Source organism: Chionomys nivalis, chromosome 14 (assembly GCF_950005125.1).
Source record: "Chionomys nivalis chromosome 14, mChiNiv1.1, whole genome shotgun sequence".
NCBI lineage: Eukaryota > Metazoa > Chordata > Mammalia > Rodentia > Cricetidae > Chionomys > Chionomys nivalis.
The window spans coordinates 44,078,812-44,149,511 of NC_080099.1; the positions used below are offsets into that span (position 1 = coordinate 44,078,812).

A 70,700-nucleotide genomic window follows, 5' to 3' on the forward strand; every position below is an offset into this window, starting at 1 on the left:
GCCTCTGGTGACGTCAAGGCAGCCTTGAGCTGATGAGCTAACCCAGCTGGAAGTCCTGAAATGCCTCGACACTTGCTCGTCTGAAAGCCTGCCAGGCTCTGAACGCCAACTTCCCAAAAGCCTCATAAAACCAGTTCTGGGCTTGTGAGGAGACTTTGAGAATCTGCGCAAATGTCTTTTTTTTCTGGCAAACAGGAAGTTCTCTCCCTTCCCCGCCCCCATCAGATACCCAGTTCGGTTTTACGAAACCCTTAACGGCTGGCCACTACCCTTCCGCCATCCCTGTTTATGGTTTACTGTGAGTTCAGACTTGTGAGTGACCCGAGAAAGAAAGCGTTCTGCATTTTGCAAATTCAGTATTTTTCATTCTTGTGACGGCTTCTATTTTCTATTCTATTATTTGTTCATATAGTCATATAGGAACTCACAAATGCCAGGGAGGAAAGTCTATACTTGCTTAGTTATGGATATTTATCGGGGGAAGAAAGAACCCCCTTATGCTCCTTGTGCATCGTGCAGCTCGTTTAATATAAAAACAGTAGAAAGACTGAAATAAACTAGCGTATATCAACAGGCATAAAGAAAATCATGAGCAGGGCTCATGCCTTTAGTCTCAGCAGTCTGGAGGCAGGAGCAGGAGGATCTCTGTGAATTCAAGGCCAGCCAGGTCTGCAAAGCACGTTCCAGGCCATCCTGTGCTACACACGCAGCAAGAGATACGTATGATGTCCTCATTTGCACTAAGAGAACTGCAAAGCAGATAAAGTTTTGGTTATGAGAAATCCATCTTCAAACAATATTGGAAGTTAGGCGTGGCAGCTCCAGCCTATAATCCCAGTTTTCAGGAGTCGGGAGCAAGATGACTAAGTCTGAAGGCTTCCTGGGCTGTATATTGAGACAATCTTAGAAGAAGAAGAGGTGGAGAAAAGGGGGAAGCAGAGGTTTAAGGGCTTCCTACCTGAACTGCTAGCGGAAGCATTTTCTAGTTTGAGGGGATCTGTTTTTGTTTTATGTGTATGTGTGTCTTGTCTGCATATGTTTCTGTATACCACATGTGTGCCTGATGCCCTGAGACTGGAGTTACAGAGAATTATAAGCTGACATGTACATATGGGAACTAGGAATCCTTAGCGGGAAGCAGGCAGTGCTCTTAACCACTGGGCCATCTTGCCAGCCTGGCACTTTCTAGTTCTACATCGGAACTTGGAAGCACTTTTCACATGCTAAAATAAGATCTGTTGCCAAAATAAAAGCAGCAGTGGTTCCATTTCTTATCACAATATCAAAATGGCCACTTGGCTTGCTGTAGCCACAACACAAGTGATCACCACACAGGGACAGCTTGTCATTTCTGCTGCGGTTTTTCTCACAGAGAGGAAAGTTTGCTTGTAAGGCTTTTGCAAGCAAAACCCTTTCCAGATGAGACTTGAGAAACTAATAAATTTCACGGTTTTCTACTGAGTTAGCAGTTAAAGGGAAAACTCCCGCTGCTTTTGTGAGCGATAACACAAATAAAACTTTGGGTGAATGTTTAGACAGAAGTACAAATAGTGTTTATTCAGAATTGAAGCAAAGCACGGCTGATTTTATGGAAGGTGTCGGCTGTCTCTCCGTACTCTGTGAGATGCTGCACAAACATCTTGGTGTGTCCCATCAAGACTGTGGTAACTGTCGTGAAACTTTGCTTGTGTCAGCAATCCTGATTTCTAGTTGAGCAATTCTGGGATTTTAATGATGTCATTGGCATACAGAGCTTTTCGTTTCCCTCGCATTCCAAGACCCAGGAAATCTGTAACAAATGCCATTGAGAGAATCCTTCATTTATTTGAAGCACTGTTAATTCTAAATAAAAGAACCCCCAAATTCTTTTTTTGGGGGGGGTTCGAGACAGGGTTTCTCTGTGGTTTTGGAGCCTGTCCTGGAACTAGCTCTTGTAGACCAGACTGGTCTTGAACTCACAGAGATCCGCCTGCCTCTGCCTCCCAAGTGCTGGGATTAAAGGTGTGCACCACCACCGCCCGGCTAGAACCCCCAAATTCTTGACCCTTGAAATAACCCATTGAATGAAGTCTACTCCTTGTTCAGTTTTTGGTGTCAATTTAGCAACAGGATTATGCAAATTGAAAAGGAAAGCATGTCACTGGAGTAGGCCACCCGCTGGAAGAACAAAGTGGTGACAAAGCTCCTTTTTGTCCTGGGGCAGAATTTTTAAAAAGTCATTGAGCAGGAGAGAGTGATGTTCTGCAAAAAGGTGTTATGTGCCTAAGCCAATAAAATCTGGACCACATTATCTTCTTTCTTTCTTTCTTTTCTTTCTTTCTTTCTTTCTTTCTTTCTTTCTTTCTTTCTTTCTTTCTTTCTTTCTTTCAAGATTTATTTACAGGCCAGAAGAGGGCACCAGATTTCATTACAGATGGTTGTGAGCCACTATGTAGTTGCTGGGAATTGAACTCAAGACCTTTGGAAAAGAAGGCTGTGCTCTTAACTACTGAGCCATCTCTCCAGACCCTGGACCACATTTCTTAGCACTGTTACATCTGAGCTAGTACATGTACCATACTCTGGCTCAGGTAATGGTCTTGAGCATGGTTTTTCATTAATGAATATGTAATGGCCAAAGGAATTAAGTTGAGTCTGGGAGGGGGACTTGGTGGATAAAAATGCTTGCTGTGAAAATACCTGAGTTCGAATCAGTGAAACCTGCAAAACAAAGCAAAACCCCACATGCATCTGTAATCCCAGTACTCTTGTGGGAAGATGACTGACAGGCAGAGACAGGACAATCCTTGGAAGCTCATTGTTAGGTTGGGAGCCTAGGCCCCAGTCCCTGGCATCTATCTCAGCCCCCAGGCCTGGTCTGGACTTCAAATCCCAGCAGGCCAGGTTCTGACCCCTCCCTGGGGGTGGGGTCAGGACCACTCCTCAGGGTACTTAAGTGATGCCCCAAAAGAAGAACACGTGGTCCCCCTTTCTTCCTCCCGGGGGTTGCTTTTCTGTGGCTTCCTGTTTCCCCCTCGGGGCCACCCGAGAGCGCAGATCTCCCATTAAACCTGGATATTTTTTAATTCGGCTTGTTTTGATTTGGCTTGATTGGGAATTTTTGCGTCGTCAGAGAGCTCGGTTAGGAAATATTCCTAACACTCATGAACCAGCCAGCCCGACCTATTCAGTAGACTACCAAAGAGATCCTGAACCTAACCTAAGATTGTCCTGACCTCCTTACAGGAGCCTGCGCGTGCACACGCACATGTACACACACCACACCACACACACACACACACAGGGCAAGTCTGATGTGGTACTGGGAAGCCATGGTAAATTGTTAGTGGAACACAGACTATGACTCCAAAAATTTTTCAATTTCAAACTTCTGTTAAATAATCTTGAATTAGGATTAACCAAGTCGGGCCGGGCGGTGGTGGCGCACGCCTTTAATCCCAGCACTCGGGAGGCAGAGGCAGGCGGATCTCTGTGAGTTCGAGACCAGCCTGGTCTACAAGAGCTAGTTCCAGGACAGGCTTCAAAACCACAGAGAAACCCTGTCTCGAAAAACCAAAAAAAAAAAAAAAAAAAAATTAACCAAGTCACCAAAGAAATACAGGTGTATTCTTAAAACATAATTAAAACATAATTTATTTTAGATAAATAGTCTATATGCTTAAGACATTTATAATTTATTTCAGATAAATAGTCTATATGATTGTGTTTGAGTATACCAATAGCTTTCTTTTGTCTTCATGAACACACATTGGAAATAACTGATATGTGTCACTGTATCTCGTGCTTTTATTTATTAAACCTGGGTCCTGCCTCCCTGGTGCACGTGCCTCTGTGTCTTTGTTCATGTCTGGCTGCACGTGTCCCTCCTCCTCTACAAAATCAAACCCTATTTATTTTTCCAACTATCTCTCTCTCTTTTTTTTAAAGATTTATTTATTTATTATGTATACAACATTCCTCCCATGTGTGCCTGCAGGTCAGAAGAGGGCGCCAGATCTCATTATAGATGGCTGTGAGCCACCATGTGGTTGCTGGGAATTGAACTCAGGACCTCTGGAAGAGCAACTAGTGCTCTCAACCGCTGAGCCATCTCTCCAGCCCTCCAACTATCTCTAAATCTTAGTAATGACCATAGAAATTTCATAATGTTTTAAGTATGCGCGAGCATTTACCTCTCTCTAGGGCTATCGCTCTCAGTACTGACAGTTCACACCATACAGTAATTGCCATTTCTCTGGGTTTTTTTTTTTTTTTTTTTTGGTTTTTCGAGACAGGGTTTCTCTGTGGTTTTGGAGCCTGTCCTGGAACTAGCTCTTGTAGACCAGGCTGGTCTCGAACTCACAGAGATCTGCCTGCCTCTGCCTCCCAAGTGCTGGGATTAAAGGCATGCGCCACCACCGCCCGGCCATTTCTCTGTTTTGTAGACAAAGCAATTAGGGTACAAGGACACGAAGTCGTTTATCAGAAGTTAAACCATCTCCAGTGGTAGCTCCAGGACTTAGAACCAGACTGGGTGTTGTCAGAGGTGATAGCACATACCGTCATCCCAGCACAGGGCAGGCAGAGATGGGCACTCTCCACTTGCATACCCACCCAACTGTCATAGTAAGATGCTATCTGAAACAACAGCCACCTATGCAGTAGCTCCAAAGTCCTTTCCCAAAGTCATCCCTGGAACCTGGCCCACATTGTATCTTCTGACGTCTGGCCTGCCTTCCCATCCCACATCTGAATCACAACACCAGCAATTTCTTTCATTTTCATTCCTTTGTGATGGAGTCTACAATAACTATGTTTGTGTCCCCCCCCTTTTTTTTTTGTTGTTTTTCAAGACGAAAAGTTTCTCTGTGTAGCCTCTGTGTAGTCCTGGAACTCACTCTGTAGACCAGGTTGGCCTCAAACTCACAACAATCCACCTGCCTATGCCTCCCAAGTGCTGGGATTGAAGGTATGTACCCACCACAGCTCAGCTCAACTTGCTTTCCTATAGACCCAGCCCAGGGGGGGCCCCACTCAATGGACTGAGCTGACCCATATCAATCACTAATTAAGAAAATGATCCAAAGCTACATAGAGAAACTCTGTCTCCCCACCCCCCAAAAGCCAATTAGTTGTACTTGGTATCCTATGTCTTTCCTCTTAGCATTCGGGAGGCAGAGGCAGGTGGATCTGTGAGCTACACAGAGAATCCCTGTCTCAAACACACACCCTCTGCATACAAAAAAAGAAAAGAAGAGGAAGGGGAAGAAGAGGAGGAGGAGGAGAAAAAGAAGATGTCCTACAGGCTTGCCTACAGTCCAGTCTTATGGAGGCATTTTCTTATTTTAGGTTCTCTCCTTTCAGATGACTCTAACCTGTGTCAAGCTGACATAATATTAGCCAGCACAGACTTCTTCCAGCAATTGTCCTTGAAGAGAATGTTGGGCTCTAGACTCTTGAGAATTAATAAATCTTTTATCCTTTCTTTCTTTTTTAAATTTCTTTGAGGCAGGCTATTACTCTGTAACACTGGTGGCTGGCCTAGAACTCACTGGCTACTGGCTAACCTTCAAGTCACAGTGACACTGCTTCCCAAGTGTGCCACCAGCTTGGTGCAAACCTTTTTGTTTCTCCTTCTTCCTCCTTTGTTGGGAATCGTGTGGCCTAGTTTCAGACCAGTATTTGAGTGTTTGTCCAACGGGTCTCCAGATGAGGCAAAGCCCATGGGGACAGTCTCATTTGGCAAGAGCCATTGGATGCCAGGACAGCGCATAATACTGTGTGGCCTGCATGCTCTCTTCTCTCTTGTAATATTGATGATTCTCTTGGCAGTTCTAGTCTATCATGCAGAAGACAGATGTGATCATTCCTGGAAACCCATTGTTTCTTAAATATTTTCCCCTAAAATTCATTGGGAGCTGATGCTTATCGGGTTTCTGGGGATGCCCACTGTCACTCCAGATGCCAGGAGCTGTTCTCACTCAGTGTTGACAGGATCAGAGGCAGATCACCCCTATTTCTGTAAAGATGTTTTGAATGGGATTGTTGTTCTTGAAAATGTTTGCCTATGTCAATCACCTTTTAGTTTTGTAAAGACAGTATGTACCTGGCTCGATATTTGGCCAAACTGTTTTTGATTTTGTTATTTTTGATTTAAAGATGTTTTGATGTAAAAGTTGGGAGAAAATATATTTGACATATTTGTTTTTGCCAGACGCTAACATTGGAGGATGGGAAAAATTGTTTGTTAGTATGGGAAAATATGCTTGCTTTTGATGTATAAATAAAGACGACTGGAAGATCTATTTCTTCGCATAGATAACCTTTCCCTATCTCAGGACTTGAACCCAGGCTGTTGTGAGACCTCAGCATTCCTCCTCTCCCTCCTCCTCCTCTCCCTTCTTTTCCTCCCTTCCCTTCTCCTCCCCTCCCTTTCTCTTTCTTTTCTGAGGGTTGAACTTAGGACCTCACACACGCTACACAAGCATTCCACCACTGAGTCACATCTGCAATCAAAACCTTTCTGTCACATAAACTGCTTATCTTGGGGCTATAGAGATGGCTCACCTGTTAAGACTTTATACTGCTTTTGCAGATGACCCAAGCTCAGCTCCTGGCACCTAAGTCGGGTGGCATCCAATTGCATGTAATTGCATGTAACTCCAACTCCAAAGGAACTGATGCCCTTTTCTGGACTCTGAGGACACCTGAATTTACACATATGTACACACAAGCGCACACAGTCTTTTTATTTTATCTTATTTATTTATTTTGGTTTCTCGAGACAGGGTTTCTCTGTAGCTTTGGAACCTGTCCTGGAACTCCCTTTGTAGACCAGGCTGGCCTCGAACTCACAGAGATCTGCCTGCCTCTGCCTCCCGAGTGCTGGGATTAAAGGTGTACGCCACCACCGCCCGGTTATTTATTTTTTTTGGATTTTTTGAGACAGGGTTTCTCTGTAGCTTTTTGGTTCCTCTCCTGAACTAGCTCTTGTAGACCAGGCTGGCCTCGAACTCACAGAGATCCGCCTGCCTCTGCCTCCCGAGTGCTGGGATTAAAGGCATGCACCACCACCGCCTGGCCCAGTCTTTTTATTTTAAAGAGGCTGATTATCCCAGACATTTGTTCCAGTGATACAAAGCTGAGGCACAGAGCTAGCATACATGAGAACACTATATGGCTTATCATATCTGTGAGCATTACAGCTTGGATGGAAAGGTCTCCTAGAAGCTGGGAGCCAAGGAATACCACAAAGTCACACAGCACGACAAACCTCACACAAGAGATTTATTGTGAGGGAAAAAACCAGGACAGTGACTGCTCCAGCCAGAAACTACAGCAAACTGAACAGGACATGGGCTTATATAGAGTTTCTTGGGAAACGGGGTGGAATTTTTCAAGGAGAGACTGGATATCTTATTCCACAGGATGGTGGCAGGGTCCAGCAGCTAGGGCAGTTACAGTAGTCTATGGGGTCCTTGAGGGAGGGGCTTACAATATTACAATATTACTATAGTAAACTGTATGAAACAACCATACTAAAGGGAGTACAGAGAAAGCACTTGCTTGCTTAACGATCATTGGAAATGAATGGAGCTTATTACCATCTTCTTTTTAATAGTTTATTATTATTTATTAATTAATTATTTATTTAACTTTATTTTATGTGCATTGGCGTGAAGGTGTCAGATCCCCTGAAACTTTTTACAGGCAGTTGTGAGCTGCCATATGGGTGCTGGGACTTGAACCCAGATCCTCTGGAAGAGCAGTCAGTGCTCTTAACCACCAAGCCATCTCTCCAGCCCCACTTATCACCATCTTAAAGCCCAGAGCAGTTTCACATAGCCCTATACTCTTCGATACAACTGTTTCCCAGGGGTTGTATGGGTTAGCATGCAACTGTTTTGTACTAGAATTGAGCAGTTAAGTTGATGGATGGCAGACAGCATCAAAAAGTATGTTTATAAGATGAAATATTACTGCCTTAGGAGGAAATTCTGACCCACACTCCAACACGAGCAACCCAGGTAGACACTGTTACACGAAACAAGCCAATGTACTGAGATTAGCCTTCTGAATCCCAGCCAGGGTAACTCCATTTTACTGTAAGCTGCGGTTTATCTGATCTACTTGCCAGACTGCCATGAAACAAGATATCCTCCCCACAGTCAAACAGTATCTGCTGAGACCAGCAGAATCCCTGATAAGAGAAAAGCGCAGAGTACACTTGAGCAGGTACTTTAGCCTGTCTGACCCTGCTGCCTGTGTTGTACTAACACTGGGCAGTTCTCAAAGCACTTGCACATAGAACCCAGAGGCTTAGTAGACATTGGTGTGTGTGTGTGTGTGTGTATGTGCGAGATCAGCTCACCACTCTGTACATAACCCCATTAAATTCATTTTACTCCGCAGGTAAGCTTATATGAGTCATTCTTGGGGCTGTTGGTGCCATCTCGATTTGGAGGCAGATATTAATTTTACATTTCCCCTGGAGAGTCACCCAGCAGCACAGCACAAAGGGACACATTACGCACTGTTTATGTACATGAACAATCTAGAATAGCCTAAGAACAAAGGCATATAAAAGTAGCTGTCAGGGACTGGAGATGGGCGGGCAGGGCTGGGCAAAGAGGAAATGGGAAGTTGTTCGTAGTGGGTGTACACTTCCAGTTTGGTCAGATGAAAAAGTTCAGGGTTGGAGCCTGGAGGCACGGGCCTGTAATCCCAGCACTTGGGGAGCTAAGGTGGGAGGACCAAGAGTACAAGACCCTGAGCTGGGGGATGCATAGCTCATTGGCAGAGCACTTGTCAAGCAAGCATGAAGTCCTGGGTTCAACCTCCAGGGAATGAGTGAGTGTGTGTGTGTGCTCAAAGTCAGCCTGGGCTCTGTAGCAAGACCCTGTCTCTAAAACAACAAAAACAACAACATTCTAGAGGTTGAGTGTACAGCATTGCCAATCTATTTAACACTCCTGTACATGATACAAAGATCATTTGCTTGAGTTACTACCTCAAGCGCATGAACATTTCTGACTACTCTCCAGGTTGGCTGGCTCCAGGTTTCCAGGCTTAACAAAGGCCAGATGCTGGCTCCCTCCAGAGGGCTAATTCAAGGGAGATGGGGTCAGCTGCAGAGTCACCCTCTTTTGGGAACGGTCTGGATGTAGATGCTGCAGTTCAGGCCTGTGCTTCCCATGCCTTTGGAGATCAGCACCAGAACTTCCATGTGGGACATCTGCCGTTCTCATATTGAGGTGCAATTTCTGATTAAATTTAAAAGTAGTTTAAAAAGTATCGACTTTAGGGAGGCCAAAACCAAATCCCTTAGATTGTAAAGGTGTCTACTCCGTAGACTCTACCACCTCTGGTCTAAGCAAACAAGAATGTCATGCATACAGTCAGTGGAAGAAGGCAAATGAACCCCTGGGTCTAGCCACAGTAGAACTAGTCAAGAGAACTAAATATAGTCACTCTATACATGAACGACATGGCCACTCTCTAGAATGGTTAAGGGAAGGTTTTTCTTGTAGATATGAGAGAACAACCAGAGGCATCTGGAGTCTTGAGCAGAGAGAGAAAGAAGAGCAGTCAGCGCTCTTAACCACCAAGCCATCTCTCCAGCCCCACTTATCACCATGGCCAGCAGACTGGACGTGGCCAGGGCTGTCTGTGAGAGAGAGGAGAATAGCAGGGGATGGAGAATAGAAAAAAACCTAGCGAGAATAGCAAGGTTATAAGGAGAATGAGTAACTGTGTGTGTTGGGAGACACTGTGAACTGAAAGCAATTTAGGGTAGAGGAGAACACGAGAGAAAGGCTAGGTTGCTAGCATGGACTTTGAAACGTATGATAGGAATTTGTGATACCAGCACGTGGTCTGATATACTGATAGCCCCCCTCCCCGGTGGCCATGTGTCCCTTCTTTTTTTTGTTTTGTTTTGTTTTTAGTTTTTCAAGACAGGGTTTCTCTGTAGCTTTGGAGCCTGTCCTGGAACTAGCTCTTGTAGACCAGGCTGGCCTCGAACTCAGAGAGATCCGCCTGCCTCTGCCTCCCGAGTGCTGGGATTAAAGGCGTGCACCACCACCGCCAGGCCAAGCAGTTTATTATTCATTGGGCAAACTCTAGCCTTCCTTTGTTCATTGTTAGATGAGGTTGCCTGCCTCTGCCTCCAGAGTGCTGGGATTAAAGGCGTGCACCACCACTGCCCGGCTCCTTGTGTCCCTTCTGCCAGAGGGAAGGGAAATGACTTATTTTTGGCAGATGGGAACCAGTTTCACAAGTTCCTGAGGAATGCTGGCTTTTCTCTAACCACCAGAAATCCTCCTATAGTCCAGGTTGAGTTTCTGGATATTTGGACTGCCTTTTGAAATTTGGGGAATTGGAATTCCCTTTGGACCTAACAGCCACCTCATGGTTTGAGGAAGGTTGTAGTGGCATTTCAATTATATTTTAATAAATAAAGACCGCCTGAAGATCTGAGAGTGAAACAGTCCCACTGGTGAGCCTGACAGACCAGGTTATGGTAACACACAGTTTTAATCCCAGTAGTCACAATGACACAGACCTTTAATCCCAGTAGCCACACTAGTTGCCATAGAAACCGGGTGGTGCATGCCTTTAATCCCAGCCCTAGAGAGGCTTATAAAACGGGAGGAAACAGCTCTCAGACATAGTCTCATTCTGAGATTCCTGAAGGCAGGATCGCCATTGTCAGACTAAGGTCGAGGTAAGAGGTGGTGTTTTGCTTTTCAGATCTTCAGATTGAAGCAGGTGTGTTTTAGATCTGAGGCAAGGGGTGGGGGCGGGGGAATGACACAATGACACGCGGACAGACACGGGCAGTTCCACGACTGATTAAAGCAAGCTGTAGTTAGAACTGGCCAGTGGGTTATCTCTCCCCAAGATGGCATTTCAGAGAGTAGCTGCTCACTGGCTTTTGAGATCCCTTTTTTGGGGGCAGGGTTAGGGTTGATAGAAAACAGCTGTAGAGATAATAGACCTTCAGCACCTGAACAGAAGAGTAAGGGACCAAGGACTCAAGGCTTAGGAAACAAACTTATTCCTATAAAGTTTGGAGACTTAATAACTAAGTATAACAATGTGGCTCCTTAACAATAGTGTGGCGCCTGTTTTGGTTTCCCATGTGGTGGCTCATGCCTTTAATCCTAGCACTCAGGAAAAGACAGGCAGACCTGTCTTTGTGAGTTCAAGGTCAGCCTGGTCTACGTAGTTTCAAGGACAGGCAGAGCTATAAAAGGACAAGGACCCTCCTTACTCTCCTTGTTCTGATTTCCATCTCTGGCTGGCTAACACACAAGAATTTCGACATAAGTAACTAGCCTGACTACTGGCAAGGGAACAATAGTTCCCCCTTGGAGAGGCTTCACAAATGAGGTGATTGAAAGGGCAGTGAGTGTACCTTCCGCCCGCTTCCTTGTGACCTGAGCATAGGAGGGAGCCCTTTGACTGCTGATGTATCTCTCTGTTCCACTGTGCAATCACGAGTCTGCACAGCCAAACCTTTAAAAAGTCTCCTTTTCAAGGTCAGAATTCTGTGGATAAGGAAAAAGGCTCATACTTATAACCAGATTTAGTTGATTAAGCCCTGTCAAAAGTCCCTTGAAAGCAGTGCTCAGATAGACTGCACCTCACCTAAGGCCAACATGGGGCAACTCCTTATCCAGAACTGCTGCTGTGCTTGTGTGCGCCCCACCCTAGGCTGAGGGGGGCCACGGTCGCACAGTCAGCAGCCAGAGTCGCTGTCCACTTCGCACTTAACATCTAAGTTTGCACAGACACACACAGATACACACACACACTTTGCACTTTACACACACAGACACAAACACACAGACACACACTTTGCACTTCACACACACAGACACAAACTCACACACTGCACTTCACACACACAGAGACACAGAAAGAAACACACACACACAGAGTCGCCTCCACCCCCAGGTCAGGAGACCGCAAGCCCAGCAGCGGGGCAGGGCTGGGCCGCCCTGAGTCAGCTGGCGGCGCGCGCACCGCGTGACCCGCGGCCACGTGACCCGCGCGGGCCCAGCCGCCAGTGCTGTAACCTTCGCAGCCGCTGGAAGCGTGCGTGTGTAAGTGGGGACGATCCAACCGGAACCCCCGACCCCCGGACCTGGGTCACTGGCGGGCCGAGGGGCAGCGCGAGCGCAGTCTGGGAGGGGGACGGATGGCAAGCCACCTGCCCTCCTGCCGCAGGCTTATCTGTGTCCCTTGGTACTTTGGGGAAAACTAAGGACCCTGGAAGCACCCTCCCCCCTCTGCAGGACTCGCCGCCCCCTCCTCTAGTGCCCCAAGGTGACCCCCGTGGCACCTCTGCTAGCGAAGGGAGCTCGAGGCAGAGAACCCGGCCTAGGTGAGGATGAGGATGTGGGCAGGAGCGGGCCTACTGCTAGGTGACTCCATGCTGTGTGGTTCCAGTGCCTTTCGTGAGATCGAGGAGGCACTGACCCACCCCGTTTTACGCAGGGAGGAACGGGTCCAGAAAATTCTGGGGCGTTGGGTGGTCCTCCCCAGCCAAGGATGACCCCACAATACCGCCTCCTGGTGGTCAGTGGAAGCACCCGGCCTAGTCTGTTCACCTGTGAGCTGGGAGAAGGCTGTTGCCAGGCTAGAGAGACTCTGTCCCCCTCCCCAACCTTCTCTGCCCCCTGCCCTTCCCTTAATTCAGCCTGTTATCTCCATGCTGCAGGACGAGATGAAGCTCATTATCCTGGACCACTATTCCCAGGCCAGCGAGTGGGCGGCCAAGTACATTAGGAACCGCATCATCCAGTTTAACCCAGGGCCTGACAAGTACTTCACCTTGGGGCTCCCCACCGGTATGCTGTGGGGAAGGGGGTGGTGGGCCGAGGGGTGGACAGAAGTCGCTGGAGCCCTTTAAAGGGGTCAGGATCATGGGCTCACTTAGCCCAGAGACTTTAAAAGATGGATTAAAATGCTGTTGCCCTGGTGCACTCCCCGTAGAGAAGAAAGGCACTGGGCTTCCTATATGGGTTGCTTTAGTGGCTGCCTATTCCTACAAAATCCTGCAACAGAAAGAGTCTTGGTGAGGCAGTATTAGTCCTGGGAAAAACCAATTCCACGACTAATTAAAGCAAGTTTTATTAAGAGGAACTAGCACCAGGAACTAGCCAGCGGGCTGCTTCTGGAACCCAAAGTTGGGATTTCAGAAGGCAACATTGGAAGTGAGGAAGACAAGGCTTCTATAGATCTCAGGGGTAGGGGTTCCAGATTGGGGTGGGGGGCATAGGCAGGGTGATGGGAACAGAATATAACAGGTGGTCAAAGCAAAAAATCACAAATGGTAGTTATAACAAGGTCGTAGAGGGTCGTATAACCTTTTGAAACAAATGTAGGGTCTCAAGATGGTTATAAACAATTTTTTTGAAACAAAGACATGATTGCCGTTCCTGGGACAGGCAGTACAGAGCCATTTGTAGTTAAGGTTACAGGTGGGGCATAGCCTAATCCTTGAGGAACAGAGGTTTAATCATAAACAGGAATGAAGCTAGTTCGTCTTTACTATAAGATGACTTTTAAGCCTAGGATAGAGGCAGGCTGGTTCCTTAGCAGGAGTGGCATCCTAACTCAACCCTGGTGCCCTGAGATGTTCATTTTATGGGATTAATTTCTGTTCTCTGCATGTAGGGATACTAGCTAAGTACTGGTCATGGGAGAATTGAGAAGTTAGTCATTCAAATAATTTTCCATAAAACTTAACTGATTATAAAACCCAATGTCTTCTGAAAAAATAATGTTACCTTTACAGGGAGATACTTTGGTCCAGTGCCTCAAAAAAATATCCTAAATATTTCTTTCCCAAGTGGGGATATTGGTCTTCGTGGTTGTGTCTGACCCATCCACAAGAAAGAGGCCTTCAGACTTTTGCAGTAAATAATATAGCAGCAAATGTTTCAGGCTTCAATATTATAGCTCCTTACTCTGCCGCTGTGGATAGGAAAACAGCCACAGACAATATGCAGATGAATGTATAGCTCTGTCAATAAAACTTTATTTGTAGACACTGATGTAATTTTTATATGTCATGAAATAGTCTTTTGATTTTTAAAAACTATATTAAAAGTTTAAGACCATTCTTAGGACTGGGGAGATGGCTTGGCAGTTAAGAGCACCGCTGTTCTTGTGGAGGACCCTAGTTCAGTTCCCGGCACCCATATTAGTATGCTCACGACCCTCTGTAACTCCAGCTCCAGGAGCTGCAGGGCCTCTTTAGGAGTCTGAAGCTGCCTGCACTCACACATACATGTAATTGAGAGGGAATCTTTTGTTTGTTTCTTGAGACAGGGTCTCACTAGGTAGCCTTGGCTGGCTTGGAGCTGGCTATGTAGACCAGACTGGTCTCAAACTCAGAGAGATCCGCCGACCTCTGTCCCTAGTGCTGGGATTAAAGGTGTGCACTACCATGCCTGGCAAGTAAGCACTTTTAGCTGCTGAGCCTCCTCTCCATCTCCACGCAGTAGATGAGTCTTTGAGTGCCTGCTGTAAGCCAGGCAGTTAAGGTTCTAGGGATAAAGCAACAACACTTAAAAAAAAAGAACATAAATTCCTACTTCCCAAAGCTTAAATTATAGTGGAGAGAGAGAGGGTAAACAAGTTGATTAGCAAAATGTAGAGTATTTTAGGAGGGAACAGAAGAGAAAAGCAGCACAGGAGAAGGCTGGGGAGCGTGCTTAGTGGGGAGCTGTGTCAGATGTGGGGGCAGAGAAGGCCTCTGGGAAAGCCCGAAGAAGTGAGTTAGCCATGAAGTTGCTTGAAGGAAGAGCACGGCCTGTAGAAAGGACTGGGTATAAAGGTCCTGAGGTGAAGCCTTGGGCTTGGGCAGTCTCTGTGAGATTAGTTATTATGGGGCAGAAAGGAGACGTTGGTGGATTGTGGAAAGGAGTGATGATCTCGGCTGGATGAGGTTGAGTTTTTCCCTTCTATATCTTTTTAGTTTAAAATTTTTTCAAATATTTAAAAGAATTGAAATCAGAGGTATGGTATTTGCCTAGAATCACCAATTAATATTGTAGCACATTTACTTTTCTTTGGTTCTTGTTCTCTGTCTACCCTTATAAAATTTGTTGTTGGAGTCACGTGACAGTCAGTTTCAGACACTGTGACCCTGTACCCTAAATCTTGCGGGCCTTACCTCCCAGGAATAAGGACAGTTGTTGATAGCTAAGGCTCAGTCTGCACAGCATTCTGCAGTATCCTCTAATACACAGCCTGTGTTCAGAACCTTTCCCCAGGAGTCTGCGTGAGTTTTTATTCTTCTCCTTGTCTGTAGGCCTGGTTAGGGACTAATCTTGTGTCTTCAAGCCTCCCGTTGGCCACATCCTCATCTCGGAAAGTTAGTTTCTAGTTAACTCAGTATCTAATCAGGGTTCTTGTATGTTTGGTCTTTTTTTCTGCCATGTAGCTGGGGATGGGGCCCATCACTGCGCTGTGCCCTCGGCTCGGCTCTTTTGTCTTTTACCCTCTTGTGGTCCTGTCTTTTGTTTACTTACCTGTTCATGAGACTCAACCAGGACTTTGCTATTGTTCTGATAAGGTTTCCCCGAACTCTGAAGCACAGCTTACATCTCTGCTGTGTCCCCATTTCTGCATAGTGATCTCTCTCTTCTCGGGTACCTACCTCTGTCTTCCCATAGTTGATGTTTGTAGAACATTGCACCAGGAATCAAGTCTGGCAGTCTCTCAGATACTGGCTAGTGACCTCACCGTCCTGACTCCTGGGGTGTAACAGTCTAATGGGCGTTAGACACCAGCTCACAGTAGATGGATGGTAGGTGGGGCTGGAGCATAGGGGGACTGCAGATCTGACGTTCCTAATTGCTTCTCGCAGGGAGCACCCCACTTGGCTGCTACCAGAAGCTGATCGAGTACTATAAGAATGGAGACCTTTCCTTTAAATATGTGAAAACCTTCAACATGGATGAGTATGTGGGTGAGTGTCCTGCATGTTCTTCCCGGCGCTAGGGGCATCATGCTCCTCTCACGGACTCAGCTTGGAGAGAGAGGAATGTCTTAGAGGTAATTGTCTCCGGCAGCTTGGCTTTACCCGGCTGTACGATGGGACTTACCTTAATAGTTAGGTTAACAGAGGCCATGATTGGTGCAGAGGCTTACTGTGCATAGCAGACATTTTAGCAAATACTTAGTAACTATGAAGGTGCCTCCCCCCCGCTTGGTCCCCCACTCCCTGCCATTTCTCTTTGGACACCTGCAGATGAGATCCTAGAGTCCAGGTTCTGTGTGTGACCTGTTTTCTCACGTGTGTCCTTCAGCTCCTTTCTGAACCCTTGGTGGAGGCTGAGACTTGTGCCTTTGGTTTTCTGTCCTCGCCTCCTGCTACCCTGTGGTTTCATTTTAAAGGTTAAAAAACAAACAAGCAAACAAACAGAAACCTGGTAAAATAAACATTAACCATCTTCAAAACTGGGGGTTTCAAAGTAGCCCAACTACTAGGGTTAGGGAAAGGGTAGATAAGGCAGGGGGTTGATTTAGCCCAGAGAACTGAGGGCAGCCTGGGAAACACAGGCACTTCTAGCTGAAAAGCACAAAACCAAGGCTGGAGGGGTGGCTCAGTGGTTAGGAACACATACCGGCTTTAATTCCAGCACTAGGAAGGCAGAAGTAGTAGGATCTCAGTGAGTTTAAGGTCAGCCTGTTCTGCACAGCAAGATCCAGATAGCCAGGGTGACACAGAGAGACTCTGTCTCAATCCCACTCCCTGCTAGAGAAGGAATATATACTGCTCTTGCAGAGAACCCAAGTTCAGTTCTCAGCACCCACATCGGGTAGCTCACAACCTCCTGTAACTCCAGCTCCTCTGTGGGCACTACACCCGTACCCCCGCCCCAGCCGCCACAGACACCTTTTTCTTGAGCTCGTGTTAATGTTGAGTTCAATGCATTCACACCACTGTGACCCCTCATCAGAACTCTCACCCTGCAGAGCTGAGACTTCCTGTCAAACTGCTCCCCAGTTTTCCTTCTCTTGAGGTGCTGGAAACCACTGTGTTCACTCTGTTCCCCAGAACCTGACTTCTCTAGGCACCCATGTGAGTCAGGTCATGGACACGCTTGGCTGTTTGTGCCTGGCTTCTTCACATAGCATTCATTCGTTTATGGTATGGGCCAGATGGTTTTTGTTTCCCCTTTTGGTTTTTTTGAAACAGGATCCTGCTGTGTAGCCCAAATTGGCCTGGAACTTGTGATCTTCCCACTTTTCCTCTCGAGTGCTAGGATTACAAGTGTGTCTTGCTGTGTACAGCAATTTATTTATTTCATCTTAAAGACTAAATGTATTTTGAAAATTACATCTAGGGTGTGTGTGTGTGTGTGTGTGTGTGTGTGTGTGTGTATCAGAGGATTACTTGCTGGAGTCTGTCATGTCCTTCCACCATGTGACGTGGGTCCTGGAGATCAGGCCATCAGCTTGGTAGCAAGCACCTTTACCCGCTGAGCCATCTTGCCACCTGTACTTTTTGTTTTTGTTTTTTTGTTTGTTTTGAGACAGGATCTCACTATATGACCCGGTTTTCCTGGAACCCATTCTATAGATCAGGCTGACCTCAAGCTCAAAGATCCACCTGCCTCTACCTCCCCAGAATTGGGATTAAAGGCGTTTGCCACTAACTCTTGGCCAGCCCTACTTGTAAATGTTTTGAGACAAATTTTCCTTTGATTTTGGCATAGCTGAGGATTGAACCCAGCACCTGAAGTATGCATGACAAGTGTTCTACCTCTGATGAACATTCTCGGTCTCCGATTTAAAACATTTCAGGTGTTTTGCCACAGGGTCTCACTATGCAGCCTTGGCTGCCTTAGAATTTACTGTGTAGATCACACTGGCCTTGAACTCCTAGAGATCCTCCCCTGCCTTTGTCTCCCGAGTGCTAGTATTAAAGGCTTGACTTTATTTATTTTTTTAAGATTTATTTATTATTATGTATACAACATTCTGCCTCCATGTATGCCCGCACGCCAGAGGAGGACGCCAGATCTCAGTACAGATGGTTGTGAGCCACCATGTGGTTGCTGGGAATTGAACTCTGGAAGAGCAGTCAGTGCTCTTAACCTCTGAGCCATCTCTCCAGCCCCAAGGCTTGACTTAAAATAATCTTCACATTGAGATTATTTTTAAACATCTTTCAGTTTTGAGAAGCTCTGATATTCTCTTCAATCATTTAATGTTCAAGTTGAAGTTCAGACTTAGTGGGAAATAATAGAAGCAGGGGTGGGATAGAAGGTCCAGGGTAAAGGATGTGGTCACATCCATTACCCAAGGACTCAGTTTTCCCACCCAAGTGGGCAAGCCACCTCTAGCTGCACAGTGTTCCTAGACTCCAGCTTGTGATCATTCCCTTATGAAAAAGTGATGAGTGTGTGCCCCTCTCCAACCCCAAGCTGGTGTGAAAGATCAAACTGAGGTTCTCACACATGCTGTGCAAATGCTCTACCACTGCGCTACAGTGGGGATCAGAATGAATTTCCCAGTTCTCAGCCTCCACCACCCCCACCAGTGTGCAGTTACAGCCCAGCCCAGCCCAGCCTATAGTCTCAGGTAATGGCCATGGTTGATGACACACCAGCTCAGCCTGTCCTACATGGCCTGGGTCAGATGGGTGGTCTTCTAAGTGACTCCCAGTGTGATCTCCCAGTGTGGCCCTTGGGAGGAGGGCTTGGGCTCAACCCCAGTCTGATCGAGGATCCCCTGATCCCACAGGTCTGCCTCGAGAGCACCCAGAGAGCTACCACTCCTTCATGTGGAATAATTTCTTCAAGCACATTGACATCCACCCTGAAAACACCCACATCCTGGATGGGAACGCAGCTGACCTGCAGGCCGAGTGTGCTGCTTTTGAGGAGAAGATCCAAGCTGCAGGCGGGATCGAACTCTTTGTTGGAGGTGAGCATGGCTCAGAGAGAGGCTCTATGTTTAGGAAAGAAGAGAAAGGAAAACTAGCGGAGGGGAGGGCAGGAGTTTGCAGGTCCTGCGCGCTTACAGAGTCAGCCATCCAGGCTGTTTGGGTTTGCTGGACTCTGGCTCTGGGCAAGAGGAAGGGAGAAGTAGCACTTACCCAGTCTGGAGTGGGAGGGAAGCTTTTTACACAATTCTGAGCTGAGAGTGGAGGCAAGTTCCCAGAGTCTGTGCCTCAACTAGAGGCAGCGGGAAGGGAGGTCACAGCCTGAGGTAGACCTGACTTAGGGCACAGGCGAGAGAAGAAATGTACCTTTCAAAGATTTCTTTCAGACAAGGGGTGACTTGTTTTTGAAGTTCTCGGTCTCTGGGACTCATGGGTGCTCTACCATCTCCACAGGCATCGGCCCGGATGGACACATTGCTTTCAACGAGCCGGGCTCCAGTCTAGTGTCCAGGACCCGTGTGAAGACCCTGGCCATGGACACCATCCTGGCCAATGCTAGATTCTTTGATGGTGATCTTGCCAAGGTGCCCACCATGGCCCTAACAGTGGGTGTAGGCACTGTGATGGACGCTAGAGAGGTAAGGGTTCAAGGCCTGTCTGCCAGTCTTCGCTAAGGCTGGGGAGAAGTAATTTATTGTTAATTTCAAGCTATATAGGCACCAAGTATATATTTTTATTAACTAACTTTTCATAAATAAAGCTAAAATCCCAACTGGCCTTGACACCGCTTCTCTTCTGCCTTTGGAGATGAGGTCATGCCTGGGGTGAGGGCAATTGTCTGAGCATTTTGTCGATGCCTTAGGGACCAGATACTGGGCCAGCTGTCTCTGCTACTGTACCTCTTTTATACAGCTGTGGGCAGAAGCTTCCAGCACCACTAACGGAGAACCAAGACTTTGTACCTACCTGGGTACTGACCAGACGCTTTTGGTCCCTGTGGTTGGTCACTGTTTGAAAGAACTCTGCTCCTGCAGCCCAAGGATGCTGTGTCTGTAGCCCTGTGCTTGAAGGCGATTAATGCCGTTAAATTGATTAGAACGTTTTAGACTGAATTTAGTGACTTTTTTCTCTTAGAAAATCACATATCATTTTAATTTTATTTTTGTGTTCCAGTTTCCTGTGTCTGAATTATATTTTATCGTATTTTTAACTTTCTTTTTTAAAAAAAGGTTTATTTATTTATTTATTATGTATACAGTATTCTGCCTGCGTGTATGCCTGCAGGTCAGAAGAGGGCACTAGATCTCATTACAGATCGTTGTGAGCCGCCTGTGGTTGCTGGGAATTGAACTCAGGATCATTAGAAAAGCAGACAATGCTCTTAACCACTGAGCCATCTCTCCAGCACCCTCATATTTTTCAAAATCTTATTTCTCTTTCCTTTTTTGAGAAATGGTTTCTTTGTGTAGTTCTGGCTGTCCTGGAACTCATTCTGTAGACCAGGCTGGCCTTGAACTCACAGAGATCCACCTGCCTCTGCCTCCTGAGTGCTGGGATTAAAAGTGTGCAACATCACCACCTCAAAATGATACTTCTCATTGTGAGTATCTGCATGTGTTTGTATGTGTGTATGCAATTGCAGTCACAGCACTCTCATGGAGCTCGTGGGACAACTTTTCTGAGTCAGTTCTCTCTTCCACCACCTGGGACCCAGGGACACACAGACCTCAGGTTGTCAGGCGTGGCTGCAGGCACCTTTACTTACTGAGCCGTTCACTGGCTCATGTGTTTGAATTTTAGAAGCACTTCCTTTTTCTTTTCTAGGTATTACACTCAGTGGGAAATAGCTGTGGATCACTTTCCAATGTCTTTGCCCAAGTTGGTGAGAAAGCTTTTAAATCAGTGGAAAAGTAAGCTTTGGTGAATTAAGGTACCTACACTTCCACTGGGCGGCCTGAGGCAGTCCCTCAGGGTCTGCTTGCCTCTAGGAAGCACAAGGGTTTGGCAGCTAGGCACTCCAGAGCCAGCTTCCGACTTGGATAATGGACCAAGAGCGGGATGTATGTTAGGGTTTTTAGAACTAAGTCACCTCCTGTGCCCCTGTGTTCAGTTCTTTAAGAGGGGAACAGCAGTGGCGCACACCTTAAATCCCAGCACTGGGGAGGCAGGGGCAGACACATCTCTTGAGTTCAAGGAGCGAGTCCTGTGCCAGCCAGAGCTGTACATAGTGAGACCCTGTCTTAAATTTTTCATAAAAAGGAAAGGAGCAGTGATCGTGTTGGCCACTCCATGGTGGGGGTGGAGGATTTCAGATGAAAGGGGTCTGCAGAGCTGAGTTCTTTAGGTTGCCTTTCAGCACGTGTGTCCTTGGTCTCTTAGCTCTGGAGTGCCACTGCGTCCTTGCTTTCTGTAAACAGAAAACCCCACACCAAGTCACATGAACACCTCCAATGATCTGAACTGGAAAAAGCAGATACGGGGGCAACCTTTGTGGAGGTTGACCTCGGGCCCACAGATAACTCCCACCAGGGCTCCCCAAGCTGCACACCCCATCACTGGCCTGTCTTCTGGTCCCCAGGTGATGATCCTTATCACAGGTGCGCACAAGGCTTTTGCTCTGTACAAGGCCATCGAGGAGGGCGTGAACCACATGTGGACTGTGTCCGCCTTCCAGCAGCATCCCCGCACCGTGTTTGTGTGTGACGAGGACGCCACCTTGGAGCTGAAAGTCAAGACCGTCAAGTATTTCAAAGGTGAGGCTCTGGCAGTGGAGAAAGCCCTGGGCAGGCTTTGGTGGGAGGGAGGAGAGAGGGAAGGAGGGAGGGAGGGAGGTGGGGGTGGATCTGGCTTTCATTCTGAGTTTTATTTGCTTTGCTTTATTTATTTGAGTCAGGGTCTCACTGTGTAGCTCTGGCTGACCTAGCTTTGTAGACCAGGCTGGTCTTGAACTCCCAGGGATCTGTCTGCCTCTGAGTGCTGGGATTAAAGGATGCACCACCATACCCAGCGCCTGTTTTATTTTTAGTTTTCAGACAGAGACTCACTTTATAGCCTCCAAGTTGTAATCCTGCCTCAGCCTCCTGAGTGCTGCTGGAATTAGAGAGACATTACCACCACACCCAGCTTGCTCTGGGCATTTTAATCAACACTTACTATTTTATATATATATATATATATTTTGTTTGTTTGTTTGTTTTGTTTTGTTTTTGTTTTTTTTGTTTTTCGAGACAGGGTTTCTCTGTTGTTTTGGAGCCTGTCCTGGAACTAGCTCTTATAGACCAGGCTGGTCTTGAACTCACAGAGATCCGCCTGCCTCTGCCTCCCGAGTGCTGGGATTAAAGGCGTGCGCCACCACCGCCGGGCTTCAACACTTATATTTTTAATGTGTGTGTGGGGGGCGTGTGTGTGAATTCTGGGGATCGAACTTAGATGGTGAGGCTTGTGCAGTGCAGCAAGCACCTTTACCCACTGAGCTGTCTTGCTGGTCCACCACCTACGATCTCAATAATAATCAAGCCCTACAGTTCCACTGTGTCTGGAGATCGTGACTGAGGAGACAGGAGATGTAGTCACAGTCCATCAGGCATCAGACGGGCATTCCTCCTGTAGCTGGGGCACTGGACCAGCTATCTGGGGATCCGAGTTTCCTTTGTTTCGGGATGCCTGCTAGGACAGCTGTAGCTTTTCTAGAGCGCCTGCCCAGTAATCGGAAAACCCTAGTTGTAAGAAACTTACGTGACAATCCTCACTCATTAAGCAGCTAAATTAGAATTTGCCCTTTGCTAAAAAGATTAATCTTTAACAGCCCACTCCCACCCTGGTAGGGCTGACACAGCTGTGAGCTCTGTCACTCTACAGAACCAACTGTGTTTAGTGTTTGGAGGTCACAGAGATCAAGGTCCTCTTGGGACCACTTGAGCCTCTCTGTGTTCCTCTTGACAGTTGTAACATTGGCCTCCACCTGCACTGAATACTGTTTGCTTTCGATTTGTTACAGGTTTAATGCTTGTTCATAACAAGTTGGTGGACCCCCTGTACAGTATCAAGGAGAAGGAAATTCAGAAAAACCAGACTACTAAGAAGCCATATAGCGACTAGCCTGTGCCAACTCACCAAGTACCTCAGAGGAACAGGCAGGTCTCTCTGGAACTTGTAAGAGAGTAGAATTACTTCACTTCAGTTCCCTGTGGTTGCTGCAGACCCGTGGCTAGGCATATACTGGCTGGGGAGTTTAGCTATGGGGAACATTGTTTATACCTTCTTTTTCAGTCCTGGGGTTTGAACCTAGGGCCTGGCATATGCCAGGTAAGTGTTCTACTAACTGAGCTGTGTCCCCAACCTTCTGCGCCTTTTCGTGATTTATTTTTGTAAAATAGAGATGATTTCCATCATTGACTGTCATTATACCCAAGTCAGGGCTCTCACCTCTCATCTGCCCCTACATACGTGGCCAACACACTCCCAATCAAGAAGCCCTGACTGTATGTGTGCTTGCTCTTGAGTGGGCTTGTGCACTTTGGAGTCTTGAGAGTCCCCCTTTCACAGGCCTGCTCATTGAGAACCTTTGTTCTGAAGACCACACTTTCAGAACCTGAGTTATGCACAAGGAAGCACCCTTCTTGTAGGAACCAAGTCCCTTAGGGAGAAGCCTATCCCTTGCTCCCATTGCCTGGATCCTCTCTTCTTGCTATCAACAGCTAGCCTTTCTGTAAACAGGCTTTCTGGGTAGGTTTGGACATGGGGTGAGGGGCTAAGGTGGCTTTCACAGATAAACTCAGAGTTTCCAAAGTCCAGCCATGTCTTGTTCTCCCTCAAGATTCCAACAGGAGAAAGGTGGAAGCCCTTTTCCCATCAGAGCTGTGTTTTTCTTGAAGGATTCGTATACACGCCCTAGTAAGGAGGTCCCCTCGGGTGGTAGACATGGCCATGATTTCAGTGTTATTCACCCAAGATGGAGAGCCGGCACCTGTACACACATGTGCTCTCCTGCTTCCTCAGAGCTGAGCGACAAGATTACACGCAGGCTAATACTGTCTCCTCACATAGACCACCTGTGTTCCCCACCTCTCAGGCTTGCGAGGTGTCCTCGGATGGTCTCAGCATCAGAAATACAACCCTTGCCTACTTGTCCTTCAAGCCCCCTTCCCAGGCTCCTCTGCTTCCCTGTGTTTATATTCTCAGCCTCAGTGGAGTGGTCACTGCCTCCTGCTTTGTCTTTGTACCTGTTGAAGCGACAGCTGCCTATTTCCAAAACAGGTTTTAAGGTCCTGGCAGCCCTTCTAGAATCCCGGGACAGGTTTTGAGGTCCTCGCAGGCCCCTCTAGAATCCTGGGACAGGTTTTGAGGTCCTCGCAGGCCCCTCTAGAATCCTGGGACAGGTTTTGAGGTCCTGGCACCCCTCTAGAAGTACTGTGTTTAGTACCAGCATTTTGTCTCGTTTTTATATGTGATCATGCTGTCATTCTTTGCTAAGATGATGGATCAGTAGACTTGTTTACATTGTGATATTTTCTATTAAATCTAATATTTTCAAATAAGATGTGTCATTTGTGAATTTTGACATTCTCCCGAGTTACTATTCCGTTGTGAAGAGACACCACAGCCAAGGCAACTTACAGAAGAAAGAGCATGAACTGGGCACTTGCTCACAGTTTCAGAGGGTCAGCTCGTCATCATCATGATGAAGTGTGGCGGCAGGCAGGCGTGATGCTGGAGCAGCAGCCTGGAACTTACATCTTACCTGCAAGATGGAGGCAAACAAGGAGAGAGACTAGGCCTGGTGTGGGCTTCTGGAACCTCAAAGCCCATCCCCAGTGACATGCCTCCAGTAAGGCCACACCTCCTTTCTAAACAGTCCACCAACTGGGAACCACAGTGTTCAAATATATGAGCCTATGGTGGCCATTCTTACTCAGACCTAACCCAGAGTGCAGAAAGTTATCTTCTGAAGAAGTATTTGGGCAACCCCTGTAAACATGGTGTTGAGAGGGAAGAGGAGAGTGTGGGTCATGGCCTGCCATCTGCAGCCTGGCTCTTTTTTCTTGTCCCCAGAGACTGAGGATGGGTGCTGTCTGGATGCTGCACACAGGACAGGCTCTGCTCACAGTGCCTACATTGGGAGACCCTGAATGATTAACAGAATGGTACTAAGACAATGGGAAGCTTTTGTCGGGAGCCGGTGTTTATTGTAGTCTGAGGTTGGCGTAAACTGAAAAAGCAAAATGAGTTTAGTGCTTTGGGAAGAGTAAGCTACCACTGAACCCCAGTCTCCACCAGGAGAGTAACTGAAAGTCAGTTACAAACAAAAAACTGCTTTCACCACAAAATGTGACCCCTGGTCTAACCAGTTACTGTTTTTGTTATCTGTTTCTTGAGTCGGCCTTGCTATTTCACTCAGACTGAACCAAGCTGAGTAGTTGTTGGGTCAACCCACCCAGGTGTGATCAGAGCCAGCACCTCTATTTTTAATGACATAGTAACTGCTGCCACCTGCTGGCTATGTTCCTAACAGTGCTGGGCAGTTGCGACTTTCAGGCAAATTTTTGACATTCATTTTCAAAGCAAGTAGCATACAAATAGCATTAAGGTTCTCATCTAATTACTCTTGACAGAAACATACATATATTAAGAGATTTATGTTAACTAGAACCTTCTACTACTAAAAATGACCTGACTTAAGCTGGGCATGGTGGTACACTCCTTTGATCCCAGCACTTGGGAGGCAGAGGCAGTCAGATCTCTGAGTTAGAGGTCGCCCTGGTCTAAAGTTCAGGTCAACCAGGGATATGTAGAGAGACTCTGTCTCAAAAACAAAGCAAAACAAGACAAAAAAATAAAAAAAAACAAATGAACAAGCAAACAGGAAAAAGGGAAGAAAGGGAGGAGGAGGAGGAGAAGGAAGAAAAGAAAAAAGCCAACCCTATTGACCATGATCAGTAGCTCTAGTTAGGCAGATGGATGCTTTTCCGCTTGCAGTCTTTCAACACAGGAAAAGATGCGCACGCACATACCGGTCCAGTTGACCGGCCAGCTGGCCCTTCCACACCAATTCAGGACCCACATGGGTTGACAGTCCCCACCCACCCGGGTATTCTCTGTCCAGTGTTTAAATGCTTTTCCTTTCTTCAGAGAACTGAGCGGGGAAACAAACGGGGTATTAAGGGATACCTTTGCTCTGTGGTTTGGGGTGAATTCCCACTGTTTTTGAGACAGGGCCTCGAGTTGCCCAGACTGGCCTTGACCTCTGATCTCCCAGTCTTGCCTCCCCCAGTGCTGAGCTTATAAACATGTGTATCACGCTTTCTTTGCAGCTTATCTATGGATCTAAAATTAAGTTTTTTCTTAAAAACAGCTTAAACAAGACCCACGCGCTGACTGGGCCCGAGGCCCGCGTGCCCAGAAGTCACCAATCAGTGCTGCGCCCATAGTCACTACAGCGAGCAAGTACATGATGGAGAGGTAGGAAATACAGAAAAACGGAGCAGTGTGTACGCTAGGGAGAGGCGTGGAACTGGAGGCATGATGGCAGTGACAGGGGAGAGAGAGGGCTGAGGTCTACACATTGTCATTGCCTGGTAGGGTCAGCCAGATGGTGTTCAACAGCCTGGAGCTTCTGCAGACAGCCTTGCACCACCTCTCGCCACCCCAACCTGCTGCCCAACCATGGGATCGCCCTGGCTCTGGGCAACAGTGGAGGCCCAAGATGAGGAAAGGTTCACGTTTGAATTGAACCTCCTCTAGGGACCACCAGCATTGGCTATGTTGGTGTCAGTGGTCTATGCTGCTGCCCCGGACTTCAATGAAACCCGAGACCCATGCGTTGGTACTGTCTACAACTCTGCCCTGTGGTGATGTCCTCAGGTTTTGCTGCCTCGGGGCGCCAGGCTGCTGTGAGTGGCTTGTGTAACCACCTGAGGCCACGCTGAGCCTCATGGTCTGTGCAGCCACTGAAGGCCATGGTGGGTCAGTAGATCTGGTACGGTCTGGATGTGTTACCTCCAGCCTGTGTCACCACTGAAGCTCCTGTGAACGCCCGTGCTCAGGGCTGTCACTTGATGTCATGTTAATGTCCGAAGGCACTGGAGAGCTGGTCCCAACCCTCACCTGCCTACAGCACGGGCACTGTGGTGCCGGTTGCAGAGGGGACCTGGGAGAGCTGGTCTCACCCTGCTCCAGATACAGCATGGCTTTCCTCAGCTGATGGCTTCTGGCATGGATACGGATGCCGGCGGAGAAAGACTCATCCTCCCTTGGGGGGCTGGCTACTAGGAATTTGACCACACTGAGGCGAACAGATGGACAACACAAAATGGACTTGCTTTTTGTTTTTTGGGGGAGAATAGAGGAGGTTACAGGTGAGGGAGCCAGACATGGGAAGACTGGGAGGCAAGCAGAATAGGGGTATACTATGTGAGAGTCCAAATAATCAATAACAAAAATAATTAAAAAGAAAAAGAAAAACAAAAAATAGATTAAATACATCTCAGTTGACAAAAGCTTGCAACAATCTGTGAGTACAGTTCCAGGGGGTCTGGAACTCTCTTCTGATCTCCTCTGGCACCAGGAACACATGTGGTATACAGAGACAAAACACCCCTACACATAAAAATAAATTAAAAAATAGAATTCTACTAAAACTATACCATCTCAAAATTAGGTGCCTCAAAAAATAATATTTAAAAACTCAATTGTCTGTGTTAAAACTGAGGCAAGAATTTTGTACCTAAGGAGAGAACAAAGCTATAGTCAGGTAGTAAACAAGTCTAAGATTAAAACCACTGTTGGCTCCTGAAAAGCCACACAACAGTGAGGGCTCTCCTGTTTCTGCCACGACAGCACTGTAAAGGCCTCATTCTCACTTCTAAGATATCGCCAACAAAATGCACAATAGTTAAAGTTAAGTGAACAATTGCTAATTTATCAACTAGCTCATGAAGCACGGCATGGCAATGGCTACACTGAAACACACCAGACCGAACTGCTACTAACATTTCTCTCTGCGATTTACTGAATCGTCATTTCTTTTCATTTCTTACCTTCAACTTATTTTTTAACTCCAGTTATTACGTAAAATGTGCTGGATGGAAGCCCATGAAAGTAACATGTTCAAACAAAATGAGTAAAGGCACAGACCCAAGAAAAAATGAGGTGTCCTGGGACTCTTCCTTCTCGATTTAAGATGTTTATGTGTGTGTAGAGGGGTACCACTTAGTGGTAGGGCTCAGCTCGGCATGCTTGAGGTCCTGGATCAATCTCCAGAACAAAATCAAACCACCACCAAACATACACACACACACACACACCCCTGGATCAATCTCCAGAACAAAATCAAACCACCACCAAACACACACACACACCAACACAAACATGAGCTAGTTTTAAATTTGATTACTGCTTTGAAGACAGAAGCAACAGGACATCTCTATTTCAATTGTAGAATGAATTTTAAATTATTTTTATTTTAAGATTAAGCATCCTCACTGACAATCCAGAATCAGTCTGTTCTGACAGTTGAGCAATTTCTTAATTTTCAGTGTCAAAGTAGAAAGCACACATTCACAAGATGCAGGTCAATTATTGACCTTTTCAGTACATCCACCGGTGGCTACCAAGTCACTTACCGAATCATAAGGAAGACAGTTTTCCAAAAAGCCAATAAAACCCAGAAATATCAAGCTATAATTATCTTCCCAAACACTGGTGTCTAAAGGGGAAGCGCAGGAAGCCCAGTTCCTATAGGTGATTAGAGAAGACCCGAGTGTTCAGAGGCTGGGGCCAGAACCATGGCGTTGTCTGTACACAGGTTCAGAGAACATTCATCTGAGGAATAAACTGGGCTCTTTCCTATTCCAGCAGAGGAAATAAAAACACACACTGCTGAAATCAGCACTAAAACTGTCCTTGTCAACAGAAGGCAGGAGAGCAAAGGGAGAAAGTGGGGAACAAATTGGGGCAGAGATAGTCCTGACTCTGAATTTCTCCCCAGGTGAACGGGAGGGGGAGCTCTCAATCAGAACCCTTCATTCTGCTTTTGGCTCTAAATCAGTGGATTCAATACACCATTCATAAATATTAAGTGACCCACAGGGCTTGTGGTACTAAAAGTACTGTAAAATTTATTGGAAATTCTATTCTGAAAAGTAGTAGATCAAAATGACACTGGGACACTGGTCAGTTACAGAGTAGAAGGCTCCCCCAAAGGGAACTGAGGGAAGAGCGAACAGAACACAGCAACGGACCGGAGTCTCAGCCCAATGTCAGAGGGACAGTACTGAGACAGCTCCAACAACGTCAGGCTTCTTGGACATAATCTGAAAGTTTAACTCTTGACCCTCTCTGTAACCTAAAGCTTGGGGAAGAAAATATTTACTTTATAACTATCCACAGTTTGGGCATATTATAATATTTAATCTCTTATAGTTCTCATTTCTGAACCTTTGGCATACACTTTTATCAGAATTATGTTACATGGAAAAAATTATGTGCCTTAATCAGTAGTACCAAAGAAAAATATAACCCTGTTCTTCCTTCTACACAGGAAGAGTGAATACATGGCACCCTAAATATCTTGCAAGGTTTCTCTGTGTACTTGACAGAAGATTAGGGCAAACCATTCCATCTCTCTGTGTTTAGCAGAGGAATGAACTAGTCTTCAATTTCATCTTCCCAAACGTCTCCATTAACATCCACGGCATGGAAAAGTCTGGAAACGTAAACAAGGTACATATTTATGCAGTTGGACAAAACTGAGCATAATCTCTCTCCTTTTTTCAAAAACACTATTCTTTTGCTAACATCTCTACATAAATTTTCTTTTTTAATCATTTTAGAAGGATGAAATCTAGGTCTTTCTAAACAAGATGTTTGTAAGAACAGTACTGGCCAGCGGGGTGTGGTGGCACTGTGTCAAAGAATCACCTGAGACCCTTTTCTCCTAACAATGGGAAACACAGCTTTGCATGCATTAAATGACAGCACACTAACAGGACAGCCTGACCATGGCTCTCCCACTGGGTACCATATACAGTCATCGCATGAAATATCCTTGTCAAAACCATTACTACTGAGTCTACAGAGAGAGTTCCAAGACAGCCAGGTCTACACAGAGAAATCCTATATTGAAAAACACATAAACAAACAAACAAACAAAAAATGTAAAAAAAATAAATTTTTTTCAAGAGGTGTATACTCTGACTATAAACTCATTTTCAAGATTTAAAAATCACGTGTAGGAAGAGTTCTCCAAGTAGAGTTACTTTATAAAATAAACTAGCCTGCATAATGGTATCAAAGCATATTGCAGACAGGCTAGAAAGGCAGGTGGGAATGCCCGCTGTACAACCATGAGGACAAAGGTTTGGATCCCAGAACTCACGCAACGAACCAGGCATCCTGCAAATATCTGTATTTTAGCTCCAACTTTGAAAGATTTGACGCCCTTTTGGGCCTGTTCATACACACACATGCATGCACCATTTAGCTTTTTAACCGCTAATCTAGGGAACCCTGTATGTACAAACCTGTTAAAGCACGGAGACTCGGGGTCATTGAAGTGTTTGTAAGGGTTGGCTCTGGAGAGAGAGCCCATGCAGATCCAGCAGAAGTACTGCATACAGCCGGTACAGGTCATCTTGTTACAGCCATCCAGCTTCTGGTGGGAGGAGACACGAAGCAAGGTGGTGAAAGCAGAAAAGGATGCATGAGCCAAAAGCAACACACCACACTCCACAGTCTCTTGTCCTTCCTCTGAGAGGGCTGATACACAGGCAGCACACCACACTCCACAGTCTTTTGTCCTTCCTCAGGGAGGGCTGATACACAGGCAGCACACCACACTCCACAGTCTTTTGTCCTTCCTCAGGGAGGGCTGATACACAGGCAACACACACACTGACAACCACTTACACTCACAAGTTTGCACTGAAAGTAAAATACAGAAATATTGAACAGGTAGTCCTATAACTAGATACTTAACACAATCTCTTCTCATAAACATAGACAGAAATAAGAGGAACTTGAGACTAGATAAATATTAAAATGTTACTTTATTCTCAGCACTAGAAATAGAATCTAGATTCCTTTCCATGCTAGGCAGCCACGCTATGTTAAGCTGTACCTCTACCCCTTTTTTACTTTCTAGTTTTCAGACAGGGTTTAAGTTGTTCACCCTGGCCCTGGCAATCCTCCTGTTTCAATTTCCCAAATGGCTGGGATTACAGACTGAGCAAACCAGACTGGAATTAAATTTTAAATTTCTACACTAATCAAAATTAATAAGTGAACTCATATCTATTTCTATTACAGGGCTCAGGCACGGCAGAAGAGGTCGAAGAAGACGACACTTTCCTTAATGAGGTAACTAAGGAATCAAGAGTTTCAGTTATGATGTCCACTACTAGAAAAAAAATCAAATGGAAAGCTACATTTTGATTTTAAAACCTGTGAAGATTTTTATGAGAACAGATTTGTCTACTTGGCTCAGATTAATAGGGAAAATGCCTATTTTTGTTAAATATGTTTGCTATTTTGAAGGATAAATAGTTCTGAAAAGTCAGTTATGATTTTTTTTCTGAGACTGTGTCTTATGTATCTATGTTGGTCTCGAACTTCTGATTTTCCTGCCTACCCCCTAAAATGCAAGGACTACCGGTACGCACTTCCATGTCTAGTTTGCTGTACTGGGGACTGAAGCTAGGACTTTGTGCATTCCAGACCAGCACTTGACCAACTGAGGTACACCCCCAGCTCCAGATAAGGTTTTTTAAAAGCAGACTGGGACTGGAAAGATGGTTCCTTGGTTAAGAGCACTGCCTGCTGTTCCAGAGGATTCAAGTTTAAATCTCATCATCCACATGGTGGTTCATAACCATCTGCCACTCCAGTTTCAGCGGATCCGAAGCCGCCTCCTAGCCTGCAGGCACCAGGCATGCACATGGTATAGAGACAGACACGCTGTGTATGGTATATAGCCATACACAGAGAATAAAAACCATCTGTAAAATCACACAAACTAAGAGCTGACCGCAGCTCTAGTGCGGTCATGGTCTAACCTGTTATTGTCCTTTTCAAAGCTCATGCTGGGAATTTAATCCCCACTGTGGGCTGTTAAAAAGATGCGATCTAGCCAGATGGTGGTGGTGCACACCTTTAATCCCAGCATTCAGGAGGCAGAGGCAGGTGGAGTTCTGTGAGTTCAAAGCCAGTCTGCTTTATAACTAGTTCTAAGACAGCCAAGGCTACACAAAGAAACCCTGTCTCAGAAAAAAACAAAAAACAAACAAAAAAAAAAAAGAAAGGAAGGAAGAAAGGAAGGAAAGAAAAAAAGAAAAGAAAAGTGGGAACTTACCCTGAATATTGTATTTAGAAGCAGGGCCCTTGGGAGAAAATGAGGTGAGATAAGTGATGAGCCTGGAGCGTCACCGAGCACTGGTGCTTTCTAGGAGCGCACTACCAGTGGAGACACACTACTTCTCACTGCTTCTCACTGCGCCTCAAGACAGACCCAGAACATAATCTGAAGTAAGCTTTATAACTTACCTAGCTTAAGTTAGCAAAAGCAAACGGAACAGAGCAACATCTTCTCAATTTTGAGGAGGACACAATGTGAGATAAATTGTCTTTTTCTATAAAAGCACTTTGAATAGAGAAGCCTATGTGTACTTAAAGTCTGTAAGAATATTTACTAGTGAAATTTTATCTTCTAAGTAAGAAAGGCTGGGTAGTTACTCAAATGTGTTTTCTCCATGACTATTACAATTAGCCAGTGGCCTTCTGAGGGTAACGCATGTGCTACGTCTGTCCTACAGCAGTCACCTGTATGGGCGTCCCGCAGCAGGGGCAGCTCTTGGAGTTCTTTTCCAGCCAGTCCTTACTTTCCATCTCTTCCAGGGCCTTCTGAATCACCCTTTTGCCATACCTCTGCTCCAAGAACATTTTAGTAGCTTCATCTGCTTGTAGGTATTCATTTCGTAACTCTATTAATTTCTCTAGAAAGTGCAACAGAAAATTAACTGTTACTCTGCAGTATTGATAAACACTCAAGACAGCATAATGGACACAGTGGTGCACAGCTTTAGCTCCACACTTAGGAGGCAGAGGCAGGCAAAGCTCACTGAGTGAACTTGAAAGGTCAGCCTGGTCTGCATGCAGAGTTCCAGGTCAGCCGCAACTATACAGTGAGACTCTTTCTTGAAACAAACAAACAAAACAAAAACAAAAAAACGCACCAAAAAAACACCCAAAATATTTAAATATAAAAAATTTAGGAGATTGGGGGATGGGGACAAAAAGGGACAATGGATATTATGACCAAAACATATGCATGCATAAAAATTTCAAAATGAAGCTGGGTGGTGGTGGCGCACACCTTTAATTCCAGCACTCAGGAGGCAGAGGCAGGTGGATCTCTGTGAGTTCGAGGCCAGCCTGGTCCACAAGAGTTAGTTCCAGGACAGGCTCCAAAGCTACAGAGAAACCCTGTCTTGAAAAACAAAACAAAACAACAATAACAACAAAAAATTTCATAATGAAACCCGTTATCATCAATAAAAACCATAAATATGTTGTGTGTGAAAATGTGAACAATCTTCTGTAGTTCAGATGTGCGTATCAGATAGTTTTCAACATGTTGCAAAAAAAAAAAAACAATAGACACAAAGAGACCTTTAACTGGAGTGGCCACTATTCAATCCAAATACTCACAGGACCCACAAACAGTACACTTACATGACGAGCAGGTAAAGGTTACATATGCAAATGACAGAAGCAGGTAGGATCCACCCACTAGGAAAGTCAGACTTGCTAAGGGGGCAGGGTTTCCCTTTGACTTTGATTTCTCAATATTGGCATGTTTATGTAGCTGGCAACATTCAACGAAAACTGTCTCATCAAAAAGAACAAAGAGCCCACGGAGTTCAGTGGAAGAGTGTTTGCCAAGACCCTGAGGTTAATACCCAATACCACATTCTGTAACTTGTAGACACTGACTCTACACTATATAAGTATTAATCATCATAAAACTCTGGGTAACAATTTGACATACAAAAATAGTAACTAAAATTCACTTTGTTCCAGGTGCTGAAAGCTCATCCTGGGGTAACTGAGATGGCACCGTGGGTAGAGAAGCTGCCAAGCCTGATGACCCGAGTTCAACAGCTGGGTCCACATGGTGGAGGACAACTTCCATAGGCTGTCTTCTGACTGCCACGTTCTCACCAAAGTATGAGTGTGCCTCCCATCGCCAAAGATAAATAACAATGTGATTTTAAAGCAGTTCTTCCTTGAGGCTGGAAAGAAGGCTCAACAGTTAAGAACATTTGCTGCTCTTCCAGAGGTCCTGGGTTGTTTCCAGCACCAACATCATTAGGCTCAAATGTAATACCAGCTCAGGGGGAATCAAATGCCCTCTTCTGGCCTCCATAGGCACTGCAGTTACATGTATATACTCACATATACAAATAAAAATAAATTTACAGCCGGGCGGTGGTGGCGCACGCCTTTAATCCCAGCACTTGGGAGGCAGAGGCAGGCGGATCTCTGTGAGTTCGAGACCAGCCTGGTCTACAAGAGCTAGTTCCAGGACAGGCTCCAAAACCACAGAGAAACCCTGTCTCAAAAAACCAAAAAAAAAAAAAAAAAAAAAAAAGCACTGACTGCTCTTTCAGAGGTCCTGAGTTCAATTCCCAGCAACCACAGAGTGGCTCACAACTATCTGTAATAGGATCTGGTGCCCTCTTTTGGTCTGCAAGCATATACGCAGACAGAGCACTGTATATATAATACATAAAAAATCTTTTTTTTTTAAAGATTTATTTATTTATTTATTATGTATACAACATTCTGCCTCCCTGTATGCCCACACGCCAGAGGAGGGTGCCAGATCTCATTACAGATGGTTGTGAGCCACCATGTGGTTGCTGAGAATTGAACTCAGGACCTTTGGAAGAGCAGCTAGTGCTCTTAACCACTGAGCCATCTCTCCAGCCCTAAATAAATCTTAAAAAAAAAAAAAAAGAGTTCTTTTCACCTTTTCCCCCAATATTCTTCAGCTGGCTTACACTGCTGCGTCACCACTTAACTGGACTAGGCATCCATCTGCAAGGTTCCAGCTGCAGACAAAAGCTTTGGTTCACAACTGTATTCCCTTCATTTTTCTTTTTTCTTTTTTTCTTTTTTTTTTGGTTTTTCGAGACAGGGTTTCTCTGTGGTTTTGGAGCCTGTCCTGGAACTAGCTCTGTAGACCAGGCTGGTCTCGAACTCACAGAGATCCGCCTGCTTCTGCCTCCCAAGTGCTGGGATTAAAGGTGTGCACCACCACCGCCCGGCTTCCCTTCATTTTTCAATATAACTCAAGACCTCTCATAAACGTTCTAGCTATTTAATTTTTCTTTGGGGGAATATGTGTGTAGTGTGCACATGAAGGCCCTGATGTGTGTGTGTGTGCACGCGCACACAGATGTGAAGGCCAAAGGAGGACAGACATCTGCTGTGTTCTTCTACCACTCTCTTACTAAGACACTGACCAGAAGCTTGCCATTTAGGCTGGACGAGCTGGTCAGCGAGCTCCCAGGATCCACCTGTCCTTGCCATGCAAAGATGCGGTTTCAGGCATGTGTGGTCACACCCAAAGTTTTACATGAGTGCCTGGGATTCAACCTCAGGTTCTCATGTTTGCGTAGCAAGCACTCTACCCCTGAGCCACCTCCCTAGCCCTGCTCTTGTTACTTTATCAGTCTGCTTTCCTCAAGTTACTTAGAGGTCTCATCCTTTTAAGCTACAGGCACATGAGGCAGACTACATACACTTTCTCTTTTCAATCTGTAAGTTCTTAAGCGTATTGTGCATCCAGAATATAGCACCAAGTCTACTTGAACTTCTCCAAATTTGTGAAACAAATCCTTCGCTCATCAACAGGATTAGAAGTAAAGACTAACACTGTACTTCAGAATTCCCTGAAGTCTCAAGCACCCATACACTTGAGGCCACAAGCCTCTCCCCTAAGACATTTCCCTGCACATGAAGGCGGTCTCCTGGCATTTCCAGTCGGTGACTGTAGCAGCATTAGCAGTCACCACTCCGCGTTTCATGCCCACTGTTTCTCACAGTACCCAGGATGAAAGTCCAGTCCTCCTGTCAGGAATCAGTACTTTTGCAAAATATAATAGAAGGAATTTCTAGAAAGATTAACTACAGATTTAAAATCTGTATTAGATTTGAGTCATTCTGAAATTGCTGTAAGTTTTTCACCCTGACTTTCAATTTCTGTATCTACCTTGTCATAGACTCAAATGACAATGTAACAATAACTTTGCATGGCATTTTCACTAGTTTTGTCCATTTCAAACACCTTTGGAGTATTTTTTTAAATATTTATTTATTATGTATACAATATTCTGTCTGTGTGTATGCCTGAAAGCCAGAAGAGGGTACCAGACCTCATTACAGATGGTTGTGAGCCACCATGTGGTTGCTGGGAATTGAACTCAGGACCTTTGGAAGAACAGGCAATGCTCTTAACCGCTGAGCCATCTCTCCAGCCCCACCTTTGCAGTATTCTCATCATCTTCATTAATTTGAGAAAACAGAACACCAACGACCAAACAAATTGACAAAAAGGCCTGACTCCCCAGACCCAACCCGCCTACATTCACTTCAACGCATGTGCCGAAGAGTCAAGAGTGGCAGTCTGGATGCCGCCATCTGCCATCCGGGACCTGTTACTCCACATGCACTGGCAGATTCCACATGCTAGTCCTTTTCCTAAGCCTTCCCTGGTTCTGCTTGCTTCCTCTTCCCTCAGAGCACTTTCTAACCTGCTCTTACTTTCTCTCTCCTCCTTAGCACTCACCACTAGCTGCTCTCTGTGCTGTTGTTCCCACTGGACTGCGGGTCCGTGAAAGGGTTCTGTCTCTTGGTCATTCCTACATCATCCCTAGAGCTAAGACGGTAACTGACAAAAGTAACTGCTAAATGAGTTTCATCCGGCACTCAGCAAGCTGAGTCAGTGTGCCACATCTGTTGTCGGGCTCAGGGGACACTGGAGCAAAAGTTGGTCATAACTGGCATGCAACTCTACTTCTAGTAACCCTCTGACTTGGAGAAAAATACAAACACTACAGGTGTAAGGACTCTAAATGAATGAATGAATGGGCTCACAGTTACAACATACCTGCAGTTACCTTACATGGAGAGACCCCGTGATAGGTCAGTCTGCACAAGGTACAGAAGGCAAAATTGCAGCTGGAGCAGATAGCCATGGTACCGCCAGGCTCCTGCATCACAGGGAGCTGGCAGCATGGACGGGGGCAGTACACCACATCTGCCATTAGATCCAAGGTAGACTGGAGGAGGAGGCGGTCATAACGGGCAAACAAGTCTGCTTCTACCAGCTCTTTGACCTGAGAGGAAATACAGAGCACCATAATCATTTCTCAACTAGTTCTGCTCCTGAGAAGAATCTTAGGTCACTGATATAAAATAGATAGGTGCACAATTCAAACCTCTATTCTGATTTCAGAATCAAAGCAGGTTTGGCAATAGTTTATACCCTTTTCATTTTTTGAGCAAGGGGCGGGCCATGATTGGGACAGGCTTTCCTATGTAGTCCACTGACTGAATTTTCAGCAATCCTCCTGCCTCAGCCTCCTATGTCTTGCTCTAACAGTCTATATCCCAACTGAAGTGGTGGTTGCATGGGTCCACATGGCTGGGTAGCTGGGCGTGGTGTGTTGACGTATTCGGTTGGTACGATAAATAACCAGACCAGCTCAAGAACAACAGATATAATTTAATAATTGAAAAAGGGGGGAACTCACGCTACAAGAGTGGAAAGTCCGAAATCCAAAATGGTCCAGTGAGTACCGCGTAGAGAGCAAACGCACCTACCTACCCCGGTTTTTCTACCTGGGCTACAGGCGGCCACATCCTAACCAGATGTGATTGGTTGAGCTTCCCCATCATCTGTGGTGCAGGCTTTCAATCCCAGAACTCAGGAGGCAAGTAGATCTCTGAGTTCAAGGCCAACCTGGTCTACTGAGTGAGTTCCAGGACAGCCAAGGTTACAGAGAAACCCTGTCTTGAAAAACAAGACAGGGTTGGAGAGATGGTTAAGTGGTTATGAGCAATGGTTGCTCTTCCAGAGGACTTGGGTTCAAATTCCAGCACCCACACAGCAGATCACAGTTGTCTGTAACTTCAATTCTAGGGGATCTGATACCCTTATATAGAACATGCAGGCAAAACACCAATACAAGTGAAATAAAATTAAAAGACAGAGAACAGAAATCTGCCTGTATGTGTGTATATGTGCATATGCCCACAAACAATTGTGCAGGTTAAAAGACAACCTGAGGAAATTGGTTCTCTCCTTCAACCATGTGTGTCCTAAAGGTCACACTCAGGTCATCAGGTTTCTGGCAGGTTTCTTTACCTAATGGGCTGTCTCACTGACCCTGGTTTTGATTTTTGAGATGGATCTCACACAGCCCAAATAAGCCTTGAACTTGCTATACAGTCAAGGAAGATCCTGAGTATCTGATCTTCCTGCTGGTAGTACTGGGATTACAGGTGGGCACTGTACCCATTTTGTAGCCTTCTTTATTGAGGCGGGGGTGGGGGTTCAAGATGGAGTTTCTCTGTAGCTTTGGAGCCTGTCGTGGAACTCACTCTGAAGACCATGCCGGCCTAAAACTCACAGAGATCCACCTGCCTCTGCCTCCTGAGTTCTGGGATTAAAGGCGTGCACCACCACCACCTGGCTAGCATTTTTAATAAATATAATGAGGACTTGTAGCCTGCACCCAAGGACTTGGTCTATCTCATGAGTACTATTAAGAAAGTTTGTGAGGGTGGGGGTATGGCTTAATGGGAGAGGGCTTGCCGAGCATGTGTGAGGCTTGAGATTGATTCTCAACACTGCAAGATAAATACATTAATTATGAATCAATTAGAATTCCTGTGGCAAGTGTAGTGGCATATACCTATAATCCCAGTCTTTGAGAAGTCAAGAAAGGAGGATCATGAGTTTGAGTCCAGTCTGAGCTACAGAGGAAGATCCTATCTTAAAAGGAAACAAAAGAACTAGGAAGCCATGCGGCATCAACAGAGTGACAATACCTGACCAGGAGTAGCCACTGAAGAGCAGTTTGGTTCTGGACAATTGAGGCATTTAACCTGGCCATCTTTGATCTGGATTTCGAAGTAGTCCTTCAGACAGGCTTTGCAGTACACATGTCTACACTCTAAGAAGTGCATGCACTCACTCCCCAGCTTCTCGCAGAAACAGATATTGCACAGGAACAATTTACTATTGAAGCTCTTCATCTGCTGAGCTTGATTGAAGTCCAAGATTTCCTGGATCAGACTTGACAATGATTCTATATCCTGCACAGCTCTCTCATCCACCATTTCTTCTTGGTCTACATCGGATCCAGTAGCTCCTCCAAAGCCTATCTCTGTGCTGGAAGAGGCCTGAGCTGTCGTCCTTCTCTGAACTTTTTTCTGAGACCCCATTTTGAGCTCAAAAGGAGAGACAATATTCAGGTAGGTGAGCGTCTCCTCCTTAAGAAACTGCATCCAGGCAAAGAGCACCACACTGCCTCGGTGTTCTTCCCACAGGTTGTCTAGGTGCTTGCAGAGAGCAGAGAGCTAGGAGAAAGCACACAAGGATGCTGAGCTGGGAAAGATGATGATCTTCCTAAGGCTCTTTGAAAGTTATGTTAGTATAGCCTCCTGACACTACTTTTTCTCACTCCCTAAACAGCAGCAACATTCTCACCAAATCATTTCTTAAACTGTTCAGTGACAGAGGCCAGAGTTAAACAAAGTCAGAATCTAAATGGATTAGTACGAAAACAACAGAAATGTAAAATGCTATAAGATACAGAACCAAATTGCTACTTAAGCTACGAAAACAGCACTTTAACTTCACTCTGTATCTCATGTATTAGAAAGGAATGTAGTTCTAATAGGAACTGGTTCTCTTTGGCGGTGGTGGTGCACGCCTTTAATCCCAGCACATAGGCAGAGGCTGGCGGATCTCTGTGAGTTTGAGGCCAGCTTGGTCTACAGAGTTAGTTGCAGGACAGCCATGAACTGTTTCTCTTTGGGAGCCCTACCTTTCCTTGCAGGCGATCTAGAATTGTAATTAGAAAAAGGATGGTATATAGAAGCCATCCAGGCCCTGTAAGAGTCTCATAGCCCTTGTTTCTGGGTAGTAAAATTTGATGATTACCTGTGTTCTCTTCTCCCATACCCTTTCTGTTCCTCTTTTGGATTAACTGTACTTCCTATAACAAATCTGTCCAACAGAAATTTGTGAGGCACAAATGAAATAGTAAATAGGCTCAAACAAAAAGAAAAATAAATGGAACTAAAAGTGTCATTCAAAGCTGGGGACACAGCTCAATGGTAAAATGCTTGCTTGCCTAGTCCATAAGAAATGACAAAACAAAAACATCCAAGAAAGGACAGCAATTTCAACACACAGTGCTGGGAAAATTGGATATTCATACTCAAAGTGCTCAACTAAATGCATACCCCCAACACATTACACACCGGTCACAAAATCATCTCAAAACTGATGAAGCGTTTTATCAAACTGAACAGCTTCTGCAGAGCAGAGGAAAAACTGAGTGCAAGGACAACCTACCAGAAAAGAGTCACAGGAATAGAACACCTGGCAAGGGGTTAATGTTTAGGATACATGACAAACTTCAAAAAGCACAAATCCCAAAGTCTGATTCTTTTTTCCTTTTGGCAGTACTGAGGATGGAACTCAGGGCAGATGCTCTAACATAAGCTGGAGTTCTTAGCCTGCCTTTTACTTTTTATTCTGAGACAGTACCTCGCTAAGTTGCCTACGTTTGCCTACACACACACACACACACACACACACACACACACACACACACACACACACACACAGAGTCATGGCTGGGCATGGAGGCCATATAATTCCAGCACTAAGGAAGTTCTAGTAGGTCTCTGAGTTTGAGGTGAATCTGGTCTACAATGCAAGTTCCAGGACAGCCAGGGGTTACACAGAGAAACCTTGTCTTGAAAGCAACTACAAGAAATACGTATTTATTTTGTATGTAGTTATGTGTAGATATGAACATGGACATGCCATGGCCTATATGTGGAAGTCAGAGGACTAAGTTCTCTCCTACCATGTAGGTTCCAGGGATCAAACTCGGGTCATTAGGCTTGGTGGCAAGGGTCTCTGTCCACTGAGCCATTTTACAGGTCAGCTCTTGAACCTTTAAGGTTACTGTCTCAGCCTCCCAAAGAGATGGAATCAAAGGCTACTGCTGGTTCAAACAATCTGATATTTAAGTAGGCAGATGAGGGCACAGGGTATTGCTCAATGGCAGAACACATACTTAGCATGCACATCCCCAGTACCACTCTCAATACATACACACAAGGGCAAGACCTAACAGACAGTTCTTAAAAGAAGACACACAGGGCTGGAGAGATGGCTCTGCGGTTAAGGGCATTGCCTGCTCTTCCAAAGGTCCTGAGTTCAATTCCCAGCAACCACATGGTGCCTCACAACCATCTGTAATGAGGGCTGGTACCCTCTTCTGACCTGCAGGCATACATGCAGACAGAATATTAAATATAAATAAATAAATATTAAAAAAAAGAAGACATGCAAAGTAGGGTAGTAGTAGTGAATGCCTTTAATCCCAGCACTCAGGAGGGCAGAAGGCAGGTAGATCTCTGTGAGTTTGAGCCCAGCCTGGTCTACAGAGCAAGTTTCAGGACAGACTCCAAAAAACCAACCAGACAAAAAAGAAGACATGTACTTGGCAGGCAAAGTTCATGATAATGAGCGGTGTCATCAATCAGGGTGATGTAAAATCCAGACACCTCACATTAGTACGAATAGCTATCAAGAAGTGCTAGCAAGGATGTCGAAAAGGGAACTCTTGGCAAACTGTTGGTGGGAATGTAAAATTGTGGGAAAAAGAACAGTTTCCTCAAAAGAATCAAAACCACAAAACCAGTCAGGCGGTGGTGGTACATGCCTTTAATCACAGCACCACTTGGGAGGCAGAGGCAGGAGGATCTCTGTAAGTTTGAGGCCAGCCTGGTTTACAAAAGCTAGTTCTAGGATAGGCTCCAAAGCTACAGAGAACCCTGTCTCAAAAATCCAAAAAAAAAAAAAAAAAAAAAAAAATCAAAACCAGAACTACATTATCCAGCAACCCCACTGCCCAATATCCCAATATTATCTATAGAAAATGAGATTATGTGTATCGCAGAGCTATTCACTGTTGCCAAGGAAGGAAACAAACATCCATCAACAGCGGGGTAGATAACAATGAAATACTATCCATCTATAAAAGAGAATAAACTCCTCTTATTGTAACAGCATGGATGAACTTGGGAATCACTGTGTTAAAGAGCTAGGCTCAGAAACACAAGCACTGAGTGGTTTTGTTAGGATATAGAATATAAAAAAGTTGACTGGGTGCATGCCTTTGATGCACTTGGGAGGCAGAGGCAGATGGATCTCTGAGTGTGAGGCCAGCCTGGTCTACATAGAGCATTTCAGGACAGCCAAAGCTTTACAGAGAAATCCTGTCTTGAAAAAAAATTTAAAAATAAATAAAACAAACAAAAGAGTTAACCTCAGCCAGGCAAGGTGGGACACACCTTTAAGCAGAGACTGAGGGCAGTTGGAGGCACATGAAATCCTGTCATTGTTCTCTTTTTTTTTAAAGGGGTGGGGAGCTGGAGAGGTAACTCAGCAGTTAGAGCACCCAGGTTTGTGTTGGTGATATAGTGGTGAGAATAGCTGCCTTCTAGAAGACCCAGGTTCAATTCCCAAAACCCACATGGTAGCTCACAACCATCTGTAATTCCAGTTCTGGGGAACCCCAATGCTCTCTTCTGTCCTCTATGGGCACTGCATACATGGGATACACAGACATACATGTAGGCAAAACACTTATACAAATAACAAAACCAAAAGTAAACACAAAAACAGTTCATTTTACAGAGGTGGGACTGGGAAGTGAGAGATGGAGTAAAACTGACCAATGCTTACAAAGTCAGTTTCGGGAATAAGAAGTCCCACCTGCACACAGTACGGATGGAGGAAAACTGACCAGTGCATACTAAGTCACAATTACAGGACCAAGAAGTCCCATGTGCACATAGTAGAGATGGAGAACTGACCAGTGCTTAGTATGTCACAGTTATGGGAACAAGAAGTCACATGTGCACATAGTAGGGATGGAGGAAAACTGACCAGTGTTTACCAAGTCACAGTTACAAGAAGTCCCATGCACAAAGTAGGGAGTCATTGGTAATAACGTGATAGCACAGGCTTGAAATACTAACACCTGAGAGGTAGAAACACGGCAATTGTAAGGTTAAGGCCAGCTCCAGCTACACAGTGCTTGAGGACAACCCAGACTACACAAGTTCCTAACTAAAAACACCAACCAAAGCCACTGTACACTTCAAAAAGCTAGAAGGGGAGGCCGGGTGGTAGTGGCGCACGCATTTAATCCCAGCACTCGGGAGGCAGAGGCAGGCTGATCTCTGTGAGTTCGAGGCCAGCCTGGTCTACAAGAGCTAGTTCTAGGACAGGAACCAAAAAGCTACAGAGAAACCCTGTCTCGAAAATCAAAAAAAAAAAAAAAAAAAAAAAAAAAAGCTACAAGGGGGAAAAAGCCTGAAGAAGGGATTTTGAGTGATTTTACTATAAAAAAATAATAAAATGCTTGCAAAGACAAACACACTTATGAAAACAGTAAAAACATTGGTTGTCCAATCTTAAAAAACATACACGTACACATATATCAAAATATCATACAACCCCTAAACATATACAAGTTGTATTATCTACTGAGTTGAAATAAACTTAAGCAAACTAAGTATGTTAGTGCACACCTATGAGCCCAGCACTTGGGAGGCAGAGCAGAGGGATCAGAAGTTCAAGGCCATCCTCAGCTATATAATGAGCTGAAAAACAGCCTAAACTATGGGAGACCCTGTCTCAAAATTCTCTAGAACTGTGAGAATGAAAATGACACTCAAAGTCTTCCAGTCCCATCAAAGAGCCAGGAGAGCTGAAAGTCATTTGTATAATTAAACCTGAGTTCTTTTTCCCACATTTGCAATAAACTTTTTTCCTTTCAGGCAGGGGATTGGATCCAGGGCTCCAGCACTCAGCAGATCCCCAGCCGACAGGTTCACAGTATTCTTTTTACTAAGAAATCTGGATGCTAGAGGGAGACAAACTGACACTGCCCTGGGCATTCATTACAGGCCCTCCACACGCGTGGCTGCCACAAAGAAAGCTCTCACTTCTAAACTAAGCCAGCTAAGTTAAACTATTTCGACCTTTCCATTTAAAAGGGGTCTATTTCATTAGAAAGTGGAATATAAGATGATTTCCCATTAGAAATATAAATATTTCTAACTAGAGCTCAGGAATTATAAGCTTTTTCTTATAATTATAATTAAATTAAAAGGCTGCTTTTCTTTTTTCTTTTTTCAGGTAAACACCTAAAAACAAGCCTTCCAGATGGCAAGCAAATTTTGTAAATTAAATTCCAATGAAAAAATGCCATTTTCTGTTCCTTGCTCTGTGTGGTGCTTCCGACAGTTCGCAGAAGCACTTACCTAAATACTGACAACTGAAGCTTTCACAGATTTGCTTGGAGCTTATAATATGAAACACACTTTTTGAGGAATCTGCTAAAACACGTAAAATGCAACAAACATTTACTTTTGGGGATTTTGTTTTATGTGTATGAGTGCTTTGCCTGCATGGATGTATGTCCTGGTGCCCACTAGGTCAGAAGGCATCAGATTCCCTGAAGCTGGAGTTGCATATGGTTGTGAGTTGCCATGTGGGTGCTGGGAACTGAACTGGGTCCTCTGCAAGAGCAACAGTGCTCTTAACCACTGAGTCACCTCTCCAGCCCCAAAGCGGGTAACTATTTAAAAGGAAAGTTCTGCATGCTGTGTAAACGGAGTCTGATAAAGACACACTCTCTTCCTTCCTTCCTTCTCCAGTCCTGTTTCAGAAAAGGCATACATATAAATGTGAAGTAGGGAACAGAGGGAAGAAACAGAGATATGTATACTGGGGAACTACAGAAAAGTCCTACATAATCAGAACCACTTTCTGATTCTACTACCCACCCCAATTCAGTAAATGACAGACCCATGTGTCAATTTCATGATTAGTAGGTGAAATTCTCAATGTCGCCGGGCGGTGGTGGCGCACGCCTTTAATCCCAGCACTTGGGAGGCAGAGGCAGGCGGATCTCTGTGAGTTCGAGACCAGCCTGGTCTACAAGAGCTAGTTCCAGGACAGGCTCCAAAACCACAGAGAAACCCTGTCTCAAAAAAAAAAAAAAAAAAAGAAATTTTCAATGTCATGACTCAGGGTATAGACACAAACATCGAACTAAGAAATACAACCAATTAAAACATTAATTCTCTGTGAGATTTATTTGAAAAGGAATTCTACTATAATTTTATTTAAATTCAAAAAGTAACAAACCCTTCCCTACAGCGCTCCCAAAGCTAGCATTAAGTAGACACTAGAATCTGAAAGTACATCATGCATCCAATTAATCTATTCCTTTTTGTGCATGTTTGGCGGAAGCACATGAAGGTATGCAGAGTATCAATAACTCTATGGAACTATATGAGAGTCTATCTACCTAAAGAACTAGCCATTCATCAGTGATCTAAACGTCACTCACGGCAGCCTCAACAGGTAACGCACTCCTCACACCTACTGCTTCCCGCACAGTTATAATGTCTTTCCCTTAAAATTTAACTTCCCTTTTAAGCTGTAATCTTAATTCTTGTAAAGGTACCTTTATGCAAAAGATTAGATGGGGGAACAAAAAGTGTATGATAGGCCGGGCAGTGGTGGCGCACGCCTTTAATCCCAGCACTCGGGAGGCAGAGGCAGGCAGATCTCTGGGAGTTCGAGACCAGCCTGGTCTACAAGAGCTAGTTCCAGGACAGGCTCTAAAACCACAGAGAAACCCTGTCTCGAAAAACCAAAAAAAAAAAAAAAAAAAAAGTATATGATAAAACCAAGTGGGCTGTTACACACAAATAATTCCAGTTCTCAGATGGCTGAGAGAGGAAGATTCATGAGATTTAGCCCAGTCTGAGCTATGTAGCAAAACTCTATCTCCAAAAATAAACATATCAAAACTGTATGACTAAAAGAAAAAACTAATGAGCTATTTCCTTGAGGTCAACAACTGACAGCTTATGTCTTAATATCAGCTTATCAATCCTCATAGCTTCTGGAAAAGTAGCTATTGATCCATCACACCTCAGAACACTGTACTCGCTTCAAGTCATATTTATGTCTTAATCAAATACTGATGTTGAAGAGAGGTGCTTAAAGGCTCCCGACATAAATGATACAGAGAAGACATGCTAATTACCTGGTTTGATCAATACATGCTATATACAATATCAAACTAAAATATAACAATGTACCCCATCATAAATACATACAACTATTGCCTGTGAATAACAGGAGTTGAGGTCATTAGAAAAGGATAAACAGCACACAGAGAAGGAAGGCTTTCAATATTAGGTCTCCAGCCTTAGAAAGTATCTACAAGAACTAAACACATTTATACTTGTATTTACAGCTAAGAGATACTAAGTGACAATTATCCATTATTAATACACAGATTTTTATGGAGAAGCATTTATAACATTTATTCAGGAAATTTGCTTATTATAGCTATTTAGCTCAATTTTCTGTTGTAATTACAATTAAATCTTTCATTTAAGGAATGAATAAGAAACTGAGAAAATAATATCAGCATCTAAGGAAAATGAGGACGACCTTGTCTCTAGGAAAAGAAACAATACACTTGATTAAAAATCATTGCTGTTTCAATTCACAGGATTAATTAAGTTTGTTTACTGCCATTTCTTTCTTTCTTCTTCGAGCACTGAGGCTAGAACCCATGGCCTTCCATGTGAGGACAGAACTCTACCACTGAGCCATATCCCAGCCCTGCCATTCTTTCTAAAAACATCAAGCATTTCCAATTCATTAGCATTAGAATTCGAGAACACTAGGGGGAATATTTACTAAACCAAAGCCATTTGTTTGTTCTTTATGCACTGAATTAAAGATCACCAATTTTTAGTTTTCAATTAAAGATGATTTTGAAAGTTTATAAAGATGGATAGGAAAAATTAAGTTTTGGGTCTACCTGAGTTGGTGACAGCCATTTGCCACTAAGTGTGAATGAAGGTGGGGAGGAGGATGGATAATCTGGTGGCAGTTCAAAGTTCAGCACAAGTGGTGGCAGAAAGCAAATGGTGTATTCAAAGCCACTATTCTGGAGACACTCATTTGAATTGCCTGAACCAAAAACAAAAATCAGAAAAGATCAACACTGGAGTGTCCGAAACCACTGAGCAGTGCTCAGCCCTAATGCTTTAGCACAGGGGATAAAAACCCTCCCCCAGAGCACCATCTATGCCTTAATGTTAATTTCCTAGTCCTGCCTTCAAAAAACAAACAATACAACACCTTACAAGCCCTTGAAAAATCTACTTAGGTGTGCCATGTACTGTATGAAGTCACACAACTCATTCTTGTACACACTTCCTAGTACAATTCCTAACACTAACGGCAATGTAGCACACAATGTTTTGTTCTATTGTTGGTCTATAGTAAACAATTAAAAGACAAAATCTAGAGAAAAAGACATTTATTTCTATGAAACAGCCATGACTTACTAAGACCAGCATATGCCCACTAGTCATGAATCGGCTGGGAAGTTTGTGCCAACAAAATAGTCTCAGGACTGAGGGCATAACACGGCACACCACATTCACAGTCACAGGGTCATCTAAGAGATCACAGGTTCTAGGAGAAACATTGTGAGAAAATGTGCATCAAGTTCTCTGCAGATTATCAAAAACAGTTCTGTTTTTCTCCAACAAGAGGTGGCAGAGTAACAGCGTGCTCCATACCTCCATGGCAGTTGCACTGATTCTAAAAGCCACGCAGCATCAACCACGTGGCAGGCTCACTACGGTGTGCCAAGAGTCTTCACAGCTGTACGCCATTATCTGTTTTCTTTGATTACCTCTAATTATCAACGACTGTGCTGATCCAACTACTGCTTATACTAGGCTGCATGAGATACGCAGGGTATCAACTCAGTGGTCAAAAAGGCAGGATTGAATCGAAAACTGTTTTACATTCCCCCACACACACTTCTTTTAAAACAAACATGCATTATATCTGTGCCACCAATACTTATCAATTACCCCTTACGGCTATATACACAAGTGACAACTAAAATATAATAAGAAATCAAGAATACTTTTTATTTAGAAAAATCTGTGTAAGATATTAACTAACCGCTCACAAATATCTTGAAATTTTGTGGCAGATCCAGATGGATCCTGGTTTCACCGCCTTGGACAGAGTCTGCTTTTCTAAACTCATCGGCATCATAGATACTCGCCAGGGCCAGTAGTTCATCCTCCTGGGCTTCCAGGTCTTCTGACGACATTGAATTTCCTGAGGATTGAAGACAATCGCTCAAATCAGCTAGGAAATGCACATAACTGCTTCATGGTATATAAAACTCTCCAGACAACTGCAAAGGACTTGTCGATCCTCCTTTCCTGCCCGACACCTAGCGCTCTGCGCTGTCTTCTCCACTCAGGTGGCTGTGGTGCTTCTAAGGACTAACCCAGGAAAGCAACAGCTGCCTTTTCACGCCGCACCTTCTGAAATGGGGGCTGGTCTCAAAGCTAAAGGGAGAGCATGTTTTGCACATTCTAAAAGACGATGCTACAAAATCTATGATGCTACAAAATCTGAACATCCATTTAAAAGACTTCATTTTCTTTTCATTTTTTTCTAAATGTCCCCTATCTGAAACAATTCCATTTTCAAAAAATATTGCTTTTCCTCAGCAACTGTCACGCTCTGTTTAAGCTAAGCCCTGCCTGAAACAGCGACATGTTCCATATTAGGTCACTTAGTACCTTTTAGTAACAACCAGAAGAAAAGGATATTAACACTGCAGCCAGGATTTCAGTTCGGCTTGGAATTTGTGCAAATCCCATTTACTTTTCTAGCCAATAGAGCTGAGACTGAAGGTGGGTAAGGCACGGACTCAAGATAGGCTACGGAAACTCTGCCATCTGCAAAACAGAACCAGGAAAGAAGTGTGAGGATACGCTCCAGATTCAAATTCCCCACCTGTACTATCATCACTTAAGTAAAACTCCAACACGTCAACCGTGATCCACAGGCCGTTCATACTCTCCGAGGACAGACTGAGTCACGTGGTTAAAGGGCAACTCTGTTTCCCAGTAATGACACACGCCTTATCAGACTGCGCTCAGCCTTGTAACTGAGGTGGTTATATAAGATGACGGACACCACACCCAACAAACGTCATCTTAAATTTGTTTTTTGCCTTCGCCTTTCCTCTTCTTCTTCTGTTCCTTCATTTCCCATCCCGCTGGCTTTCACTCTCACCTGCTCATAAATTAGCCTTGCAGGTGACACAGTTAACTCTGTGGGTGGGAGAGCATTTCAAAACAAAATAAGGGCATGCATATGCACATGGACTTGTGAGATTTTTCTCCAAGTATTTAGAGCCAGACTTCCAGGACGGGGGCTATAGCTCAGTGGACGAATGACCTCTAAACTCGAGTTCCTTTTTAGAGAAGTGTGGGCCATAGGTAGGTTCTGGAGCACAAGGAGCATCCTGAGATTGTACGCAAAGATGTTACATAAACTAACTTTCAAACCATATTCTCAGAAGTGATTCCTGAATAAGTTAGGATCGTGCTTACGATTACAGAGCACCGGCTGTGTACGGTCCTAGGTCCCAGCACATCACCTTACCACGTCCACCAATCTGACCAGGAAGCAGCGCATGGTGAGGATGAGATTAAGTCTTTTGTTTCTTTGTAAACAAAGAGTTTTCAGATGTGAGAGATGTGTTTACTGACTTCACCATTTTAGGTTAGCATTCTTCATCTTGTCTGCACATCAGAATCTCCTGGTGAAACTGCTTCTTAAAATTCCAATACCCAAACCATATTCAGGAACAACTAAGTCAGGACTCTACAGTTGTGAGCTTCCCCCTCACCCCAATACACAACGTTTTAGAAATAGACTTCAAAGAGGTCTCATTACAACACTGTCAGACATAATGTGCTTTTGAAATTCCTCCCCACTCTTCCTCATCCCCTTGGTGCCCATGCAACTTTAGCAGACCCCGCCCCTTTCAGCATCCACTACACACGTGCTCTGTTATCTGCCCTCCCTGCCTGAAACCCTGTTTCCCCTCAGTCTCCTTCCCAGTTTAACAGCCTATCCCACAGTCGCTCTTCATGAATTTGCATGTCCTTCTGTCACCGAGGCCATGCTAATCTCTGCATCATTTCCATCGCGGCTGGTGGGCTGCCAAAGGGAACCCACTTCTAGTTCTCCAGGAAGCACAGATGATTCCAATCTGCAGTCGGGACTGATAATCTTTACTCCAAACACCACCTCTGACAGTCCTTTCCGACCTACCCCACCTGAGCCCAGCTCAACCAGAAGGCTAGAGTCAGGTGGCCCTTAATGCGGGTTGTCCGCTTTCACTTCCTGCTCATCCCACCCACTCAGCCTTTGAGGGCAACCTCTCAAGTCCCAACTCTACAGAGCGGTTTCCCAACAGACACCATCTTCTTTAAAATCGGACCTTGCACTTCCTCTTTTACTAGCCTGCCTTAGCTCGTCAAGGCGCAGGCCCAAGTCTTTTCCATCTCCCTACTGCTCTCAGCATCTAGCAGTGCCCTGGGCACTGAGAAAAGACCTGGAGTTAAAATGCTATGTCTTGGAATGGAGGACCAGGGGCACAGGATTCAGTGACCACTTTGTCACATTCCGCTAGAAGCAGGAGGCTGGGTCCGTTGTCACAGTAACACTGGTAAGAACAGTAACAATTAGTGAGTTCTTACCAGGTGTCAGGCATTGTGCTAAGCCCTTTCGATGCACTAACTGACGCTAGGCTCCACAATCACGTGAAGCAAGTCCTATTACATTCTTCATTAATCAAAATTAGACAGGTGACGGCTTGAACTCTTTTCTGGACCATCTCTGGGCATAAGATGCCTATCTTCATCTGTAAGCCGGTATCAGGAATAAACCCTGGCAGCACCAAACAGATAAAAGTTTAATAACACTACTGTTGCAAACCGGAAGCCGCTCCAGCAAGGCGTGGAGCCCCTCCTCTGCCAGGTTTCCCTAGCTTGGGAAAATCCTACTCATCTCCCCGGCCACTCCCAGCACGCTCCGGCCCCGGCATCAGCTCGGCTCTGTCTCCGCCGCCTGCCAATCGCCGTGCAGACGTGTCTGTGTGACTCCCCCAACAACCTGGGGGCAGGATCAGGCAGGGCCACAGGCCCAGTGCTGGCAACGCCGCAGAGGAGCCGGCCCCGGGGCGTGCCGGGCCCGTCAGCCCCGCCCTGTCCCCTTGGCGCCCACGGAGCCGGCAGCCCGGTCCCGGGCAGGGTAGCCCGGTATCCACAGAGCAGGCCCGGCCCGGCCACCCGGCTCTTCCTCGCGCACTCACAGCGCGTCCCCGCCGTACCTTCCGGCTGCCCCACCGAGCCCGGCCCGAAAGTTCCGCGCTACGCCCTCGCTCAAGGCCCGGAGACACGCTCGCAGCCAGGCCTGCAGACACCCGGCTCCACCTGAGCACCGCCTCTTCCGTCTCCAGAGCTGTCAGCTGAGAGGGGCGGATGCCGGCGTGGGGACGGCTGCGCAGCCGCCGTGAGCGCCGCTGGCTCCTGGGCGCCCTCCACAGGCCGTGGACAGAGCTGCAGGCGCCGCCGCCGACCGTACCGCAAGCTTTTTTTTTTTTCCACAGGGTTTTTCTGTGGTTTTGGAGCCTGTCTTGGAACTAGCTCTTGTAGACCAGGCTGGTCTCGAACTCACAGAGATCCGCCTCTGCCTCCCGCCCGGCCCATTTTCCCCGCTCTTAACCAACCCTTATGGTTTGTGTTCTGTTTGTCTCATTTCACAAAGGAAATTGAGACTCAGGTTCGATAAGTTACTAAAAGCCACATGATTATTGAGATTTAAAATTACATGCCTCCTACCTCACACAGCATAATGCAAACATTAACTAAAATAAACCGAAGATTTAAATGTGAGAGGCTATAAAACTATACAAAGAAAATATAGCGGGGAGGGGACCCTCCGAAACTCAAAGAAGACAATAGTTTATATATAGAGAAAAACAAACTAATAAATTATAAAAATTAGAAACATTTGTGCTTTAATGAATGCTAGTAAGGAAGTAAAAAGATATTTTCAAATTATACACCTAATAAAGATGTATCACCTAAAATATCTATAACTCCTGTGAGCCTGAGTGTGGTAGTATCCATCTCTAATCCCAGTACTGGGCTAACAAAGGGGACTGAGTGTCCTAGGCCAATTTGGGCTACATGAGGAAACACTGTCAAACATAGTGAGACCAAAGAAATAAAAAGAATTGATGGGGTTATAGATAAACAAACAGGAACTTTCACACACTAATGATTGGAATGAAAGATAATACAACCACTTTGGGAAAGTTTGGCTGGTCCTCAGAAAAGTTAAATACAGGATTATAATAATACTCGGCAATTCTACTCCTAGGTATAATATGTAAGGGAACTTTAAAAAATGTTTGCATAAACACTTGATCACAAATGTTCATAGCAGCAACATATATAAGAACCAAAAAGTGAAAATCAAAACTCCATCAATGAATAAACAGAATATGGTATATCCAACAGTAGAATATTAGTCAGCAATTAAAAATATGTTCATACATGCTTTAACATGGATGAACCTGGAAAACATTAAACCAACTGAAGGAAGTCAGATATAAAAGGCCACATTGTATATTTTCCGACTTATATGAAAAGTCCATAGAAAGCAAAGTGGTAGTCAGTAGGTCAGTGTTAACCCGAGGGTCTGATGGGTAGCTGCTAAGGGGTATTTTTTGATGATGAGAACAATGTAGAATTAGCAGTGACCATTGCACAACTTGGTGGATGTATTAGATACCACCAATTGTATATTTTTATTTATTTATTTTTTAATATTTATTTATTATGTATACAATATTCTTTCTGTGTGTATGCCTGAAGGCCAGAAGAGGGCACCAGACCTCATTACAGATGGTTGTGAGCCACCATGTGGTTGCTGGGAATTGAACTCAGGACCTTTGGAAGAGCAGGCAATGCTCTTAACTGCTGAGCCATCTCTCCAGCCCCCAATTGTATATTTTTAGAGGGTTACTTTTTAGTGCAGGTGAATCATATTTCAATTAAGCAAGAGGAGCCTTACATAGCATTGTTCCTGACATTTAAACAGAACACAGAAACGTTGTTCTTCCCCTGGAAACCATCAAGCTAATGTGCTACTAATGATCTAGTAATATAGATCATAGTGATGATCTATGTTCTCCTTTTGTATCCCCCACTCCAAAACCACCAAAAGAGTAGACTGCAGATGTGGGACCCTAGCCCAAGCATACAGGATTCTGAAGGTCTTATTCAAGTGAAACTCCCTGGAATAGATAGCAAGGGAGATACACACCCCTTTAGAGACACAAAGGGGTGAAGGAAGAACCTCAAATGAGACCAAATACCTTAGGATCTCTCAGATGTAAAGAGCAAAGTAGTTCAAGAATCAGCTCAAGAGAGTCTCAAAGTTGGAGCAGAAAGTGGATTGTGACATCATGCCGTGACCTCACCCCAAAGGTCACAGCACTGTGAGCAAGGAAGAGAGTGCTTGTTTCAAAGCAGGCTCAATAATTCGGTGGAAGTTAAAAGCAAATTAAAGATTTAGGGTATAGTTTTGAGAAAAAGATTGGCTAAAGTCTTCTTTAATAAATTTTGTCATTAGACCCCATGAAAATAGCAGGCGTTTTTCTCTTTGGTTTCGGCTGCCTGGTTGGTTTTTCAGATTGAACTTTTCCCTTGTGTCCAACTCTCCACTTTATTAAGCATTTTATATGCATTACCTCATTTAAAAACTCAGGACCCCATGACTTAGGTAATTTTCTCCCCCTATTTTGTAAAGGAAGAAATCACGTTAGTAGGAGGAAGCGATCTTTCCAGTCTGTTCTGCGATGCAGCCGGGATGAGGACAGAGTCCTCGTGGTCTGACTCCAGCAGTCTGTGAGAGAATTAGAATTTGCTGTAATAAATAATGCAGAGAAAGAAATAGTTCTGGTCCAAAGTTGTAAAATGGAAAGTCTTATAGAAGCTAGTTTCAAACTCGGTGAGACAATGAAGCCAGGCATGATGGCACATTCCTAACAGTCTCAGCATTTAAGAGGCTCAGGCAGAGGCTTGCTATTTGTTTGAGGCTAGCCTGGGCTACACAGTGAAGTGAATCCTAGTTTGTCTAGGCTACAGAATAAGACCCTATCTCAAAAAATATATGCGTTTATGTGTGTATAAATATTCAAATATATATGTGTGTGTGTATGTGTGTATATATATATATATATATATATATATATAAAGATTGACGGCATAATGATAGATAAGAATAAGAATTTCGAGAATTGAAGAGATAAACTCCATCCTCTGGTTGTAGATGAGGGCCCCCAGGCTGTCAGAGAATGGGCTGTATGAGCTACAGCAGATGAGGAGAGGACATGAGTCACACAGTGCAATGGTCACTACACAGGTCACAGGCCGACAGGCCTTCCTCCAGGTCCCACACTTACTGCCCTCTGGTAGGCATTCAAAACCTCACCTCCACGCACAGCCTCCTTTCAGGGGCCACTATCACAAGCATCCCTGAACCACTTAAGACAACAACAGTTCAGAAATAAAACTTCTGCCCAGTCCCAGAGAAGACCGGACACTGGTGAGACCTGCCCTGCATTGACTTCTGAATTTTGAATTTTTCTAGTTCTGAGCATTGAACCCAGGGACTTCCATATATTAGACCAGCATTCTATCACTGTGATATCCTACTGTGTTTTTTTTTTAAATAGAAATATCTCCCATGGTTTCAGGCATTGTACACTTGGTCACCAGTTGGTGGCACTGTTGGGAGATATGGCGTGGCTGCAGGAAGCCTGTCACTGGGGGGTGGGCTTTAAGATGAAGGAGCCTTGCCTGTTTTCAATCCGTTGTCTTGATTCATATAGGCAGCACAAGGTGTAAGCGGCCAGCTTCCTGCTCCTGCCACTCACCTGCCACTTGCTGCCAGGCTCTCAGACATGATGGACTCTGATTCCTCTGAATTTGTGAGCCCAAACAAACTTTCTTCTGTGCATTACCTTGGTCATGGAGATTCATCACAGCAATAGAAAGGTGTCAGTACCAGACAGTGGGCTGCTGCTATGAGGGACCTGACCGTGGTTGTTTTCTTTTGTTTCGTTTGGATTTTTTGTGGGGGTGTGGGGGTGGAGGACTGTGGAAGACTAGAAAAGTGGTTTAATGCTATAAACAAAGCAGAATGGGCTGTTCTGGGATCTCAGAAGAGAGTTCTGGGAGCAAGGAGGACTGTAGAGGCTCAGCTTAAGCCATTTCAGAGGGGAATGTTAGCAGCTAGGCGAGAGGCCATTCCTGTGACATTTTAACAAAGAATGTGCCTGCCTTCTGCACTTGTCCTAAGAACTTGCCTGAGGCTAAAACTAAATGGCAAGGAACTAATTTCTTTAGTAGAGGCAAGTTCAAGACAGTATACTATTGAATCTGTGGTATGGATACTGTTGATAACTGCTCTGTGGGTCTACAATCATAAAAGAGGCAGTAAGGCAGAGAGAAATACAAAACACACAGTGTGAAGAGAAAGAGAACACCAGGAGACTTAATGGTACCGCCAAGGCTTCTGCTGAAAGGTAAAGGGATCAGGAGAGACCGCGGGTCTGTACTGGAATAAAGGGATGGGTGCCTTGGGATGAGACCACACACAGCCAAGCTTCCAGCTTGCCAAAGAACCTAAGCTGGTTTCTGCTCCTAAAGCTCTGCCCATGGGATTCAGGGGGTGAGGTCCATCCAGTCTGGCAGCTGGCCTTGGCAGTGTCACCTACGTGGTACTGGCTTTAGAAGCACAAAGGATGTGAGAGAGAAGGGGTTGTGCTTTTCCACAGCAATAGGAAATAAACTAAACATCCAGTGGCCCTTATCACTGACCCTTGGTCAGTACTGTCTATTTGTTTACTATGTAGATCTTAAGGGAGTCTGAAAACTCGATTGCTATTTTTTGAATGTAAGTTTCCTCCTAAAAACAAAATAAAACAAGCAAATGATAAACAGAAGTATGCAGATAACTCTGTTATGAATAATTAACAGAATCCTAACCACGCTCTGGGCTCTGCTGGAAGTGCTGTGTACTGACTGAGCTCAGCATACAATGACTGAGTCATTGTCATGATCATCATCATAGTTGTCACCATCCCTACATTTTAATTTTAATTACGTATGCTTGTGTATACGTATGTGCCCATAAGTACAGGTATTCACTAAGGCCAGAGGTATCAGATCCCCCTAGAAACTGTAGTTACAGGTAAGACTGCCAACACGGATGCTGGGAATCAAACTCAGGTCCTCTACAAGAGCAGTACATGCTCCTACCCACTGAGACACCACTCTAGTGTCTCCAGCCCTGTTTTAAAGCTGAGGAATTGATCATGGAGAAGGTTTTTGGTTTGTCCTTGTCTCTGACAAGGACAGAGCCAAGCTATAAACCTGGACAGTGGGAGCCCTGAGCCCGCATCATTTTCCCCTATGACGCTACTAGCAAATAAAGCCGTCAGTTGTGTCGATCAGAAAAACTAATCAGATTGCTGGTGTGACCAGTTTCCTGGTCATCCCAGGATGATGTTCTTTTTTTTTTTTTTTTTTTTTTTTTTGATTTTCGAGACAGGGTTTCTCTGTAGCTTTTGGTTCCTGTCCTGGAACTAGCTCTTGTAGACCAGGCTGGCCTCAAACTCACAGAGATCCGCCTGACTCTGCCTCCGGAGTGCTGGGATTAAAGGCGTGCGCCACCACCGCCTGGCCTATCCCAGGATGATGTAAAGACAGATCCCTGCAGAGGCTTCGGGTGTCTGATAGCGTGGAGTATTTCCTCTGCTTCTGGTTATAGTAATAGGCACGGAATGATCGTGTTTATTCTTGCAACCTGGCATTTTATTATTATCCCCCTGAATGAGAGTGGAAAGAGTTTTGTCGCCCCAAGGTGACATGGTTCTGTGAGGAGGGAAGAGGGTTTAGCAGCAGCTGCCATCATAAATCAGAGGGCGGCAGTTTTTCTCGGAGCTCCGGGCTCAACTCCTGGCTGTCAGAAGCTTGTAAAGGGAAGCCCCATGAGAATTTATGTAACGATGGGAAGGCTCATTTTCCTTCCTGCAAGAGCCTTTCTGGAGCAAGGAGAGGATTAGGCTGATTAGATTCTATAGGGAAAAAAAAAATCCAACCCCAAGGTTCAGAGGGAGGGAGAATGTGGGTCAACTTGAGCTATTTCCCTTGCCCCCTAAAAAGTGACCTTGTAAACAGAGAAGAACACTCTCAATTCCACCAAATAAATGAATGATTGGGTGACTGAATGATTTGATGACTGAGTGCGATCCAGGCTTCCTCTGGGCTGGTTCTTTCAGTGTGAGAACAGTTCGATCCCAGACTGACCCAGAAATGCTGAGCACACGAGGCCAATCAACAGAGTCAGCTTCTGAATATTCATTGTGCAGATGACGCTCGCAGTCAATGTGTTTGGCTTTTGTGTTTACTGATACATTTTGAAATTCACTGTGGAGAGCAAAATTGTGGGGTGTCGGGGGACGGGAAGACACTTGTACTGAAGTGAATATTCTATCTGAGCAGGACTGTGGGGTAAAAATACTTAGAGCAAGAATGTATTCACTGTTTATCTGAAATTCAGCTCTAATGGTGCATTCTATATTTTATATGCCAAGTCTGGCGATCTGTATCGGAGCCAGTCATGCTCAGGAGAGGGTTGAGGACAGTAGCTGGGGACATGCTACACCTGGGAGTCGTAAGGAAGGAAAGCCAAAGGTGAGGTCTAAGAAACAGAGAACTGTGCAGAATGTGGAGACCGTACCAGGTGGCTACAGAGAGACACAGGTATTGGGAGAGAAGGTGACCTGGAGGATGCTGGCGGGAAGCGTCCTCACTTTCTGGTGAAGCTATAGAGCTGGTTGTACGACTTGACTTTATAAGGCTGCAGTTTCTGAGAAACTCTACTCAGAGTTCCCAGTAGGGCTGGGGTAAAGATCAGTGTATGGCAGAATCACCTAAAGAGTCTTAGAATTGAAGTCTATAAGCCAGGATCAGAGACACACACCTGTAACCCCAAGACTTGACAGATAAGGCAAGAAGACCGGGAATTCAAGGCCAGCCTGAGCTACTGAGCTCCTGAATCAAACAATAATAGCAACAACACCACAAACAAACAATAGACAGAATTAAAACAAGTAAATTAAGCCATTTGGTGGCGACCCACACCTTTAATTCCAGCACTCAGGAGGCAGAAAAGTAGGTGAATCTCTGAGTTCAGGGCCAGCCTGGTCTACAGAGTGAGTTCCAGGACAGCCAGAGCTACATAGAGAGATCCTGTCTCGAAAATTCAAAAAGGTAAAAGAAAAGGAACAAGAAAATGAGTTCCCTTCCCCTCTGAAATTTGGTATGAGCGAGAGGGATTGAAAATCCATCAATCTAATTTTGCATTTTTCCTGAAAATCATGAAGGAGGTGCATAGTTTGCCATGATTTCAAATGTCCATTCCCTTTCCAGCTGCTTTCTCCAGAGATCAAGTTTCATTGCTATTTTTTTTCATGTTATTGTGTAGATCAATGTGATCTCTCCAGAAAAGGGTTCCAACCAATCTGAAAGTAGAGGCCCACTAGAAGGAGTGATAATTGAGCTAAAAATTGAAGAATCATCCTTGGCAGACCGGGAAAGGAGAAATATGAATTTTCTTACCCTGCCTCTGGCATTTCGCAGGCTTTCCAAGTCATTCCCATGTGTGGCCCCTTTGGGGGCTACTACTCTTTTCTAAGACAGAACACCTTTTCATTTCTTGGAAAGTCCTATATCTTGGCAAGTTTCTCATTGCAAAGTCCATTTTTCTTTCTGTACTTGTCTAGAAAGAGATACCATGGTGTGAGAATTGACATTTGTCACCTGCCTTCGTAAAGCCCTAAAGGGCCATGCCAAGAGCAAGTGACCCAAAATAACTAGTTGGGTCCTCTAGTCAAGACTACTGGCTCTCACTTCAGCAAGGTCTGACTCTAAAAGGAGGGTGACCTTGGATGGTCCAGCCACCTTCATGAGTGGAATAATCCTGAGGCCAAGGCTTCCAAGTCTCCTTGGAGCTGTCTCGGGAGAGCCAATCCAAGAGGCCAAATCAGGACAACTATACTGAGAGGGTAGGCTTAGCCTTTATCTAGCTGTCCTGCCAATGCCCCAACAGACCTTATCACATCTTACTGGAGATTCCAAGTGTTTGGAGAAGATTTGCCGGTTCTCACCCTTCTCATTTTACCCCTCAGTGCCTTGCCATGCTCAAGGAGTCACCTCAAGGCTCAGGGTGAGCAAAGATGTCAAGCAGCAGCCCCAATCTACCGCCATCTTCAAATCTCTAGGACCCGAGGGAGGCCATGTTCAACGTTTCAAACCTAGTTCAAATACTTCCTCTGCTTCTTTCAAACTTCTTTCAAAATTCAAGGAAACGAAATCTTTCTAAACAAACTCCAGTGTCAGCTTTAGTCACCCTCGACAGACTGCCGTTAAAGGTCAGCTTCCCTCAGAAGAAGGAAGAAGAGCAAAGGACAACATGGAGGCCTCATTCCCAAAGACAAACCACCTGTAAACAATCTGATGTCTTGTTTCATAAACCTTTTGGACTTTGAAGGGGTGGGTAGCTCAACTTTATGTCACCAGTTCCAATAAAACAAGCAAACAGCAACAATAAAAGAAAAAAAATCACACCTAGCAGGCTATGAATAGACCCATAATCTCAATATTCATTCAGGAGGCAGAAGCAGGAGGATCGGGAATTCAAGGTCATCCTTTGCTTTGCAGAGAGTTCAAGGTCAACCCCAGTTGCATGAACCTAAAACCCAAAACCAAAACAAGCAATAACAACAAAACACAAGTAAAACACAAATTCAAAGTCTCGTGATGTGAGCTCATTTTTTTTTTGATTCAAGGTCATAACACACACATGCATGCATAAGCACATAAATTGTTTTATTATATGTAATTGTAATTGTATATAGCATTGCTCAATATGCATAGCAATTTCTTTTCAAGAATAGAAATATCACATGTAAAATCATGAACTCCATTGTTTCTGAGCCCTGGTTATCTATCTTTTGATGTTGTTGCTATTTTGGGACAGGATCACGTGTGGCCCAGGCTGGTCTCCAACTTGCTATATAGCCAAGAATAACCTTGAACTCATGATTAGTACTGGGTTTATATGCATGTGCCACCACACCCAAGTTTGGTCATCTATTAAGACAATGGTTCTCAACCTGTGGATAGAGACCCCTCTGGGGACCACATATCAGATATTTACATTATGATTCATAATAGTAGCAAAATTACACTTATGAAGTAGCAATGAAATAATTTTATGGCTGAGAGGTCATCACACCACGAGGAACTATACTAAAGGGGTAACAGCATTAGGAAGGTTGAGAACTACTGTACTGAGATGTGCTATGATTTGTGGTATCTTTCTGGTTATCTGCGCAGCGCAGCTCTATGAACCCTCCCACCTTGGTGGCTGTGCCCTCTGTGCCTCTGTGCTTTGTTCTCTGCCTTTGGCCACCAGATGGCATTCTGGAAACATTCCCATTCTGCAAACATTTTCTGCATTGAGCTCTCCTGCAGGCTCTCAACTGGCCTCCCCTCTCCACTACCTTCCCTGGAGCAGCTTTAGAGGCTTTCTGGAAGGCAAATCTGTAGGGTCTTGGACAACTTTCCTGTGTTCAGCTTCTTCAGCCTGATAACTTGGCCATGCAGGGGGTGAAACAAGAGGACGTGGGTAAATCACTCAGGACAGACTGGCAAGTCATTGCTGATCTCATGGGCTTGTCCGAGCATTCCCAAAGCTCCTCTGGCCTCCAGAACAAGTTTTAGGTCCTTCCTGTGAGGACCCAGGTCTTTTATCATCCAGTGACCCTGGTCCCATCTTCCTTCTTCTGTACCACATAGACCCTCCAGATGCAGCACACGGGACCATCTCTGCCTAGTCTCCGTCGGTGGCCTGCTTTGCCTTTCTTTGCTCTTCCCATTGCCCTAGTGAACTATTCCCGTCCATCAGGGATGACTGAGCACTTGTCCTGAGGCATTGCCACTGACTCTCAGGCCACAGTCCACAGTGACTGCCCTGGGCTCACTTTTCCATTTCCCCTACTTTTGCATTGACCGTTAGCCCCTTGGGGTCACGGTCTCTCTGCTGCCTGGTGCAACAGTAGGACAAATAAGGGTCAGACAGTGAGGTCATCATGTAGGCTGTCACCAGAGGACAATGAGCATCCACTGTGTTCCCATGCTCTGAGGGGAACCACATGGCTCCCCTTTTCGTATATGTAGGTTGCACCTTGCCTACCCAGAGCTAAGAGAGACCAGACAGAGGAAGAAAAAAATGAACAAACGAACAGAAGCAGAAAGGTAAATGCATGACTGACTCCTCATTTGCATCTGAACCATTAAATCTGCAAGATGAGAAAGAGAAAATGGCCGTCCCTACCTGCTGAATGCTTCCTGCCAGGCCCCACACTCAGGCCTCCATGGGTGTCACTTTTCCATCCTTACTATAAACTTTTAAGAAAGATGGCAGTCACACTCTCAGAGAAGGAAGCTAAGGCTCAGCGACCTAATTATTTGTGCTCTAAGTCTGCGAGGGTCTGGCCGTCCCCAAAGTTGTGCCCTAGGAAATGGCCCTACAGACTTAGGACCCCCGCCAAGGCTTAGTGGGCTCAGTGAGATGGTTGAGCAACCTCCAGAAGTGAATGCAGGATAGAAGGAGAGAAAGGGCCGAGGGAAGGGGAGAAAATGCACATGGCTAACCCTCAGCCACCCCAAGATTGACTGCCATGGATTTCCATGCCAACACGCCCTGAGTGGTATCACTGTGTCCAAATGGAGCATCTCTGGCCCCAAGGACTCAGCAGTAGACACCCATCTCTGGGAAGTTGACCTTAATTTCCACCATTTCAAATGCTTTACGGACCTCCAGAATAAACCTACATAAGGCTGAGGCATAAGGCTGAAAGGATATTGGAGGCAACAGAAGGGGGAAAACAGAAGCCACAAGGCCACACAGGCAGCCTGCCCACTCCTCTGCCTTCCTGCACCTCGCCTAAGTGAGAAGAGGAGGGGAGCGAGGGCTCACCTTCAAACCAGGGCTGGGAGTGGAGGCAGGGTGGCTTTTCACAGGACTCTCATAAACAAAAGTGTGCTGAGAAGAATGGGAGGAAGCGAGGGAAAGACGGATGAAAGAGAGAGGAAGGTGTGGGAGAAGGAAGCGTGAAAAGTTTGAGACAGAGGAAGGGAGGCTGGGGGTTCCCCAGACAGGGACTCAAGTCGGACCAGATGTAGAGAACAATGGATCCCAAGGATCTCAGGAAGGGGACGGGGGAAGGGAGCCTTGCGATCAGATCAGACAGGTCCTTCCTTCATTACAGCTTCTGGTAGAGCCACCGGCACCTTCAGGGGTCAGTGTGAGCCATGGCCAATGTGAGAGCAGCTGCCGCTGGTGGAATGAGCTATATCTACAATACCCTTACCCAAACAACATGGCTGTTTGTGATTTGAGGCCAGGACCAGGCCAAGGGATTTTGCTTATCATCTCATTCAAGCCTCACAGGTTCCTGCAGGGAGGTCAATTATTTTCCTCCACACCCCACCGTGAAGAACAGGGGCTCAGGGAGGTTAAGTCAGAAGACCCAGCTAAGAAGCAGCAAAGTCAGCATTTGAACCCATGCCACTTTAGCTCCTGCGACTTTTCTACTAATAATAGCTGCTTCTCAGAGAGACAAGCCCGAGGGCAAAGTTGAGGCGGAGAGTCCAAGGAGCAGCAGAAGGTAGAAGAATGGGGGAAGAAGGCAAGGGGGGAAAAGGGAGATGAGGAAGAGAGATGGGGAGCCTGAAGTGCCCTAGAGGGACATCAGCATAGGTCGAGTTCTTTGCTCGCCTGGCTACACAGTGGCTCCATGTCCCTCATTGGCTGCCTTGCTGGTGGACAGCACCTTCCCATTCAGCCAGTCCCAGGAGCCCTGGCCTCATCCTCTTCAGCGACAGGCCTCTCAGCCCCACAGGAAATGCTCCTTCTCTAATTGCCATTGAAAGTCACAGCCCTCCCTTTTCCTGTAGGTGGGGTTTCCATAGGAAAAAGCTGCTTCTCTGCTTCCCCAGCCTAGTGACTGTTTGGAAGTTAGATCCCTACATCCCGCTTTCCTAGGTCAAGTCTCAGACCGGTTCCTGCCCATCACTGCTGAGTGAACCAGCGGGCGCTGCTGGAGAGCAGGGATCTCCTCTAGCAATTCATCCGTCTGGGGACCGCTCGGATCACTTTTCACAGAGATGGCCTTGCTTGGGAATCCTGCTTCTTCCAGTATCTTCTAATTATGGGACAAAGTTGTACCAGCAGATCTGAGACAGGAGATCCAGGCTGATCGAGCCATCCAGGAACGTGTCCTGCCTTTGAAGACCTCCAGCCGGTCGAGTCCAGCCCTCCCTGCGGTGAGCATGATGTTGCTTCTGCCATTCCTGCTAGGGCTCCTGGGGCCAGGCAGCTTCTTATTCCTTTCAGGGGGTTGTCAGGAGGTGGCCACTTTCATGGTGAAATTCCAAGTGACAGAGGAAGTGCCGTCTGGCACAGTGATAGGGAAACTGTCCCAAGAACCGGGAGTGGAGGAGAGGCGTGGGAAGGCAGGAGATGCTTTCCAGATCCTGCAGCTGCCTCAGGCACTGCCGATTCAGATGAACTCTGAGGACGGCCTGCTTAGCACTTCCAGGAGGCTGGATCGGGAGCAGCTATGCCAGCAGCAAGATCCCTGCCTGGTGTCCTTTGATGTGCTGGCCACGGGAGCTTCAGCTCTAATTCATGTGGAGATTCAGGTCCTGGACATCAATGACCACCAGCCAGAGTTTCCCAAGGGTGAACAGGAGCTGGAAATCTCCGAGAGTGCCTCTCTGTACACACGAATCCCCTTGGACAGAGCTCTTGACCAAGACACTGGTCCTAACAGCTTGTACTCCTACTCCCTGTCTCCCAGTGAACACTTTGCCCTGGATGTTATCGTGGGGCCCGATGAGACCAAACATGCAGAACTTGTGGTGGTGAAGGAGTTGGACAGGGAAGTCCACTCATTTTTTGATCTGGTGCTGACTGCCTATGACAATGGGAATCCCCCTCAGACAGGCACCAGCATGGTCAAGGTCAATGTCCTGGACTCCAATGACAATAGTCCTGTGTTTGCTGAGAGTTCACTGGCCCTAGACATCCCAGAAGACACTGCCCCTGGCACTCTTCTCATAAACCTGACTGCTACAGACCCAGACCAAGGACCCAACGGGGAGGTAGAATTCTTCTTTGGCAAGCATGTGTCCCCAGAGGTGATGAATACCTTTGGTGTAGATTCCAAGACAGGCCAGATCATTCTGCGCCAAAGCCTAGACTATGAGAGGAATCCCGCCTATGAGGTGGATGTCCAGGCAAGGGACCTGGGTCCCAATTCCATCCCAGGCCATTGCAAAGTTCTCATCAAAGTTCTGGACGTCAACGACAATGCTCCGAGCATCCACATCACATGGGCCTCCCAGACATCGCTGGTATCAGAAGATCTTCCCAGGGACAGTTTCATTGCTCTTGTCAGTGCAAAAGACTTGGACTCAGGGAACAATGGTCTGGTCCACTGTTGGCTGAATCAAGAGCTGGGCCATTTCAGGCTGAAAAGAACTAACGGCAACACATACATGCTGCTCACCAATACCACACTGGACAGAGAGCTGTGGTCCACATACACTCTCACTGTGTTCGCCCAAGACCAAGGACCCCGGCCCTTATCAGCTGAGATGGAGCTGCGAATTCAGGTCGGTGATGTCAATGATAATGCCCCCGTGTTCGAGAAGAGCCGGTATGAGGTCTCCACTTGGGAAAACAACCCACCTTTTCTTCATCTCATCACTGTCAAAGCTCACGATGCCGACTTGGGCATTAATGGAAAAGTGTCATACCGTATCAAGGACTCCCCCGTGTCTCACCTAGTAGCTATTGACTCTGAGACAGGAGAAGTCACTGCTCAGAAGTCACTGGACTACGAGCAGATGGTGGGCTTTGAGTTCCAGGTGATAGCAGAGGACAGAGGGCAACCCCAGCTTGCATCCAGCATCACTGTGTGGGTTAGCCTCTTGGATGCCAATGATAACGCCCCAGAAGTGATTCATCCTGTGCTCAGTGAAGGCAAAGCCACCCTTTCAGTGCTTGTAAATGCCTCCACGGGGCACCTTCTGTTGCCCATTGAGAATCCCAATGGCTTGGAGCCAGCAGTTACTGGTACACCAGTGGCTACTCACAGTCCCTGGTCTTATCTTTTGGCCACGATTGTGGCAAGAGATGCAGACTCGGGGGCCAATGGGGAGCTCCTCTACAGCATTCGAAGTGGGAATGATGCTCATCTTTTTGTCCTCAGCCCCTCCTTGGGGCAGCTATTGATTAATGTCACCAATGCCAGCAGCCTCATTGGGAGTCAGTGGGATCTGGGGATAGTAGTAGAGGACCAGGGCAGCCCCTCCTTGCAGACTCAAGCTCTGTTGAGGGTTGTGTTTGTCACCAGCGTGGACCACCTAAGGGACTCTGCTCATGAGCCTGGGGTCCTGAGCACACCAGTGCTGGCAATGATCTGCCTGGCTGTGCTGCTGGCCATCTTTGGGCTGATCTTGGCTCTGTCCATGTCCATCTGCCGGATGGAGAAAAAGGATAATAGGGCCTACAACTGTCGCGAAGCTGAGTCCACGTACCGCCACCAGCCCAAGAGGCCCCAGAAACACATTCAGAAGGCGGATATTCACCTGGTGCCCATGCTCAGGGCCCAGGAAGATGAGGCTGATGATGTTAAATCATCCCATAAAGATACCAGTAAGGAGGCATTGATGGAGACAGGCTGGGACTCCTGCCTGCAGGCCCCCTTCCACCTCACACCAACCTTATACAGGACCCTGCGTAACCAAGGCAACCAGGGATCACTGGCAGAGAGCCAGGAGGTACTGCAGGACACCTACAACTTTCTTTTCAACCATCCCAGGCAGAGGAACGCCTCCAGAGAGAACCTATGCCTTCCTGAGTCCCCACCTGCCCTGGGCCAGCCACACTCAAGGCCTCTGCAGCTGCCTGGCAGCCCCATAGCGAGACTGGCTGGAGACCAGGGCAGTAAGGAGGCTCCACAGAGCCCGCCAGCCTCCTCTGCAACCCTGAGACGGCAGCGGAATCTCAACGGCAAAGTGTCTCCTGAAGGACAGCCTGGTCCTCACCAGATTCTGAGGAGCCTGGTCCGGCTGTCTGTGGCTGCTTTCGCGGAACGGAACCCCGTGGAGGAGCTCGCTGGGGATTCTCCACCTGTGCAGGTACCTCTGGCATGGGCAGCTCTTTTTCTGGTCACTGCCCCCCACCCCAGAACACCACCAAGAGCAATAGACACCCTCTTTTCCCGTATTCACCCTTAAACTCACCCAGCATATTGTGATGTAGAACTTAAGGGGCTGGGTCAACGGATCTTAGCTGTGTGGTCCTGGGCGTGTTTCTGAGCCTCAGTTTCCTTGATGGTGAACTGGGAATGACAGTGAGAAGTGTGTGTGTGCCCTACAGAGTTGTCCTGAGGACCAGATCAGTTAATTCCTGTAGAGTACATATGCATGCCTGGCACAGGTGGACACACAGCAAACACAGCAAAGGTAGTGATTAGAAATAAGAACTTTGGAGTAAGGTGACCTGGATTCAAATCCTGGCTCTACCTTTTTCCACCTGTGTCTCATAGAGAAGTTACTCAGCTTAGAGTTAGAGGAATCCACTTTGGCAGCATGCTCCCTGCAAGACTGCAGGAAAACAAAATGAATCGATCCCTGGCAGCCATGCCTGGACAGCAGTGTCTGCCTGGACTGAAGTGTCTGCTCAGCAAATGGTTACTATCCCCTCCACAAAGCACGCCCCCATGCCTGCTCTCAACCTGCTCATCGTGTCTAGACAAACAGTCAGGCCTGGGTAACACTCCCTCAGGGGACTTGCTTGAGACCCCAGAGTGTACCAGCTGGGGAGACAGGGAAGCAACTGTCTAGTGAGGCAAATCCCAGTTCAAACACAACAGCTCAGAACTGGAGAGTGTAGGGAATGACCTTTAACTGTGAAGTCTCATTTTCTTCATCTACAAAATGGGAATTCCGAAGTCAAGCTGTCTTGGTCTCTGCTGCCCTGGGGGGAGGATTAATGGGATGATGAGGGGCCCTCTGTTTCATGCCTCGGGGGTCTTCTCAGGGATGGAGCTTACCATATCCCTAACTGCTTCTCGGACGTCTGGAGAGCTTTCGCTGTGCAAGGCTGAGCATCAGAGACATATTTTTGTTGGGCTCAGGTTTCTCATGGAGCAGGGACACAGCTTCTTTTCCAACCCTTTCCTAGGAAGCCACTTGGAGGTAGTTTAGCTTTTCTCTTGGGCACCTCACCCTGGGGCTCCCTGCAAACCCAGAGGGGACTACAGCCAAGGAATTCACTCTTCCACCCATCCACCAGAGGCTTTCAGGATGAACTCTCTTTTTGTTTTTTGTTTTTTTTTTGGTTTGGTTTGGTTTTGGTTTTCCCAGACAGTGTTTCTCTCTGTAGCTTTGGAGCCTATTCGGGAACTCGCCCTGTAGACCAGGCTGGCCTCGAACTCACTAGAGCTGGGATTTGCCTGCTTCTGCCTCCCTAGTGCTGGGATCACAGGCATGCACCACCTGCCTGGTTTAGGATGAACTCTTATGCCATGCACTGGACTTGACAGTAGAGAGCAGACAGACACTCTGCACAACACACTGAAGTGATGGGAAGAAAGGCACCCCTTTGAAATCAACTGGGGGTCAAGAGTAAGATGCCCAACACCCAGGTCTCTTTGACAGTTCAGCCACACAATAAAGTCAGACCTGAGTTTAAGTTCCAGGCCTTGTCGCTGCAAGGACTGTGTGCCTCAGGTTGCATAGCTACAAAATGCATGGGTTGGTATCACCTTCCTGCAGCTGTTGCATGGCACAGATGAGATTAGTTGTCACCAGGTAACTATTGAGTGCTACCTGGGGCTCTATCAACACGTGATTCACACAGCTCAGTTCATTTAAATGCCACAACACCCACCACCATGTGACCTCGGTCTCATTATTATTCCCCTACCGCTGAGGGAACTGAGACTCAGGACCCAGAAGCGATTTCTAGGGCCAGGAAGATGGGAGGTAAGGCGGGAACAGAGTTAGTGTGAGCCTGAATCCAACCCCAGAGTCTGGGTTCCAACTGTGAAGTGACTCCGAATGCCAGGATGTGACACTGGGCTTGGCCTTCAAATTGTATTTACCTAGTGTCGCTTGGGTAAAGATTTTCAGGTGCCTGTCTTCTAAGGGCTTTTGGGCTGGGTAAGGAGGCAGAATCTACCTGAGGCAGGCTCAGGGACCCTGACTCTCCAAGTCATCATGCCGCCCTAGTGCTGGCCACCATGAAGCAGCATTTTTAGAGGTAACACTCCTGAGTCTTAGTATCACCGATCTAATTAACCCTGACAATGCTGTGGAGAATTCAAAGCCGCTTCAGAGACAAAAGGTGATGAAGCTGAGGTCTCCGTGGTTCTCAAAATCTGCCTGAAAGGTCACAAGCTGGCAACCAAGAAGAACCGAGTCTGTGAAGACTAAGGCTGCTTCCTCTTCCTCCGGGACCTTGGGGTGCAGGACTAACTTCTAGTCAGTCCCTTTTCTCCCATCTACCTGAAGTCCTGCCATTTTTCTAGTCTTTGAGAACTCTTAGCAGAAGCTGTCTTCTCTTAACGGCCAAGACCTTCCGGCCTCTGGCGGAATTCCTGTGGAGCCTTCGGTCTCAGCAGGAGTTCCTGGCACACAGTCAGAATTCAAGAAAACATTTGTTGAATTGCCTGAAAGTCAGGTTTGGTGGCTCACGCCTATAGTTCCAGCCTCTTGGGAGGCTAAGACAGGAGTTCCAGGGCAGCCTGCACAGCATAGTAAGATCCTGTCTCAAAAGACAAAAAAGTAAACGGATAATTGTGACCCTGGTGAAGTCTTTGTCCCCTTCTTCCTTGCCTTCCTTATAAATCATGAGCTTCCAAAGACCACATGGGGTCCCTATCTCATTCTTACAAGTCCCACAGAAACACTAGCCTGGAACAAAGACATGCTTTTTTTTTTTTTAAATATTTATTTATTTATTTATTTATTTATTTATTTATTTATTTATTATGTATACAATATTCTGTCTGTGTATATGCCCGACCCCATTACAGATGGTTGTGAGCCACCATGTGGTTGCTGGGAATTGAACTCAGGACCTTTGGAAGAGCAGGCAATGCTCTTAACCTCTGAGCCATCTCTCCAGCCCAAAGACATGCTTTTAAATACATGTCCATTGCCGGGTGGTGGTGGCACATGCAGAAGCAGGCGGATCTCTGTGAGTTCGTAGCCAGCTTGGTCTACAGAGCCAGTTCCAGGGCAGCTAGGGCTGTTACACAGAGAAACCCTATCTTGAAAAACCAACCAACCAACAAAAAACCATGTCCATCGACAGGGTGAATAAGTGAATTGGTTAAATGACACCATTTCTGCCCTGTACCAGGCAGCCTTGCTATCCCCCACACACACACACACCTCCACAAGTTCAAGCCAGAACGTTTGAACACTGTGCAAAGGGAAAAATAACTCTTGAAGACAGTCCTTACCAAAGTAACTACTGTACCCTCTGGCAATGCCTTTTCCATTCAAGCCCACTCCAGGGAGCAAGCTAATGGGGATGGTTCCAAGGGTCTCCATAGGATCTCCTTCAGCTGCCCAGGGCCTGCAGGGACACAGCAAAGCTGGGAAGCACCCTCCCCCAGGTCCCTGCCTCAGCCGCACAGGTCCATTCCCCCAACCCCCTATCTGATCGCAGAAGCATCTGAAGCCAGAGGAAAAACTATAAAAAGAAAGCAGCAGCATTTGAGGGAAACATCCGGCGAGGAAGCGTGCTCGGTCGGAATTGTGTGGAGTCAACAGATTTTTCCTGTCTTGTAGCAAATCTCCCAGCTGCTGTCCTTGCTGCATCAGGGCCAATTCCAGCCCAAACCAAACCACCGAGGAAATAAATACTTGGCCAAGCCCGGCGGCAGCAGGTAAGCAGCGGGTAGCACCCACAGCATGGTCTCCTCCGGGCCCCTAGGTCACCCTCGCCAACAGTCTTGGCGAGTGTGGAAGGATGGGCACCCTCTGAACCCAGCCCAGGGGGTACATGCAGCAGACAGCACCCATCCCCCCACTCCGGAGGCTCCATCCTGGGGCCACTGTATTTATGATATTTACAGGTCCCCTTGTCACTAAGGAAATTACTTCACCTCTTAGCTCTGACTGTCTCCCCTGCTTACTTGATCGGTTTGAAATCTGTAACTTTCACCGTTCCTTCTCTTGGCCTACAAACAAGCTATATAAGGATGTCAGTGCGAGGGTGTGCTCCTGCGGGCAGTCCTGGAAGCGAGGAGCCCTCCAGAGGATAGCAATGGAT

The 70,700-nt window shown here is 45.9% G+C and overlaps 3 protein-coding genes across 8 annotated transcripts in view; 2 read left to right on the forward strand and 1 right to left on the reverse strand.

Annotated features, from left to right (window-relative positions):
* Positions 1-12,029: 12,029 nt before the first annotated feature.
* Gnpda1 (glucosamine-6-phosphate deaminase 1) lies at positions 12,030-24,411 on the forward strand. Of its 3 annotated transcripts, none has more exons than XM_057789295.1 (7): positions 12,030-12,089; positions 12,707-12,836; positions 15,866-15,967; positions 18,751-18,933; positions 19,346-19,530; positions 21,471-21,645; positions 22,890-24,411. In XM_057789295.1, the coding sequence occupies exons 2-7, from the start codon at positions 12,713-12,715 to the stop codon at positions 22,988-22,990; spliced, it is 870 nt and encodes a 289-aa protein (XP_057645278.1). In that variant the 5' UTR covers positions 12,030-12,089; positions 12,707-12,712; the 3' UTR covers positions 22,991-24,411. The 3 variants fall into 3 exon arrangements, with proteins under 3 accessions (XP_057645278.1, XP_057645277.1, XP_057645280.1); XM_057789294.1 differs by lacking the exon at positions 12,030-12,089 and adding an exon at positions 12,102-12,370; XM_057789297.1 differs by lacking the exon at positions 12,030-12,089 and adding an exon at positions 12,104-12,231.
* A 3,917-nt stretch (positions 24,412-28,328) lies between these two features.
* Rnf14 (ring finger protein 14) lies at positions 28,329-51,652 on the reverse strand. 3 transcript variants are annotated; one of them, XM_057788894.1, is made up of 9 exons: positions 51,526-51,652; positions 48,920-49,078; positions 48,285-48,446; positions 47,122-47,273; positions 39,005-39,535; positions 37,059-37,287; positions 32,705-32,877; positions 30,412-30,542; positions 28,329-29,594 (listed from the first exon to the last, which is right to left on the reverse strand). In XM_057788894.1, the coding sequence occupies exons 3-9, from the start codon at positions 48,436-48,438 to the stop codon at positions 29,537-29,539; spliced, it is 1,428 nt and encodes a 475-aa protein (XP_057644877.1). In that variant the 5' UTR covers positions 48,439-48,446; positions 48,920-49,078; positions 51,526-51,652; the 3' UTR covers positions 28,329-29,536. The 3 variants fall into 3 exon arrangements, with proteins under 3 accessions (XP_057644877.1, XP_057644876.1, XP_057644878.1); XM_057788893.1 differs by lacking the exon at positions 51,526-51,652 and adding an exon at positions 50,894-51,492; XM_057788895.1 differs by lacking the exons at positions 47,122-47,273; positions 48,920-49,078; positions 51,526-51,652 and having other exon boundaries at positions 48,285-48,420.
* An 11,720-nt stretch (positions 51,653-63,372) lies between these two features.
* The window catches only part of Pcdh12 (protocadherin 12), a 15,875-nt gene continuing 8,547 nt past the window's right edge, over positions 63,373-70,700 (forward strand). For both annotated transcript variants that reach the window (XR_009058324.1, XM_057789374.1), the window contains exons 1-2: positions 63,373-66,550; positions 70,217-70,314. Coding sequence is in view for 1 of the 2 variants with exons in the window: in XM_057789374.1 (XP_057645357.1) it covers positions 63,674-66,550; positions 70,217-70,314 (2,975 nt within the window). In the remaining variant the exon portion in view is untranslated. The remainder of the gene's footprint in view (positions 66,551-70,216; positions 70,315-70,700) is intronic.

Coding starts and splice junctions, on each gene's coding strand:
- Rnf14 (XM_057788894.1), bottom strand. CDS start 48,438: ATGTCGTCAGAAGACCTGGAAGCCCAGGAGGATGAACTACTGGCCCTG. Junction 37,288..39,004: donor CAGTGGCTACTCCTGGTCAG/GTATTGTCACTC, acceptor ATTTCCTCTCAG/GTCAAAGAGCTGGTAGAAGC. Junction 29,595..30,411: donor GAGTCTCCGTGCTTTAACAG/GTTTGTACATAC, acceptor TTACGTTTCCAG/ACTTTTCCATGCCGTGGATG.
- Gnpda1 (XM_057789295.1), top strand. CDS start 12,713: ATGAAGCTCATTATCCTGGACCACTATTCCCAGGCCAGCGAGTGGGCG. Junction 18,934..19,345: donor GATCGAACTCTTTGTTGGAG/GTGAGCATGGCT, acceptor CCATCTCCACAG/GCATCGGCCCGGATGGACAC. Junction 21,646..22,889: donor GACCGTCAAGTATTTCAAAG/GTGAGGCTCTGG, acceptor GATTTGTTACAG/GTTTAATGCTTGTTCATAAC.